The sequence below is a fragment of the Oncorhynchus tshawytscha genome, linkage group LG31 (genome assembly GCF_018296145.1).
Source record: "Oncorhynchus tshawytscha isolate Ot180627B linkage group LG31, Otsh_v2.0, whole genome shotgun sequence".
Taxonomy (NCBI): domain Eukaryota; kingdom Metazoa; phylum Chordata; class Actinopteri; order Salmoniformes; family Salmonidae; genus Oncorhynchus; species Oncorhynchus tshawytscha.
Window position 1 is genome coordinate 7,780,259 of NC_056459.1, and position 72,089 is coordinate 7,852,347.

Here is a 72,089-nt window from a genome sequence, read left to right on the forward strand (position 1 = left end):
AACATTGGCAAGTTCAATCATCATATTCCAATAGTTCTGCCCGGGTGTATGAAGTTTGCACGAAACAAATGGAGTAAGAACATGAGAAAATCACTAGGAAAAACACTAGAAAAAGTAGAAACCTGTAATGTTTTGTAGGAGCTCAAGGCGAGGCGCCATCCGTGATGTATAGTGTGTGCAATCAGCGTACAGTCATTTTATCTTCTTGTAAGACAAGTGGCAAATAATTTGTAAAAATAGAGTAACGGCCCAAGAGAACTGCCCTGAGGGATACCGCACTGTACATATGTTAGAGAAGCTTCCATTGAATACTTGAGTTCTATTGGATAAGTAACTCTCCAACCATGTGATGGTAGGTGATGAAAAAACTTCCCTTGTTATGGCTTTGCAACAACAAATTGATAATAAAATATCAAAGGCTGCACTGAAATCTAACAATACAGCTCCAACTATCATCTTATTATCCATTTCTTTTAGCCAACCATCAGTCATCTGAGTCAGTGCAGTACAGGTTGAGTCCCCTTCCATACTTGCAAGTCAGTAGTTTACTTGTTCTTTGACAATTTTCCCCATCAGTTTAGTAAGAACAGGCAGCAAACTAATTGGGTGGCTGTTAGAGCCAGCAAAGGGTGCTTTACTATTTTTAGGATGTGGAATTACTTTAGCTTCCTTCCACGCCTATGGACACACTCCTTTAGGCTTAGGTTAAAGACATGGCAAATAGGGGTGGCAATACAGTCTGCTACCATTCTCAACAGTTTTCCATCTAAGCTGTCTATACCTGGTGCCTTATCATTATTAGGCTACCCTAATGGTAGTGGTTAGAGCGTTGGACTAGTAACCGGAAGGTTGCAAGTTCAAACCCCTGAGCTGACAAGGTACAAATCTGTCATTCTGCCCCTGAACAGGCAGTTAACCCACTGTTCCTAGGCAGTCATTGAAAATAAGTTCTTAACTGACTTTCCTAGTTAAATAAAAGGTAAAATAAAAAAAATTGACAATTGTTTCCCCACCTCTTCCATACAAACTTGACCAAATTCCAAATGGCAATCCTTTCATTATTAGATCTTTAATATGCAAATATGATGGTTCACTGTGTAATGTTGTCATTTCACTTCTGTTTGTCCTCGAGTACCCCCAACAGTACACAGTTTCGTTGACAAACAACTCATTCAACTCATTGAGGGCGTGATTAGTTGAATCAGGTGTGTTTGTCCAGGATTACAATAAATATGTTTACTGTTGGGGGTTCTCAAGAACCAGGGTTGGGAAACACTGATGTAGCCAATAATTTCAAATGACTATTCACAAACTGGACAAACAGAAGTGAAATGACATTACACAGTTAAGTTTAGTCACAAAAGTTCTCAATTGATAGTTTGTCAACCAACCAGCTGAGCAGCCTGACTGGTTTGCCGCCAATTTCTGAACAATACAATTTTCCATTCCTCATCGATCCAGGCGGCTCTAACAGTTCAGTTAGTTTAACAGGTGCATGTTTGTCAACAATTGGCAAGAATACTTTTACAGACTCAGAGTACTGCATCTGGTTTCCCCTCCTTATACACGTCAGACCAACATAAATGTTTTACATCTTCAATAAAAGAGACCTGAGAAAACGTGAATGATAGCTTATTAAATACCTTTAGGCCCCGCCTTTGGCATTCCTTGTTATTGCCACAATGTTATGGTCAATACAGCCAATGGGAACTGACATTGCTTTGGAGCGAAGCTATGCCGCATTAGTGAAGATATGATCAATACAAGTGGATGGCACAGATCCAACACTATTGGTTTACACTAGTTGGTTGAGAGATAACCTGGGTCATGTTACAGTCTCACACACAGTAAGAAGCTTCATCTTGAGTAGAACCAGTCCATGTTCAGGTCACCGAGAAAATACGTCCGTTAGATAAGGTCTCAGATGCTAACGCCACACACACACATTCTCCAGATACTGACAGTTTGCGCTTGGTGGCCTATAACAGCACCCTAAAAGAAGAGGCTTCAGATGAAGCAGGTGAACCTGCAATCACAGCACTTCTACTTCATTTGTCATGAGATCCTCGGAGCTTTACAAAAATATGTCTCCCCATAGACATTCCTGTATTTTCTAGAATGTTATATCCTTATATTTCTACTGCTGTATCATCAAAATGGCTGTTTTCAGTCTCAATATGTTCTGTTGATTAACAGATAAGACTGAGTCATCTAATTATTCCTCAGAAAGCAATGTCCAACTGATCGCCACATTCCCTCTAAAACAAAGTCCCCTGACATTACAATGACACTCCATTTCACCACAGGCTTTCCCCATCATTTAAATCAATTTTGAATAATTAAAAAGTATATTAAAATGCAGAAAAATACCACGCACAAACCAGAAAGTCAGATTCGATTTTTCAGACCTATTTTACACTTTATTAAATGAGATCATTTCATACAGACAGTTTGGTTCTCTCCCTCCTTCACTCTCCTCCCTCATCCCAAAAACACACACCAGTTCTCCTGGCCAGGATGACGCAATTGAAACAGGATTGGAATGAAAAATGACTGATCCACGTCACAGAACAGTAAAAGTGACCTCACTTGGGTTGCTATACATACACATGTTGATGCACACGCAACGTGGTACTTATAGGATAAACACTAGTAGCCTGATACTGCTAAGATTTAGTTATGAAACCAGCAGCTAGGCAGGTACATAAAAACACACACTTCCACACACGCTCACGGAAGCACACACAGAAGGGGAGGGGGGTTGGTACATGGCTCGTCGTACTGCAGTCACTGAATTTTGTCTATGGCTGCCATTTTAAAAGCAGCAGAGGTCAGAATTGTCCGTGATGGGCTCAGGCATTGTCAAGGGCGGGAGGCTGGCTGCATCAACCGACCTTGTCGCCATCATGGCCCTCAGGTTTACCCTTCACATTACACTGGGTAAAAAAAAGGTATTATGGCTCCTCTGCACCCAACATGACACTTTCACACACTTGAAATCTTTTTTTAGGTACCCATTGTAATGAATGGGGGCAAGTCATTGGCCGAATGGTTGTCTGGTAAACTCAAAACAGCCCACACTCAAATTTCCCTGTCATAGGTCAGTACATATGTGAAACTGGAAATTATTTAGTTGGAATCGTACCAGAGAGTGATTAAATCTTGATATGTCCAACCAAACACCTTTTCCCCATTCAAAAAAGTAACTTGCTTTAAAATACCAATGTGTGGGTGCCAAGTACAGTACATTTGACATAATGCCCACAAAACAGTTAGGTGCCTCAACCTCTCCCTACATGAGAGAACACCAAGTGAGCAATAAATAAAGCAGCGAGATACAGTACAATCGTATGTTGATGGGGTGCACAACCAGAGAGATGGAGAGAGAGAGACGACAAATAGGGATTTTTTTTTTTTTTTTTTTTTTTTTGGGGGGGGTATTTACATCTTAAATCAGGACATCGAAAACTAATTGTATTTACAGACTTTTGAATGGAAATGAGACCAGTCAGTTACAGACGGGTTCAACAGGTAATGGAAAATAAACGCTAATACAAATAACGAGGAAAATGGGAAAAAAAAAAAAAAGTGGGTGATATTTACAGATGTGCAATAAGATGGGGGGGGCATGGGTTAGGGAGAGAAGCAAATGGAATCCAAAACAATATGCTACATTTCAAGCAAATCAGTTGGGATTCTGGGCTAGGGAGCAGATGGCTTCAAAGAGATAATGGGAGGTAAAATGAGTTATTTCAATCAATGTCAGCACATGAGGGTTGTTCATACAAGGGGGTGGCTGAGGTTGTACAATAGCATAACACACCTGCACTAGAAAGCATTCAAGTGGTCATTACTGAGAACTGAGCTAAACCTACAACACTGGCTTTTTAAAAACGGTGCAGTTTGAATTGGCGGGTACAATTCTTCACATGAACACACAAATACTCCGCTATTCCCCCCACCCTTCAATTTCTCACTTATTCTCATGAACTCCCACAAGCACATAGCAAAGTACAAGCCTATAGGACTACTATGAACTAGCTATCTGCCCTTCTACACCAGTAACAGAGTATGTCTTCACACAGACCCACCTTGACTCCCATTTCAGAGAATTTATTATAAGGAACTGGGATCATGGGTCTGTGTCAAAGTCCAAACTGGAGTTAACTACTCTATATAGTATATATTTATGTCCATATGGCTGAACCCCCATAGTTGATAATCCATTCGTCCTCTACAATCTAGATGGGTGCCACACTGACAAAGATTTTTACAAGTGTGCTGTGAAAAGTCCACTTTCTTCACTGCAAATTTGAAATGAACATCTCAAAACATAACACAGTTTGTATATACTTCCAGAAAGCTCCCTCTTTCAAATCAGGAGTTCTGAAGAGTTCATGCTATGAATGGATAACAAGCACCAAATATAATTGATGGTATGCCATTTATTGAAGCCAATAGGAAGGTGACAATTGACTACCACAGCAGTCTTAATCATCGATAGCACCTTGATCGTCTTCCCACGGACAGTAAAAGTAGGCTCAGTTTGGGATTGTCAGTGGGAGAGATGCTGCTACATAGATGTGAATCCTGGATCTCTCAAACTCCACCACCCTCTGTCAAAACTTTTCCTTTAGGTCCTCAACACACATGGGAAATTGCTAGCAAGTACGGCTACCAATTATAACTTGCACTCCCGTTTCAATGTAAAAACGGCCTTTTCCGAAGCAAATTAAAAAATAAATACATTTACAAGTAAAAGAAAAAAAGCAGCTGTCATTTAATCTCTTTTTAAATATCATTTAAAAGTATAAAACAAACACAGCCTCTTCATCTCTCCATCTTGCAACCAACACCATTTTATCCCATTAGAATCATTTGGTCGCATCGTAGACTAACTGGGGAAACACCTCAATTGGCTTCTAGAGACAAACTCCTGTTCACTTTGTGTGGTGGTGGCAGGAACTCTTCATGAAGTTCTCAGTCAAATAAATAAAACAGAATAAAAAGAAAAAAATACATTTGATTTAAAAATAAAAAATTTAAAAAAAGATTTAAAAAAGTATTAGAGAGGACCTGTCCCACCTACTGGAGCTTTAAATGTCACCCCCAACAGCAGGGACATGAGTGTTATAAACAGCCGGAGAGAAAGAGGGCCAAAGGAGATGCAGCGAGGGAGTGGGATAACACTTATGGTGGCAGTACATGAGAAAGTGTGTTTGTGTCTCCAACTCTTAGCCTGTAGTGCTGATCGAGTTTCAATTTCATGTAACAAAACTACCTTGTCAGCTAATGATCTCCTCTTCCGGCTATGAATGGTTTGTTCAATGTATGTACAGTACAAAAAAGGTATGTTTGTAACCAATGGGGAAAAATAACAAGCAGCGAGGAAGAAAGAAGCAATACAGAGTGTGTGTGTGTGTGTGTTTAGGCTGGCAGACAGAGGTGTGTGTGTGTGTGGGTGTGTGTGCGTGTGTGTGTGCGTCGGGCTGGCAGACCGAGGGTTTGCAGGGACATTTCAGGTGCTGTTGTTTAGTGATCCGGGTACAGAGCTGTGCTGAGAAGAGCCGTCTAACCCAGAGCCATCTACAAAGGGACAGGGGAAAGAGGAAGGGAAGTGGCAGAGAGATAGTGTTAGGTATATTGAGAGGATATAATACATTGCTTTTGCTTGTCAGGAATATACTGGAAACATAAGCAATTACACAGCTAATTGTAGTAAGACCTCTAAAACTGATTAGAAAACCTGTCCCAGGTTTCCAGTTAGAGGACCTCCTTTGGACTACAAACGTTCTCAATGCAGAAAGGTGCGGTTCTCAATGCAGAAAGGGACCAACATGCGTCTCAGACTGGTGCCCCTTTGGCTGCAGTCTTCTACAGAAAGGTTACTTTGACCAGAAACATGACATTTGTTTTGCCATTTGTAAAAGCAGCATTCATCTTACTATCCATTTGGATGCAGCTTAGAGCTCCACCTAACCTAGAATGTCTGCAAGCCAATCACTGCTTCATAACACCAGGTGCAGATATGGGAATGTATGATTGACAGCTACTCTATCTACTGAAGTGAAATGCGTAGCCAATGCCTATGCTTGGAGACGGGGCGGGGCTCATACCAGAGGACGCAGTCTGTGCGCGGGCATGAGGAGGAATGAGGGTGGAGTTCAGCTGGGGCTGGATTGACAGTTCTGGAAGGAGGAGAGATGGGAAATAGCATTAGTTTTATAAGACTGTGGTAAGACCAAGGTAATCGCATTTCAAAATTAGGTCAAAGTCTTACAACACATATTGAAACAAATATATTCTAAACTTCATATTGTAGATATTCTGCACCTACTTTTAGGATTTATGCATAGGTTATAAAACGAAGTTGGGGTCAGGTCCATTTACATTCTTGAATTGATTCCCTGAATTTAAATCGAGTCAACCCCTTTCAGGTCACAGAAAGTCAGGGTTCAACAAGGTGTACTGACCGGTGGTGCTGAAGTTGAAGAGAAGGGGCAGCTCTCGGCCGCTAGGCAGCCGGGCGTTGGGCTGGCGCAACTCGTCGAAGAAGGAGTGAGCGCAGGCCTCCAGGGGCGAAAAGCGCGTGACCGGGGTGTATTCCAGCAGGCGCGAGCACAGGGCGACGGCCTCCGGAGGGGAGCGAGGCTTAAACACCTGTAAGAGGTGGTACAAGGACACAGACAACATGAAACAGTTGCATTCAAAATAAGACATTAGTTGAAAGCCAAAAATAGAATAATGTTTACACACACACAATAACCATTTACCTTAGTCCAGGGATGCGCTTTGATCTGGGGGAATTTGAACTCTGTGTAATTGGGGTTCATTTCACGGATCTGTTCACGTGTTGGAGTTCCCAAAACCTGAGTAGCAGAAATACAAGTATACAGTTAGTAGTGTACAATGGGTATCATTTGGTTTCTCTCCACAGCACCGATTATAATCCAACTTTCCTCCCCCACACACACACATCCTCATAAGCCAAATGCTAATATGTAATCAGAATGTCAGGTATTTTGTCCCTGTAGTGTAAACCATAAACAAAAACACACCCTTTCCCTATTTACTCACCTTGATGATCTCTACTAGCTGGTCCACTCCGCTGTCCCCGGGGAAGATGGGCTGTCCCAGCAGCAGTTCGGCCAGCACGCAGCCCGCCGACCAGATGTCGATGTTGGCCGTGTAGTCGGTGGCGCCGAAGATGAGCTCTGGGGCGCGGTAGTACCGCGAACAGATGTACGACACGTTGGGCTCCCCACGAATCAGCTGCTTAGCACTGCAGGCAGGGGTCAACCGCAGAGGTTAAAGGTTAGACCAGGGGTTCAAACTTTTTGGGCCCACGACCCCATTCTGATATCTGAAAACTTGTGACCCCAACAATTAAATTAGGGCTATGGTAGTTATTCTGCCCTTGAGTTGCGTTCCCATGCAAAACTTGACAGATAGCTAACAACTAAGTCTTCAATAAAACTCCCAAGGCGTGACTTTTCTTGAATGAATATATTGAAAACGTTTATGTTGTGAAACTGCAAAATACAGAAAAGAATATACTTTAGTATTCAATTCACACCGACATACTGTAGCTGTACATTAAACATTTGAAGTTGCATAAATACAAAGCACGTGCTAAGGTACCATGCATCTGGCATGATGCCAAACCATATAGCTAATTGTTACTCATATGGTAATTGGCTCCTTTCATTACTCTAATAATGTACAACCATTTATGTAGAATAACAAAGCATATTACACTAGGAACAGTAACAAAACTACAGTATTGTATATTTTACAATTCGTTTGCATGACGCACGAGCAAAGTAATACAGCTAACGACATACATTAAGGCATTGCAATTTGTGAGTAAATGCAACCAATATTGATATGTAAGCAACTCTATCAATAACAAGATTATCATCATTAGCTAAATGCTTGAATCGAACTTACAAACAAATATGTTTCCAAGGCTGAAGCGTGACAAGAAATAACTACATTGAAAGACCTGCACCGTAGCGTTGTTTGTAGCGGCTTCTATGCGTGCAAAACAAATTCTGTACTTCCTGTTTGCGTCGTCTTTCTAAGTACCAGAAAGCGCCACTAGGGGGCAAATAACACCATTGAACACAATGAAAATCCAATTTAACCATTGTAATAAAATAATCTGTTACCTTCTAACAGGATGGCAGCACAGTAGTCAATTGCAAAACATGCAAACAGTATTTCTGATTGTATTCTCAACTCACCATCATATATATTTGTAATGTGGGGTTATGACAAATTGCAAATGAGTCTGACAATTTCTCTTATCTCACCGATGAGATGGGTGTGCTTGACACATGTTGCGTCGGAGCGTCTCAAAGTCAGTGAATTTGTGGTCTGCAGCATTCGGTCACATGACAGATCAATCAGCTGTTCGATTTCACTTACTGGCATGTCAACTGAGCCAGGATCACAGTCAAATGGATTTCGCTGATTCGGACACTAGTCTGTAGATTTTGGGGGGGTATTTCCCTGCATGCCTGCGTTCAGTTCGTTCTTTTTCAAAAAAAATGTCTGTTACATAGGTAAGGAGACACCTTTACTTACACAGAAAGTCAACAAAGTCTGTATTTACATCCATTGTGAATGACAACAGTTCCCCTCGCAACTCAAAAATAAAAATAAAAATCCAACACTCCCCCTCGATAACCACCAAGCCTCAAAGTGAAATAGAACAGTCATGCTCTGATCCCGTATCTCCATGTAGTTTACAATTGAAGTTACCTGCTGAATATCTCCAGGTTCTGCGCTCAGCTTTTTTGCCGCCAGTTGCTCTCGTGTATCCATTATTGCTCAGTGGATGTGATGGGGGTGGGGTCACCTTGGGGTCGTGATAGGGGCTGCACCAAATGTTTGATGTATTATAATAATTGATTATGTTTAATTAATAGAAGGGGTATAAGACCCCTCCCCCCACTACAGAGTCCTGGACCACAGATTAGCAATACATATTCATTATAATGTTTAATATTGTTCCACAGTTCATTTCTTGTCTCTGCTTCTTATAAGAAACGGTCTGAGAGATGTGTGAGTTATTCCAGTCAAAACAGGGTGTCTGTGAGAAAGCGCCTCAAGGCTAAAAGAGATTCATAGACACAGAACCCTGCAAGGGAGTGAAAGAGATGAGACTAGTGAGACATACCACTATAAAGCAACTTGGAGAGTGGAAGATTACTGCGGAGCCCTTAGAAAACACTGGAACTATTGTCTCTCCTGCAAGTTTGTATAACTGTATGTGCATGGGCTTGGTCTCATGAGTAGAAGGTGTTGACGTAGGCAGTTACATCACTAGGGGTTGACTGCAAGCATATTAAAGCAACTTGGACCCTTTCCTATTTTGCAGAACTTACTCGGAAACATGCGTGCTATGTTGCCATGGTCAACTGTCTGTCTGCAATAGCATTAAAAGGTTTTTGATTGATTTACTTAAAGATAGTCTGATTTCACCAAAAAGTAAATACAATGCATCCATATGGCAGAGGGAGACATTCATAACTAGAGTGCAGAGGCCTGCCCGCCGTCCTGTGATAGATGGAGCCCCATCTGTGGAAAAGCCCACCTTCGATCCCATGGAATTGATTTTGTGTCAGTATAGCCACGCAGCACACTGAACAGCCCCTGTGCCGTTTCATGCTCAAAACAACATGTCCTCGTGAAAAGCATCCCCCTACATGTAGCGAACGAAGGTCAATGCATCTCGGCCCTCACAGCTAACGTCCATTTGGAGAGCACAAGGTAGGAAGTTTCCTCAGTTTCCTCTTGATTGCTAGCTATAGCATCAGTTCTTAGTTTCACAGAGTTATCTGACAAAGGTATTGATGGAAGTTTGTGCCTCCCCACACATCGTTTTCACCATATTAATTGCGGCCGGTAATATCTCCATTCACCATGGGAGTGGTTCAAGTGTAACGATCAAGTGCGGCCTTTTCCCCACAATTTAAGGGAGCTCTGGTAGAATTTTTACTTATAGATTTGAATAATTTTCATTTAGATAGATTTTTAAGGTTGAGAGATATATATATATATATATATAGATATATAGATATATAGATATATACACATACACACACACACACACACATACCTCATCTTATCTTTGTGGTTAACCAGAGTATTCTAAAATAAATCTAGTTGAAGCTAATACAGTCTCCTAAGCTGAGTCTAGGTTATGCCAAGACCGTGTTCTTACAATACTTCCATCTCTAACCACTGCAACAGTTGTTACTGGTAAGAAAAGCATTAGATGCTTAGCAGTAGAGCCATGCAGGCCTAACCATGTGGTATGGGAATAGACACGGCTCTTTGGTGCCTCCTTGAGACCACCTGACCACACTACCCTTTGGTGTTTAGCGTAAACTAAGGTATACAGCACGCGATAAACCAATGAACGAGGGGTGGGTCTCCCACATCTCAGTGTAGTTCTATTTTTTTTATACCGAAGTTAATATCTCAGTGGAGATTTCTACTTATTGATTTACAATTAAGAAGCGCAGTGTGTACTTTTTTAAATAGAAAGCAGCCCTGCATCTGTCTGCATAGTAACAGAACTGGATGTACTATGGGGAAAATACACATGAAAAGGGTGTGAGTTGATAACTGTAACTAAGGACAACTGGATCAGTGTTGCATAGCCCCATTCAAGGGAGGGCATAGATCCATTTCACATTCTGTCTGGTTGAGCCGATTTATTCAACCAGAACACATAAGACCCAAGTGTACATCAATACTAGGTACCAGTCAGTCATATTGGATCAATAGCATGTTAACACACTGTGTGGAGGGAAATATCTGACCAGCTTACCTCCCAAAGTCACAGAGCTTTAGGATGGCCGTTTCAGGGTCCACCAACAGGTTCTGGGGTTTTATGTCTCGGTGGCAGACACCCTGGGAATGGATATAGGCCAGGCTGCGAAACAGCTGGTACATGTACACCTGAGAAAAGACAAAATGTCCGAACAGAGACCAATTAGAACTATAAACAAATCAATAAGAGGGAGTCATTCTGTGTCAATGCCAAGCCTGTCTGGGAGAGTAAACAAAAAAGAAGATAGTTCATAATTGAATGACTTATACTGGACAATCAAAGTCCAATGAACAGATGCCGAGGCAAGCAAAAGTGGGACAATGAAAGAGAGCAAGTGAAAAAGAAGGCGAGAGAGTTTTACCTTGACGTAAATGATCGGAATGATGCTTTTGGCCTTGTTGAAATGCCGGGCCACCCTGTACACGGTCTCCGGGACAAAGTCCAGCACCAGGTTGAGATACACCTCATCCTTCTGTATAGGGGGAAGAGAACTGAAAATCACTATGACTACACTAAATCATAACTCCATACGTCCTCAGATTATTCTTGTACAATGAAAAAGCACTTTACAAAATGTAACAAACTTTGTAGTGGGATAAATGACTCATTTGAAGAGGAAACAGACAGTTCAGGTGCTCAGTGTGCCAAAAACAATGGATGGCAACCTACCTTTTCACCACTAGAGTAGAAGAAGTAGCGTAGCCTCACGATATTGCAGTGGTCCAACTTTCGCATGATCTGTAGCTCTCGGTTCTACATAGGAACGTTAAACAAAGAATAGTGGGAAACGTCAAGGGTTTCTGATTGACCTGTAAGCACATTGATCTTTAGTACGCGCGTGATACGCGTTTGTTCAAGTACATTTCTGTTACCTAAAAAATAAAACGTAGGCTACAATACCAATTACAAAGCGGTGTCCCTGTATTCAGACAAACAAGTAGCTACTCATAACATTAGTGGAATTTACAAGACCAATCCAAAAATGGATATTCATATCACTAGTATGTTAAACAAATTAGTGATAACAAAATGTAAGTGATAACAATTTTAGACAAAAAAAAAAAAAAAAAAAAAAAAAAAAACTCAGCATTTACAGTCCATTAAAAAACAGCTTTCTATAAATTATGTGCTATCGCTTGGAAATAAACAAATATGACTCTGGGTGACACGAAGCCTGTATGTCTTCAAGAGAATGGCCTCCATACCTTGAACCTCTTGTCCTGCAGCACCTTCTTAATGGCCACCATCTCCTGGCTGTCGATGAGGCGCGCCTGGTACACCACACCGAAGGAGCCATTCCCGATCACCTTGATGTCCGTGTAGGACACCTCCTGTGGACGGTCGGGACCCTGCCCAGATGTGGCCACCACTGTAGTCACCTTCCCACTGTCCCCTGGGAAACAACGATATGTTAACGACATAGTTGTCTTTTCAGATTTGAAATGGAGGTGATCAGTGTTGTGTTCATTAGGTATGAAACTGAAAACAGGAAGGTATGCCCATTATCTGAACAATAAGAAAATAGGTTTTACTATGGTGTGTCAATGAACAGGACATTGATGTTAATATAGCGCATTCTGAAAGTATTCAGACCCCTTGACTTTTTCCACATTGTTACATTATAGCCTTGTTCTGAAATTGATTTAAATAAATGTATCCTCACACAAAAGAAAAAACAGGTTTAGAAATGTGGGCAAATTTTTTTTTAAACCCAAAAAACTTTACACAAGCATTCAGATCCTTTGCAATGAGACTTGAAATAGAGTTCAGATTCATCTTGTTTCCATTGATCATCCATGAGATGTTTCTACAACTTGATTGAAGTCCACCTGTGGTAAATTCAATTGATTGGACATGATTTGGAAAGGCACACACACCTGTCTATAGAGGGTCCCACAGTTGACAGTGCATATCAGAGCAAAAACCAAGCCATGAGGTCGACGGAATTGTCCATAGAGCTCCGAGACAAGATTGTGTCGAGGCACAGATCTGGAGAAGGATACCAAAAAATGTATGCAGCATTGAAGGTCCCCAAGAACACAGTGGCCTCCATCATTCTTAAATGGAAGAAGTTTGGAACCACCAAGACTCTTCCTAGAGCTGGCCACCCGACCAAACTGAGCAATCGGGGGAGAAGGGCCTTGGTCAGGGAGGTGACCAAAAACCCAATGGTCACTCTGACAGAGCTCCAGAGTTACTCTGTGGAGATGGGAGAACCTTCCAGAAGGACAACCATCTCTGCAGCACTCCACCAAATCAGGCCTTTATGGAAGCGTGTCCAGACAGAAGCCACTCCCCAGTAAAAGGCACATGACAGCCTGCTTGGAGTTGCCAAAAGACAACTAAAGGACTAAGACCATGAGAAACAAGATTCTCTGGTATGATGAAACCAAGATTGAACTCTTTGGCCTGAATGCCAAGAGTAATGTCTGGAGGAAACCTGGCACCATCCATACGGTGAAGCATGCTGGTGGCAGCATCAAGCTGTGGGGGATGTTTTTCAGCAGCAGGGACTGGGAAACTTGTCAGGATCGAGGGAAAGATGAACAGAGCAAAGTACATTACAGCTCCTTGATGAAAACCTGCTCCAGAGTGCTCGGGACCTCAGACTTGAGCAAAGGTTCACCTTCCAACAGAACAACAACGCTACACACACAGCCAAGACAAGACAGGAGTGGCTTCAGGGCAAGTCTCTGAATGTCCTTGAGTGGCCCAACCAGAGCCCAAACTTGAACCCGAACAAACATCTCTGGAGAGACCTGATAATAACTGCGCAGTGACACACCCCATCCAACCTGACATTCCTTGAGAGGATCTGCAGAGAAGGCCACCAAATACAGGTGTGCCAATTTTGTATCGTCATACCCAAAAAGACAAGGCTGTAATCGCTGCCAAAAGGTGCGTCAAAGTACAGAGTAAAGGGTCTGAATACTTATTTAAATAAAAAAACGGAAATATCACATTTACATATGCAAAAACTTCTGCTAGCCTGTTTTTGCTTTGTCATTATCGGGGTATTGTGTGTAGATTGATGGGGGATGACGACTATTTAATCCATTTTAGAATAAGGCCATAACAAAATGTGGGAAAAGTTAAGGGGTCCAAATACTTTTTAAAATAAAATGTGCAAACATTTATAAAAACAGTTTTGCTTTGTCACTATGGAGTATTGTGTGTTTGATGAGAATTATATACTTTGAATGCACCGTATATGGTTCATTCCTACAGTTACTGTGATGCTCTTTTGAATGAATGTATGGCTATTGTGGGTAACATTAGTGACCTAGTTTAACATTGTGACGTAAACAAGGGCTCAAGTTATAATAGGCCTTTACATTTCCAAAACAGGCAGCAGGCAGAGAAAAGAATTGCTCAGCATAGGAAATAGCCCTACAGGGTCATGTTAAGGAGAAAATACTATCTAGACTTGTCCAATAAGATTGTTTGGCGTTGCAAAAATTGTTGCGCCAATGTCCTACTGAACAGAATCCAGGGCTCGAGTTATTAACTACCTCGTGGTTGTTTAACCACTATAGTAACCGCCTGCCTTGTCGGAAGACAAGACAAATACATGCTTTACTGTAAAATCCAATATCACTATTCCAGGGCTATTTGTGCTCCTTTGACCATCTTTTGACCTAAGGAACACAAGACTTGCGATTACTCCTAAATAGGCCCATCTTCGAGCTCATCCATTACACTTGAACGCAAACAAGTTTTTGGTGGCCTGGATCAGAGAGTTCTCTGAGGCAGCCATACCTTCATGTGAAGGTTCATTCCCTGTATGGAGGACAGAACAGGGCCAGATGGCTGGAATTGAACTGGAGACCTTTGCACTGAGAATGACCCTGCTCTAACATGCTGACTACACCGCTTGCGTTGCAAAACAAATGTACACGTATCATTGAAAATCCTTGAGTCTGTAGCCAGGCGCTAAAATAGAACTTGATTCTATTTTTTATGCTTGATGAGCTGCAGGTCCCGCCTCTCCCATCTCCTAATTGTTTTTTAAGAGCATATACCCTTGTGGGTGATTGAAAGATGAACACTAGTCCATTTGGTGGTGGTAATGCACCTTAAAGTTGGTTGCCAACCGACATACAAAATTCCTCAGAAGGATGACTAGAAACGATTAGTTTCCCTTTTTAAAATCGGTGGATTAAATGTCGGAGAAATGGGTAAAAGGATTCAGAAAAGGACTTTATGCATTTCAGGTAAAATAACAATTCAATGTTCATATCCCAGGTGAAATGAGCAAGCAATTGCAAGCTGCTGTCCACATTTTTGCTCAATGTTTCACCAAGATTGACTTACACCATGAGGTTTGAGGTCAAATTTATCTCATCAAACATAATATGGAAATGGCTGCAGATCCTTTCCCCCTTGTACTAATGATCTCGAAGCTTCTGCGCATGCGTTTCTTCTCTACTTTACGAACAGTCTCTGCTCTATTCGTAGCGAACAGGCTACTCTGGGGAATGGTCGTTTAACAAAGATAAATCCAAACTGAATCAATGTCCGCAAGATCACAATGATAGTATTCTACATAACAGAACTTCATATAATAGTATCGTATGACCATTGCTTTACTTGGGCCGGCGTTGTTTGGAGCGCCGTACTGGCACCTCTAATTTTTGCGGAATTTTGGGAAAACAAAGTAGCCTATCTATTCTGGCCCAAGTTAAAACACACAGTCAAAAATGGTTGATCAAAGCGGAAATGCGGCGGGATCTGCATTGAATAGCAATCGAGTGAGGGTATACATTTCCTGATTCCGCTTTGTTCATGTTTATTTGCCACCAGTCTGAATCTGTGCGTAACAGTAGGCAGTTCAAGATTGCGCAGATTGAATATGTGCCAGCCTGAATGCGCGTGATGCGCTGTTCCAAATGGTCAAATTAGGTGTTTTATTAGAGTTTAAGGTCATGAAAAGTCATGGAAGTTTGTTTCAGTTTTATGTAATGAATGAAGGCACACATACATATTATCAATCACTCAATCTACATAATCAGCAATCATCGGAATGACCCGTAATTGTGTGTGCGCGCCAGTGGGCTGTTGCCAGAGGAGAGAGAGCGTGACATTTCAGTAGCATTTATAAAATAACGAAAAATTAACTAGACAGCCAATTCTAAACTTGTAGCATTTCTCGCTAGTTAACTATAGCTAAACTAAGCATTCATGTCGTTGTCGCCTTCCCACTGGCAATAGCCTAAATAGATTTGTTGGAATGCAACGTTGGAATGCTGAGATTCTCCTCTATTAAACAGCAGCCATGTAATTGCAACAACTTTCAAAATATTCTAATAGCCTAAATGACAAATAACTTGCTGTGCATAGATCTCGCGTGATACATTCATATTTTAGCCTTATATAAAACATGTCTAGTTAGATACCTTGCTATGAAGTAGCCTACCTTATCCATTTGACCCCTGATTCATTGAATGAGGGAATACTTTCATAAAGACAAAAAGTATTTGGTTTTAATGTTGCAATATTTTATATCAAGGGTGGCAAACATCCTCCTTTTTGTTCACTTTGTAGCCTAAACAACAGCTCAACAGGACCTTGATAAGCAGACCTGGGTGTTTCAGGGCCAGAACAAAAGCCAAGCCTACACACCCAAGAGCTCTCCAAATGGAGGTGTGGCTGACAGTGCAGTTCTACTTTGTGGGGGTTAAGTGCCTTGATCAAGGGCACAACGGCAGGAGATGGTAGGCCTACATGGGATCAGGCACCTTTGTGTCAAAGCTTACTTTTTCCATGTAGGCTATAATAATAGTCATGACAATTTGGTTAAGTCATGGAGAAGAAATGGTCAAAGTTTTTGAACCCTTAACAGTAAATCAGGAAGTCTATAGCATAATGTTATTTGTGAACATAGTCTAATGGACAGACTAGGAAAATGACCGCTCCTGCACTTCATTCATCAAGTCAAGCACTGAGTAAGAAGTTACTATAAGACAAAGACACAGCATTTCTCTCATGTGGCAAAAACTCAACAGCGGGTGCTCGCCACTAGGCAAAATACACAGGTTGGCTATGCTACACTCTTAAAAGTAGCTGAAATGATTTTTGAAGGGTCCTTTTAATAACCTAATACGATTACCAAACATGTTCCAACACCTTAAATTGCAAAAACTTCAAAAGGTAAATATTTTAAAACATCTATTTTTCCATATAGAGATAAGGTGTCCGTTTGAATAAAATCAACTTTGTAGGCTTCGGAGCTTGTCTGACACTAAGTACCGTCATTAAAAATTAAGACAAATTACTCAAGAGGGAGCCAGACATCAATTTAGCCTAACAAGATGGGGGGGGGGGACTAGATTTACTGACACTCTCGCTCCCACTAGTAGATTCTGCCAATCTGCCGTTACACTCCTGAAGTTGCCGGTAATAAGCTACGCCAGCAGCGGTCGGCAACCTTTTCCATTTGGAGTGCCAAGTTATCATTCCATTTCTACTGATCTCCGTACCCGTTCATATGCACATTGTCATGGAACAGTTGCATTTCATTTATAATAAAGTCTTCATATCTCAAAACCAATGTCATGTGGTTAAAGCAAAATGATCTAAAAAGTAACTTCTATTCCTATTGCCAATGTAAAAAAAAAAAAGCCTAAATAAAGCCAACAAATAAAAACATTGCAGCCTGCAGGTTGAATTGGCTACAGATGGCCTGTCTGTAAGGAACTTGAAACATTGTATAACTTGGCCCAAAGCTCATGCTAGCAAACTTGCAACATTGTATAAAATATTCTGGGCCCTCAATTTCCCAGGTGCCAGTGAGCTCATGACAGACACAGCTGTAAGCTATTTGCCCAAGGGATAAGAAGTAATCAGGTAGGCCTATTATCTTTTTTTTCCCCGAAAGGGAGAGAGCTGGAACGATGTTTCAAACAGGCTACGTTGAGGAGCTATTGTCATTCTGAAATGGAAGTAAAAACAGATTGATTGTTTGAGGCAAAGAAAAAATTACTTTGAGAAGCTCCACAGTGATGGTGAGTTAAGACAATCAGAAATAGTATCAGATCCCCAAAAGGGTACATTTACAGGCCTCCATTTGTGCACAGGTCAGGTAGCCTAGGACTACTTCTATGCGTAATCAGGTGCCTGTTCTTACTCAAGACTGACAGGAGCGCTTCAAACAAAAGACAAGGAATAAATTGACAACTCGTAAATGGAATAAAATAACTTCTCACAAGTGTAGCCTAGGTTGTGCGCTCTGCAAACAACGTGTCCACTTCTATGACAAAGGTAACTAACAATATATTGAATGCATTAATAGAAATTCCAGTAACCAAACAAACATAGTAGATTAGAAATTATGGGAATTAAATGGTAGGCTAAATGTACTACTGGTGTGCCTCTGCAATGGATTAGTCCACTGAGACAGGAGTGAATCAGACAGGTGTCTCGTGTGCCATACATTTTTTGTATACATTTTCCACTGCTCGACAAAGTACAGTTGGTAGCGTTAATGCACTAACGGATGCCAGCCACCGATAAACCCCACAGAAGAAGGGGGGCAAGAACGGTAGCTAGACGTGCACCGGTAAACAGTGTCCTACGTCCGCGCCTGTCTTCCCGCAGTTCTGTTAACGACGGCGAGGGCGGGGGGAATCAATGGGATAGAATGGTGCCGGAGGGGATGACCAGGCCCAAATTTCAGACATTTGTATGAAGAGGAGACGCCTTTACAGAAGTCGAAGCGCCAGATGCCTGGCGAGACAGCGTCGGTGAGTGGATAATCCGCCTTTACCCTCCGTTCTACTGGCGAAAGTGAAATCACTGGATAATAAACTGGATGAGCTCCGTTCGAGACCATCCTATCAACGGGATATTAAAAACGAATATTCTGTTTCACAGAGTCGTGGCTGAACAAGGACATGCCATGCACCGGCAAGACAGAACAGCATCCTACGGTAAAGATCGGGGTGTGGTGGGTCTGTCAACAGCTGGTGCGATCTCTAATATTAGGGAAGTCTCTAGGTTTTGCTCACTTAAGTTAGAGTGCCTCATGATATGCTGTAGACCACATTATTTATGAAGAGAGTTTATCAATATTCTTTGTAGTTGTCTACTTACCACCACAAACCGATGCTGGCACTAAGACCGCACTCAAACGAGCTGTATAAGGCCATAAGCAAACAAGAAAATGGTCAACCAGAGGCGGCACTGCTGAATGAGGTAAAATGTAAATCCATTTGATCAAATTCCTACCAGCATGTCACGTGCGCAAAAAAAATACAGTCCTGTCTCATCGCTGCAAATCCCGTACAGACTCGGGAGAGGCGAAGGTCGAGAGCCAGCGTCCTCCGAAACACGACCCAACCAAGACGCACTGCTTCTTGACACAATGCCCACTTAACCGGGAATCCAGCCACACCAATGTGTCAGAGGAAACAGTACACCTGGCAACCGTGTCAGCGTGCAAGCGCCCGGCTCGCCACAGGGGTCACAGGAGCGCAATGGACAAGGACATCAATGCCGGCCAAACACTCCCCTAACCCGGCGACGCTGGGCCAATTGTGCGCCGCCCTATGGGTCTCACGGTCGTGGCTGGCTGCGACAGAGCCTGGACTCGACCCAGGATCTCTAGTGGCATAGCAGGCAACTGCAATGCAATGCCTTAGTCCACTGCTCCACTTGGGAGGCGAGCTTAATTTGTAAGTGTATCGACGAGGTTGTCTCCAGTGACCGGACGCACATATCCCAACCAGAAGCCATGGATTACAGGCAACATCTGCGCTGAGCTAAAGGTGAAAGCTGATGCTTTCAAGTAGCGGGACACTAATATCCAATCCTACTACACTGGCTCCGCCGCTTGTCGGATGTGGCAGGTCTTGCAAACTATCACGAATTACACAAGGGGAAACCCAGCCACGAGCTGCCCAGTGGCACGAGTCTACCAGATGAGCTAAATGCCTTCTATTCTCATTTCGATGCACGCAACACTGAACCATGAATGAGAGCACCAGCTGTTCCTGGATGACTGTGTGATCATTCTCCATAGCAGATGTAAAACCTTTAAAACAGGTTAACATTCACAAGGCCGAGGGCCAGACGGATTACCAGGATGCATACTCAGAGCATGTACTGACCAGCTGGCAAGTGTCTTGACTGACACTTTTAACCTAGCCCCGACCCAGTCTGTAATACCCACATATTTCAAGCAGACCACCATAGTCTCTGTGCCCAAGAACGACAAGGTAACCTGCCTAAATGCCTACCGCCCCATAGCATTCACATCTGTAGCCATGAAATCCTTTCACCTTCATCCCAGAAACCATGGACCAATGGTCCATGACAATCTTTATTGCACTCCACCCTGCCCTTTCCCACCTGGACAAAAGGAACAACTGTGTGAGAAAGCTGTTTATTGACTACAGCTCAGCATTCAACACCATAGTGCCCTCCAAGCTAATTACTAAGTTAACCCTATCACTGAACACCTCCCTCTGTAACTGGATCCTGGACTTCCTGACGGGCCACCCCCAGGTAGTGAGGGTAGGCAACAACACATCCGACATGCTGACCCCCTCATTTTATTAGAAAATGTTTGCGCTGACTCTCTTGCACAGGGTTGATGTAAACTCACTGGACTCTAACCATACGCACACTACAATGACCCACCATAAGACACATATTCCTTCACATACTCTGCTGCTTGGGGGGGGGTAGGAGATGCCCACATGGACTAACACCCCGAACTGCTGGCTGCAGTTGCACACCAGAGGTCAATACAGCAACTCTGTTCGATGTGGGAAGAGAGCGTGAAGACGTGCTAGCCAGTTAGTGGAAAGAGAGGTAAGGTCCACAGCCCACCTGTAGCTAGATTACAGAAAGATTATAGCTAAATAACTGATGCTGTTTTCATGCTCACATTCATTTCATATCTAGTTATCAAACAGAAAGAGAAAGATTTGCTCTCTCATAGCAGCTAGCTCGCGGCAGTATTATTAGCTGGGTCGATGCTCGTCACTGCAATTCTATAGCCCAGCTGTCCATATAGCGCACACTATTCAACAACAACAGACTGCCACGGTGGAGGATGAATTGCACTAACAAGGTGTCTTGTTTACACTGAAAACTCCTGCTGCAATATAGTAGGATTTCAAAGTCTAGATCAATCAGCCCAGAATTGATTTCACCACTGAACCTTCCAAATATGCCATTTCATTTCACCAAAATGCTTTGACCTCAAGATTCATAATTCTCACCATGTAATTGTTTTGTACATTAGAAGCTACTAAGCCCCAGCGAGGCTATAGCCTACACTATTGCAGCTAACCCCACATTTCTTATCTTCCCTCTCAACTGCCTGAGGGGGCCCTCTACCTGACTGTATGAGGCCACCCCCTCCCACCTTGCTTGGAGCCTGTCCTTTGTCCTGCCCTTCTGCCACCTTATTTCAAATGTGTTCAGAAGTTATTCTGTACAATGACCATCTTTGATTGTTTTTCTCCATTGATGTGATTATAACCCATAAGCTACCCCCCAAGTGGTGACCTGGGATAACCTCACCCAAGAGTTGAATTATTTTCCATAACTTACACACCGATCAAGGCTCTACACTGAAACATGTGTTTTCTGTGGTCTACACAGAATAAAGACCTTTATACTTAAAAAAAACAAAAACAAGACTGGACCTTGGATTCCTCAAACCATCCAACACTCGTGTTGGCCTGTGCCATGTCATGTGATTGTTTGACAAGACAATACTATCACGTGATAAGATTTCAGTGTTCCACAAATAAACAATGTTTACTTAGTTGCATTTTCTATCAGTTATCACAATACTCTAATCAACTAGAGTAACAGGTAAATATACTCCAGTTTAAGGTAGGTTTCAACATGGCTATTTACCTCATTAAACACACGTTGCTGCTGACAGACGGTATTAGAGACATCTAAACTCTAAGGGGAAATATGGTGTGCTCCCTAAGAAATGTACAGGCAAAAATACAATAAACAGTGACATGGAACGCAACTTACTGTTCAATAACGCACACGAAAGGAACCATTCATTTATCAGTCAGGAGTGCCAATAATTTATGCCACATTCAAAACAACTGGGAACTCTGAAATCGCCGACTTCCAAGCATTCAAAAAAACTGGGAACTCTGAAATCGCCAACTTCCAAGCATTCAAAACAAGGGGGGAAAAAAAGAAAAAGAAGCTCCGACTTGGAAAAATAGTTTTGACCGGTCATCCAACTCAGAATTCTAAGTCGGAAACTCCGGCAGCTTTCTGACCTGAAGAACACTGATGTCATGCCTTCACCTTATTCCCTCCCCTGAGTTCCCAGTCGTCTTCAAAGCACCATTAGTTCTTTACAATAACTATGAACTGGTTCTGGCACCAGGAGCCTGAGTAGAAGGTACTCACGTGTGCACTGTGTGGGAGAGAGGTCATACATACAATGAGAACAGCTTGAGAGAGGCAGCCTTTCATACACACTCTATAGGGAACAAAATGGTGGTGGTGGAATAAATTAAACCACAAAATATTTATCATCGATAAATTCAAAAAGCAATTGTTATTCATTACAGTTTACTACAGTAAAGAAAGTGTAATGTAGGCTGCATGAGCACATCAAATGTTTCTTTCCATTTGGGCTCCCGAGTGGTGCAGCAATCTTGGAATGGATGCAAGGTAGCCTACTAATAATAGGCATTGAAAGTGGGTTGCATCGAAATCTGTAAAATGTCAAACGCACCTGTCAATACAGTAACCAGCAGTTACCTCCCTGACCAAGGCTCTTCTCCCCCGATCGCTCAGTTTTTCCGGGTGGCCAGCGCTAAGTCTTTGTGGATCCAAACGTCTTGCATTTAAGAATGATGGAGGCCACTGTGTTCTTGGGGATCTTCAATGCTGCAGAAATATTTTGGTACCCTTCTCCAGTTACGTGCCTCGACACAATCCTGTCTCAGAGCTCTACAGACAATTCCTTCGACCTCATGGCTTGATTTTTGCTCTGACATGCAATGTCAAAGGTGGAACCTTATATTGACAGGTGTGCACCTTTCCAAATCCTGTCCAAACAATCAAGTTATAGAAACATGTCAAGGACGATCGATGGAAACAGGATGCACCTGAGCTCAATTTAGAGTCTCATAGCAAAGGGTTTGAATTCTATTGTAAATAAGGTATTTCTGTTTAATTTTTAATTAATTTGCAAATTTCTAAAAACCTGTTTTTGCTTTGTTATTATGTGGTATTGTGTGTTGATTGATGAGGATGTGGAAAAAGTGAAAGGGTCTGAATACTTTCTGAATGCACTGTATGAGAACAAGATAAAGATGAGCTGAAACGCTAAAACAATAACACTATCTGGCTTAAAATTCACTGCAAATCATTAAAAACAACACTGTTGGCTACTTCAAAGCAACATTATAACTCAAGAAGATCTAAATGTATATCACCAGTAAAACCTGAAAATCACCATTCACGATTGACAGTGAGAAATGTGAAGGGGACCACAAAACTGTTTTGTGAAGTAGGGATAAAAGTAACACGAGCAGAACGTGATCTGCACATACGCAGAAGCTTCGGGACTTTTAGTTATATGGGAAAAAGGTCCGGGAAAAGTCGGCCAACATAATATACTCTACATGACTAACATGGACCATCATGGTGGATAAAGCCATCCAATTCGCACTACAAGGGAGAAATTGTAACCATGTTCTATGTAACAAAAACATTTGCAAACTATGCATGGAAGTTGTTGATGTGCTATGTGAGCAAGTATTTCAGCTTGTCATCTACTAGTCTACTTTGAGAATTATTAGCTAGCTAACATTAAAACAGCTGGCTCGGTTACATGTTTCGTCACTTTATATTAAGTTCTAATTAACCTGTTAATTAACGGCCAATGTATAGAGAGAGGGCTCTTTCAAGACTGGTTACTTGTCTGGGCTACTGGATAGATAAGTATCCACTATTGACTTAATTTGAACAATAGATAAGGGTGCTCTTAACATAAATATGTGTTGGAAACGCAAAGCTAGTTATCTGGCTACAAGTAGCTTAGTCAACCGTTATGAACAAATAATTAGGCTACCTAGCGTATAGTACCAACTGACAGCTAACGCTCGCCTGTAGTTTGTTGTGCCAGTTAACGCGTTAGCTAGTTCAAGAAACTATTTCTCTTTACCTATCGCTAACTCGTTTGCTTGTTAACATGTACAAACGGTGTGTAACTAACGTTAGCATAGCTACAGTAGCTAGATAGCTTACTAGCGAAACTAGATCGAATCCCCTTTTTAAACTAGCTAGTAACTAGTCACCTAAAACCTATATTAGACGCTACCTAGCTGCTCTAGTTACAAGTTAGCTAGCATGTCTTAGCACACGTAGTTAAGGTTGTTTGCGTTGCTTATGCTTTCTTTATATATTTAGCTAACTAGCTAGTTACGGTACCTCGATGTCATTAACTAGCTAACATAACTAACACAGACAGCTGCCGAGTTAAGCAAGCTAAATAAGGTTAGCTAACTAACGCGAATGTCTTGATTTTTGCCGTTGGTTAACAAGTTAACTAGTTTGCTAACTGACACGTTAGCCGTTTAGCCAACGATAGCTACTGAAGGCTGGCTAGCTAGCTAACTTGCTTTTTCAAACTAACGTGCAGAACTGCCCACACTAGCTACAACAATTTGACACTGGACTGCAATGCGTGTCTTTTAATCATCTAAAACAATATTTTTCATAAAATACATAATAAACTTACTGGACAGCTTTAAATTCGAGCATCCAGACGAACTGCTCCCCGAGGCCTGCGGGACCCCGGTCTTTCCCGTGCTGCTCCCCACGGCAGCGGCTGATCCAGTGGATGCTGCAGTGGCTCCGGGAACACCTTGTGGCTCAGCAAACGAGCTAGTTCTGGGCCGCCCGCTGCCGCTCATATCTCTGTGCAAGGGTAGCGGGCGGGGGGCTAGGGATTCACTATTTATAGCCAAGTGAGTTTAAATGTTGCCTGTTTTGACTGCAAATGCAATAATCATTGAAAGACAGACAGAATTGACACCGTTCAGATGAGTCGTCCCTTGCACTGCCTGTCTGAGCTCGTAGATCGTATAAAACTGACAGATTACATTTCCTCCTGGGAAATGAAGTTCGACGTGGCTGCTGCTTCCCGTGTCTTTGAAAATACCTATAGAACTACACTACTAAAATAACGTTGCGTTTCACCAGAGGTGGCGCTCCGTCTGGGATTTCTACCGTGACTGTAATAATGATGTGTAAACAAAAGGGAGAACAGACATGGAAACTACAAATCCAATCATGTTTTAGATTAGAGGAGAGAAAGAGTAAGAATTAACATAAAGATAATGGCGAGTGCATCTGGAATCCTTGGGACGTCCGCACCCTAAACCAAACCCATAACCTAAACTGAACCATTTTACATTTTAATGGGGTTAAGGTTAGGGTTTCAATGGGGTAGGGACATCCAAAGGGTTCGGTCCTTCACATGCCTCTGGTGGCCTCACAGCAGTTGTCTCCCACTTCTGACACCATCGTAGCAAATCCAGGGCGGTTCCTGACCGGGCCTCGAACCTGGGTGTCTGGTTCCCAAGGAATGCACACAATTCACAACAATGTTGTCAGAGGTGGCAAGTAACTCAAATGTAGTGCCTGGTGTCAATTAATGGATGATGCAAAAAGTGTCACCCAGGTATCTGAATGGTCTGGTACACCAACTGTAGTTTTGGATTAACGATCGTGAGATTATGAGTTCATATCGCCACCTGCCTTGGCAGGAAGGATCTTAACATTGTAATTGCAGTTAATTCCAGGTAATCCCACTTTAAGATGACTGACGGCACAGGTGTGAGATGTCTACTTGTGTATGGAAAATCAATTAACAAAGGGAATCTCAAAATACTGGTGATTTCACTTTGTGGAAGCAACCATAGTCGACTGTGTTGGGGAGTCACTGGTTGACGTTCACTGAATTCAGATTCTCTTCTAGTCATCCTTTCAATTATCAGTATGGGCTCACACCTTTAGGCAAAACATGGGGGTGTCTACGTCCACATAGCATAAAGTAGTTCTTTGTTATTACAGACCTTACAGGGGTAATTCCGTTGGAATCTTGGGTCATTTGTACAGAGATGGATTCCATTATACCAGCACACTCACATTCACTAATCTGACTCAGAACAAAGACAAAGGATATTGTGTTAGGTCTTTAATATTTTCAATATTTAGTTTTTTGTGTGTTTTGTTTAGAAATATTGCACATGGTCAACATGCCTGTTTATGAGCTCACACTCATCTCTCTCATTCTAAAATTCCTTCTCCAAAGTATGGACAGTTTATTTTAAGCACAATCATACAGTGTACACGCATACATGTGTGTGTATGTATGTCTGTGTGTTTGCGTGCGCACATGCATGTTCATGGAATCATTTCAGGCCTCACCTTTGCAAGATTCAACAAATCTTTGATAAATTCTATGTCTTTGATCTTGGACTATCTCATTAATATAACAAATCAAGATGTCATATAATAGTCCTTGTGACTGTAAAAATACTGCCTCTAGAATACGTGAAGAACATATGATTGATAATGTCTTATTGTATGGTATGTGAAGGAATCCGGGTGTGGCTGATTCCATACATGCATGTGCACAAACACACACATCATCTATATGCACATATGGAAATATATATATTTTTTTTTTTCACACATCCAACTGTATACAGAGAAATGAAGGTATATCCATAACTACCCCAACTCTTCCCAAAACAAGTGAAGAGGCAAAAAGTGCTATTTGAATTTCTTTGACTTTAGTTAGTTAGCTACGCTCTATCTCTTCAAATATAGTAATCTCAGATCATTCTTCTTATGCCATTGTTATTAGAATGGGTCTTCTGACTGTACTGTAAATATCTATGGCACCGACCCATATAACCCACCCATTCCAAATATCGTATTGCACCATTTAATAAGGAAAAAATAAAGTGGCAGAGAGGGAAGAGAGAGGGCTCCAGAGAATGCCCTACAGGGCTGGTCTAGGATCTGCTTTCCCTGAACTAAACCCTAACCAGAGCCATCCTGAGCTACATAACAGAACTGACCCTGGACCAGTGCTTAAGGGCACTTTCTAACAACACTTGGATAGAGGGGCAGGGAGAGGAAGCAAGGGGGGAAGGAAAGGGACTAGAAATGGAAGAGGGGGATTGATAACAACAAGGTTATTTCTATGAAACAATCTCTAAAAACAATACTTTCCTGATTTAAGTTGCAGTCACAAGACCACACATTGTGCAAACACCTGATTTCAACGTTTAAAAACAAACTGCCTGCCCCCTCCTCTATGTGTCTACTGAGAAGTCATGGGAGAGGGGAAATGGCCCAAAGTAAAATTTAAAAGAGGGCTCGCGTGGGCTGTATCAAAACCCCTTTTATATAAGTTTATGCTGGAGAAACACCAATAAGAGCCACGAGAGAAAACAGGCCACATAAAACGTGTTATTTCCACTGCAACAATAAAAGATAAAACAACATATCCACTGTGTGACTACTAGAAGTTGATTCAATATCTACTTTTGCTTGTGAACTGTCACTTGGGAGCCAAGTGAACCATGTCACATCATCTGCTTCCGGTGTCCTTGGTGGAATCCGCAGCCTCCACTCGAGTTAACCAATGAATGGACCATCGTCTCGTTCAGCCTTTCTCTTTGCTCTGTTACAGCCAACCATTGTTGAGTTTGTTGCTTTGTCACGCATCACCCTTCAATCTTTACATATTTCATATCTCATAATGGCGTCCACAAGGGGGGAAACCCCAATATACAACTTCCTCTCCAGCCAACAGGAACTCAACCTGTCTGTGACAGTGATAACTGATTGGGCCAGGGATTGGGTCAATTGTCACACTGAGTCCCGCCTCCCTTTATCGGGAGCCAATGGTATCCATGCTTGACTCACTTTCTTCAATCGCTAAAAACTGTGCAGGCCAATGGCTTGGTCAGGCGAATGTTGAGTAGACTGATAGACTGTGTGTGTGTGAGTCCATTTCAGTGCTGTCTGTTGTTGCAGCATAGAGGGGAATTTCAGTGGAGGTTACATTTGGATACATCCCAACCACTGTGCTGAGGAGTGGAGGGAGGGAAGTCAAGTCAATGGCAAACTGCATCCGCACAAATTGTTACAACGTGCCGTTGTGTATGGTCATCTTTCGTATGACAGTGCTTGTGACTGCCACCCAAGAGTAACAGTCTGCGTTGGTGGGGTGCGCGTGTATGTGCGAGAGAAACAGAAAGAATTGTGTGTACCACAGAATGTTTTGTATCAAACTACAAATGTGCTGAGATTACGGCCAGTACAGAACTGTGCCGACGAGATACTGAAGCCCTGTTACTACATGTACAAGGACATGCAGTGCGTCACAACAACACTCTCTCTCTCTTTTGTCACTTTCTCTCCATCTACTCCATTCTCTTGTTTTTCTCCTTCTTTCCATCCCTCTTTCTTTCCATTCCTACAATTTACCCAAACTCCTGGGCTCCTCGGGACTCCTCCCTCTTTCTCCGGGCTCCGTCCCTGTACCATCTCGAGTGTTAGTATTTGAGGAGCCGTTGGAGGCGGAGGTGGAGTCTGTTGACCCCGGGACCCCTGTTGTTGAACCGCCGGGCTCAGAGATTCCAGGGGTTCCAGGTGTGGCTGTCTGCATGATCTTCTGCCTCACTTCCCTGATCTTCAGCTGCAGACACCCCTTGGAGGGAAAGGTGTCTGAGTAGCGCACCTGGAAGGCTGCAGTGGCCTGGGCTAGAGGAGGAGAGGAGGGAAAGCAGATGAGCCCTCTGAAGGAAAGAATTGCAGTGCAGCATTCGCGTGGTTGTATCAGAGACTAGTTGGTTGTAATCTGGTCTTGCTCAACCGCAAAGCCAGTATACAAAGTGACCAATGAGCGTAAACAATTCTGCTACATCAGTCAATGAGAGAAGCAGATGGTGACGGGTGGCTACCTGAAGGGAAGAACCCGTGTTCCTGGAAGAGCTGCATGACAAGAGCCCTGCGCTGGTCCAGAGTCCTCCGGAGAGAGGAGTACGGCACTCTGTCCAACTCCCCCAAGACATCCTCAGACTCAGCAACTAGAGAGGGATACATGAGATGCGAGAGAGATGAGAGGAGAGAAGAGAGGGGAAAAGATGGTGATTGAGAGAAGTGAGGGATGAGAGAGAGATGAGAGGAGTGAGTAACATGAAGAGGGAGTGAGAGGAGAGAAGGGTGATTGAGAGAAGTGACAGAATGGAAGAATGGAGAAAAGAAGAGGTAACGAAAAATTCGAAAGTAATGTTTGAGAAAAGAATGCAAGGAGGAAGGGAGTAACTAAAGAAAAAGCTATTGGGGTCTACCAAAAGTAGTGCACTATGTAGTGAATAGGGTGCCATTTAGGACACAATCCATAACCTATGACAGACTGTCGTACACTCCACACTATTTACCAGCTCTGTCAAAGGTGAAGATATCCCCCTCACACTTGACGTCGCTCTTGGGTGTGTTGGGCTCCGAGCTGCAGCTGGAGAGACGGCTCCGAGCTGCAGTCTTCCTCCTGGGAGAGCTGGGGTCCTCTGCAGACGAGTCCAGGTCTGAAGGGGAGGAGGAAGAGAAGTAGAGGAGGAAGAGAAGAGAGGAAGAAAAGGGGAGAGGAAGAGAAGAGGAAGAGAGGAGGAGGAAGAGAAGAGGAAGGGGAGGAGGAAGAGAAGGGGAGAGGAAGAGACGGAGAGGAAGAGAAGAGGAGGAGGAACAAAAGAGGAGAGGAAGAGGAGAGGAAGAAAAGGGGAGAGGAAGAGAAGAGGATGATACAGAAGAAGGGGAGGAGGAGGAAGACAGAGAAAGAGGAGGGGAGGAAGAAGATACAGAGGAAAATGAGGTGGTGGTGAGTGAGTGAAGAAAGAGGAGGCAGATATAGAATGAAGAGAAGGCGTTTTTAAGAATAATATTATAATGTATTTCTGGTCTTGACGGAGGAAAGAAATCCGTTCAAATTCATTTTAGTGGCTGTGCTAGATTCTTAATACATTTTCTTTTGAATATGTATCTCTCCCTAGTCATGCTTGTTTCAAGATATGGCTTAAACTTAAACCTCCAAGCCCAAATCTTGAGACTGACCAAGACAGCAGGGAAGATTATTGGTATGACACTTCCCTCCTCTCTTCAGGACATTTTCCAGGAAACCATCATTAGACAGGCCAGAAAGGTCATATCGGACCCCACACATGCACTGAACAGAGTTCCAGCTGATGCCATCTATGAGGCGTTATATGGTGCCTATATGCAGGCTGAACAGATATACATATTCACTTGTCCCCGAGGCAGACGTGGGAGATGGCAATGACGGACTGGACCTGGCCTGTAGGCCTTAAAGGGATACTTCGGGAATTTTGGCAAAGAGGCCCTTTATCTACTTCCCCAGAGTCAGATGAACTCGTGGATGCCATTTTTATGCCCCTTGTGTCCAGTATGAAGGAAGTTGGAGGTAGTTTCGCGAGCCAATGCTAACTGGCATTAGCACAATGACTGGAAGTCTATGGGTATCTGTGACTAGGTGGAACTGCCTGACATGAGCTTATTAACTTTTTGTGTGGGTGGGGAGGGTGGTGTATGACGGGGTGTTATTCTCAATTGATTCTATGTATTTCTGTATGCATGTGGAAGAGGCTGCACTCTCTATTGTCCAAGTCAAATTTCCACTTGGGGACAATAAAGTATATCATATCAATAATGTTAGAGATTCAATTTGTATAGAGGACAGGCTAAATTTGTAAACACATTTTTCATTTTTAATGCTATCTCTCTGTCTCTCTCTCACCTGTGGAGTTCCTCCTCTTCTTCCGGTAGCTGCCCAGTATGGCTCGGGGGGAAGTGGCCAGACTCTGGAGGGTGGGAGAGGGCAGCACCTCTTCTGGTCTGAACTCTGGCAGCTCGGCAAAGCGCTCCTCGAAATAGGACCCAGACAGGACCCTGGTAGAGTTGAAATATAGTTAGATTTTATGAGACCCATTTTGGGATCGAACCGTACCCGACTCCACGAGGGAGCTAAAAAGGGCTTAGCCCCCTCACTTCAAAGGTGTGCCTCCTCAGTTTTTCTGAAAAGTATCAGCACAATGGACAGAGCGCGCCGCGGTGTGTGTAGGGGGGCTATGTAAAGCCACCGAGGCAGTCAGGTGTGACTCCTCTGGGTTTCCATAAAAAGCGTGAAAAAAACGCTTCTCATCTCTGGTAGGCTAAGTGAATAAAGTGATAATATTTGTAATCTGTAATATTTGATTTTGATTTATAAAAGACGAGGTCAAGTTTACCGGTCGGGTGCCATATTAAATGCTGAAATGTCTCCTGGCTCCTCTGCTGTTCCTAAGGGGGGGGGTCACATGTCCATTAGTTTGGGTAGTGTGTGCCTTTAATGTGGGTGGATAGAAATACTGAACGGTAATGATATCAGTTGCAGGGAGAATGACCACTGTTACGTCCTGACAATGTTTATGAGGTTACTGCTTATGAATGAGGAAGGTGTCTCCAGCATCATCAAATATGTTGAGACCAGAATAAGGAGAGGGGTGTGTGGCGAAGAGGTGCTACAGCCACGTCCCTCTCCACTACTGCACACTGACTCGCGCCAATTCTGCCGCACTATTTGTTTTATAGTGTCAACTGTTTGTCAATGTTTAGCAATGCCCTGTGAAATATACACAAGAGTGTACAACATTTTAGGAAGACCTTCCTGATATTGAGCTGCACCACTCCTTCTGCCCTCAGGACAGCCTCAATTCGTCAGGGCATGGACTCTACAAGGTGTCGAATGCATTCCACAGGGATGCTGGCCCGTGTTGACTCCAATGCTTCCTACAGTTCTGTCAAGTTGGCTGGATGTCCTCTGGGTGGTGGACCATTGATACACACGGGAGACAGTTGAGAGTGAAAAACCCAGTATGGTTGCGCCAGGCACCTACTACCATACCCTGTTCAAAGGCACTTTAAAACCCCGTTCAAAGGCACTTTAATACCCCGTTCAAAGGCACTTAAATACCCCGCTCAAAGTCACTTAAATACCCCGCTCAAAGGCACCTAAATACCCTGCTCAAAGGCACCTAAATACCCTGCTCAAAGGCACTTAAATACCCCGTTCAAAGGCACTTTTTTGTCTTGCCCGTTCACCCTCTGAATGGCACACATACACAATCCATGTCTCAATTGTCTCAAGGCTTAAAAATCTTTCTTTAACCTGTCTGCTCCCCTTCATCTACACTGATTCACGTGGATTTAAGAAGTGACATCAATAAGGGATCATAGCTTTCACCTGGTCAGTCTATGTCACAGAAAGAGCAGGTGTTCTTAATGTTTTGTACACTCAGTGTATATTTATCAGTGAAGTTATTATTAATGTCTACATATTCCCCCATTAATTTAGAATGTTTGGTTACGGAAATGCTGATAATTCATTCAATATAATATATATTCATACCATTCTCATTCTCCAAAAGGAAACGTTGTTTGGAGAGCTCACAAACTACACAACACTTGTGATAAAGAACTTTTGGTTTATTTAATTGCATTTACCAGTTTACTGTCAATTTCTTCATTGTCTTTGTTTTGGAGAGCATGAGTCCGGTTTCTCCGTCATGTTTATTGTCGTGTGAACGTGCGCGCTTTAGCGTGCATACAGCGCATTCTGAAAGTATTCAGACTCTTGACCTTTTCCACATTTAGTTACGTGACAGCCTTATTCTAAAAATGGATTCAATGACGTTCTGTCCTCATCAATCTACACACAATACCCCCATAATGATGAAGCGAAAACAGGTTTCTAGTAATGTTTTCAAATGTATTTAACATTTTTAAACAGATATACCGTATTTACATAATTATTCAGACCCTTTGCAATGAGACTTGAAATTGAGCTCAGGTGCATCCTGTTTCCATTGATCATCCTTAAGATGTTTCTACAACTTGAACTGTGGTGGACATACCTGGCCTGCGTGCCGAGAATAGGACTGGCCAAATGTATTTAAGTGGCCATTTGGTTGTGGCCATCTAGTGGCCATCTAGTTAGTTCACGTTATGGTAACTCAAGGGGAGGTTGTATTTGAGCCTGGTAGACCGGTTTTGCCTGATGAGATTATTTTTTGTATATATATATATATATATATATATATATATATTTGTAAATACCACCGTCATCTTTCAAAACACCCGCGCTGTGTAAATAAATCCAACACTCATTTGCACCTCTACCTGCCTGCCTCCTGAATATTTGCCCTTACGACTGCTAGAAAGCCCCTATTTTACGCTGATACAGCGCAGCAGAGAGAGGGTCGATTTCCAACCTGTCACTTCTAAAGCACTCAATGATCTCGGAGCCTCTGCATGTGAATGTTATGTTTATTGTGGTGTAGCGTGATATAAGCAGAATTCAATACAATTCCAATGCAAGAACCCCCCAGAAATGTAGCCCTCTCGCCGATTACAACTGCCCCCTTAGTCACTTTATCCTGGCGCCGGGTCTGGATCGAACCCTCAACGTTACTGATGTAAGCAACAAGCTCCAACCAACTGATTCCCTGGCTACATAATCTTCTCCAATTGGTCATAACTGTCAACTGTCAATACACGTTTACTGTCAACTATGGTAACGTTTTCATTTCCTCCCATTGCTCCCTCCCCCAATCCCTGCCACTCACTTGTCAATGGAGTCGGAGGGCTTTCTGAGTGGCGGAGGGCGGAATTTGGTCTTCTTGGCTGAGGGGGGTGCGTCCCTGTCAGTCTGTGGGGCAGGCAGAGGAGTGTCCTGTCCTGTGGGAGGGTGGGGAGGTTCCCTCGGTCCAGCCTGGAGAGAGAGAGAGAGAGAGAAAGAGAGAGAGAGAGAGAAATAATAAGGAAGGATCAGTAAACCTACCAGCAGCCTCGTCCTTGATCAGTGTTTGCGATAATTGTTTGCATCGCAATAATCGTTTGCAGGACGACTAACAAATGAATTGCATTGCTTTTGTAATATCTATAGAGTCGTCTCTTACCCCTTTGCTGTGGCCCTCGTTGCCACTGTCCCCTTTGTTGTGGCCCTCATGGGGCCAATCATCTGTCTCCCTGGACCTCTCTGGTTCAGGTGTCCCACATTCCATCTTTATCCACCTCTCCCTCTCTCCATCCACGTCTGTCTGTTTTTCTTTGGCATAATCTCTGGCATCGTCCGTGTTCTCTTCTTTCACGTGGCTAGCTCGACCACCATTTTCTTCACTCCCTGCAGGAAAAGACACGACAGTGGCTCATGATTCCTAGTAAAAATACACTACATGACCAAAAGCACCAGCTAGTTGAACATCTCATTCCAAAATAATGAGCAGTAATATGGAGTTGGTTCCCGCTTTGCTGCTTTAACAGCCTCCACTCTTCTGGGAAGACTTTCCACTAGATGTTGGAACATTGCTGTGGGGACTTGCTTTCATTCAGCCACAAGAGCATTAGTGTGGTCGGTCGGGCACTGATGTTGGGCGATTAGGCCTGGCTCGCAGTGGGCGTCCCAATTCATTCCAAATGTGTTCAATGGGGTTTTTATGTCAGGGCTCTGTGCAGGCCAGTCAAGTTCTTCCACACTGATCTCGACAAACCATTTCTGTGTGGACCTTGCTTTGTACACAGGGAATTATCATGCTGAAACAGGAAAGGGCCTTTCCCAAACTGTTGCCACAAAATTGGAAGCAGAGAATCGTCTAGAATGTCATTGTATACTGTAGTATTAAGATCTCCCTTCACTGGAACTAAGGAGCCTGAAACATGAAAAACCGTTATTCCAGACCATTATTCCTCTTCCGCCAAACTTTACAGTTTGCACTATGCATTGGGGCAAGTAGCGTTCTCCTGACATCCGCCAAACCAAGATTCGTCTGTCGGACTGCCTGATGGTGAAGGGTGATTCATCACTCCAGAGAATTTCCACTGCTCCAGAGTCCAATGGCAGCAAGCTTTACACCACTCAAGCTGGCGCATAGCATTGCACATGGTGATCTTATGCTTGTGTGCGGCTGCTCAACCATGGAAACCCACTTCACGAAGGTCCCGACAAACAGTTCTTGTGCTTACGTTGCTTCAAGAGGCAGTTTGGAACTCAGTAGTGAGTGTTGCAACCGAGGACAGACAATTTTTATGTGCAACGCATTCTGTGGGCTTGTGTGGCCTATCACTTCGCGGTTGAACCGTTGTTGCTCCTAGACATTTCCACTTCACAATAACAGCACTTACAGATGACAGGGACAGCTCTAGCAGGGCAGACATTTGAAATGTCCACATACTTATATATAGTCTATATAGTAGCATAGCTAGTTATAAAAGAGGCAACCATAGCAGAAGAGGCCATAAGCAGAGAAGTGAGGAGAGGAGAGATGGAGGTAAGAGAGGAGGAGGGGAAAGGGTACAGAGTGAGAGTGAGGGCAGGCGGATTACAGTTTTGACCTACCTGTTGGTGTGTTGCTGCTGGACGTACCCATTGAGTTAGCACCGGGTTTGCTATGTGCCTCGACATCCTCTGTCATCTTTTCTTTCTTTATGCTCTCTTTCTTTATCTGTGTCTTGGTCTTCCTTTGGGCCTGGCCCTCCAGCTGTGGCTTGTGCTCCATCTCTGCAGTCAGGTGTGGCATTCCCTCTTCATGTGACAGAGTCACGTCCTTTGAAGCCTGGACGCCGACAGCTGAGCGTGATGATTGGCCGGACACTTCTTGAACCAAATTGGGGGGCACAGAGGTCATGGAAACCCCATCTGGCGCCAGGGTGATGTTCTGGTCCGGGTAAATGGCGGTGAGGAGTTGACGTCCAGTCCCCGGGGCTCCAGGGGAAAGGGCTGGGGCTAGCCAGGGTGGTTGGCCCGCTACGAGAGGGTGCACAAGGGCTTGGCCAACCGGGGCGATGGCGGTGAAGCCCAGGGTAGTCAGGGACGATGGCAGGTAGGCGGGGCCTGAAGAGGGAGGGGCCTGGCCTGTTGCCGTGGAGACCCCTCCGGTGCCTGATTGGACATAAGTGATCCTAGAGTAAAGGAGAGCCAAAAAGCAGGAGGGTCAGCTATGTACACATTGTTCTGATGAAGGTCAATTGGCAAAGGGACAGACACAATAAACTAAAAGTCTGCAGAGGTTCTCTTGTCATTAAAACCACGTGAAAGTAATAGTGGGACATATACACTGAACAAAAATAAAACGCTACATGCAACAATTTCAAAGATTTGACTGAGTTACAGTTAATTTGAAGAAATCAGTCAATTGAAGTAAATTCATTAATCTATGGATTTCACATGACTGGGAATACAGATATGCATCTGTTGGTCACAAATACCTTTAAAAAAAGGTAGGGGCGTGGATCAGAAAACCAGTCAGTATCTGGTGTGACCACCATTTGCCTCATGCTGTGCAACACATCTCCTTTGCATAGAGTTGATCATGCTGTTGACTGTGGCCTGTGGAATGTTGTGCCATTCCTCTTCAATGGCTGTGAGAAGTTGCTGGATACTGGAGGGAACTGGGACAAGCTGTGTTTTACGTGGATCCAGAGCAATGGGTGAGCTGTCTTCTCAGTATGCAGGCCATGGAAGAATTGGGACATTTTCAGCTTCCAGGAATTGTGCCCAGATCCTTGCGAAATGGGACCGTGCATTATCATGCTGAAATATGAGGTGATGACGGCGGATGAATGGCACAACAATGGGCCTCAGGATCTCGTCACTGTATCGCTGTGCATTCAAATTGCCATCTATAAAATGAAATCGTGTTCATTGTCTGTAGCTTATGCCTGTCCATACCATAACCCCACTGCCACCATGGGGAACTCTGTTCACAATGTTGACATCAGCAAACCACTCACACACACGACGCCATACATGTGGTCTGCGGTTGTGAGGCCGGTCGGACATACTGCTAAATTCTCTAAAACGACGTTGGAGTCGGGTTATGGTAGAGAAAGGAACATTAAAATCTATGGAAACAGCTCTGGTGAACATTCCTGAAGTCAGCATGCCGACTGCACGCTCCCTCAAAACTTGAGACATCTGTGGCATTGTGTTGTATGACAAAACTGCACATTTTAGAGTGGCCTTTTATTGTCCCCGGCACAAGGTGCACCTGCGTAATGATCATGCTGTTTAATCAGCTTCTTGATTTGCCACACCTGTCAGCTGGATCTATTATCTTGTCAAAGGAGAAATGCTCACTAACAGGGATGTTAACAAATTTGTGCAAAAAATGTGGGAAAAATAAGCTTTTTGTGCATATAGAAAATGTATTGAATCTTTTATTTCAGCTCATGAAACATGGGACCAACACTTTACATGTTGCGCTTATGTATATTTTTGTTCAGTATAATATACTGCATAATCAGACATTTCTCGTAGGTTAAAGTGAGTACCTTGTTGGAGGCGAGGTTAGCAACACGGTCTGAGTGGGTGTGATGCCCGAAGTCATCACAGTGGCTGTTGCCATGGATACAGGGAAGGGACTCCCAGGAAGCACTGCTCCAGCAGAGTGGACATTTGTCTGGACCATCGGCATGGGGGCGATCTGGATAATCTGTGCAGGATAACACACACATCAACAGGTCAGCCAAGAGGCTAGTGGTCCCCATGCATCAGCTGCTTGGAGCATGGGTTGTGTGTCATTATTCCCGCAGTAACAACACATTTATTCGGAGAGTTGCTGTTATATTGTATGTAATGCTTGTGTGTAATAATCGCTACCTTGCTTCCTGGTAGAGCACCATTTTGCACAGGAAGGGGAGGAGCCACCAGGCAGCTGGGCTGAGGAGGAGTAGAGCCAGTTCTCACTGTTGCCATGGGAACCAACATCTTGCTCTGCAAGACTGGAGACTGGGCTTGGACTGGTAAGAGAGAGAGAGAGAGAGATGTTGGTTTAGGTAACACTGTGTTGACATGATAACCAATGACAACCATAAGGTGATGAATCTCTCACTGACAGGTAACATTAAAGTGCTAGACTAAACAGAGGGTTACACTTATTCGGGGCTTGAAGGAGCATTCAACTAACTTCCCCCCCAAAAATAAAACTTAGACTTGTGAATTTTGGATGGTCGTAAACATATCCCCTTGTATATAACAAAGTATCCTCCCCTTTTCCATAGGTCCTCCCCTTTTCCATCCCTGTCGACCAATCTCTCCTCTCTCTCACCTCTTTCTCCAGGGCTGACCCCTCCCACTGTGGCATATCTTATTTCCACTCCTGCCCCCGAATGTATTCCATTGGCCAGGGAGACATGTGTGGGCGGAGTGGAGGGCAGCGTGCGGACGCCGGTTGGCTGCTGGGTTAGCTGGGGGGAGGGGGTCTTGGGGTTGGCGCTGACAGATGACAGGGTGGGCAGGATATACTGCACCTGGGTGAGGCCAGGGTTGGCACCGCCAGGGGGGGTGAGAGAACCGGCAGGAAGGAACTGGGGCTGCAGCAGGGGGAGGGGGAAAGGTAGGGTGCTGTGGGTGGAGCTTAAGAGAGTCTGAGGCGGGGCTATAAGCTGTATAGACTGGTTGGGGAAAGCACCTCCCAGCACTAGACTGGTGACCTGCAACCCCCCCGGCCCCACACTCACGGGATTTGAAGAGGACGAGGACAAGTACCCACCCCCTGCTGTGAAAGGCCCGCCTCCTGTTCCCGGTCCTCCAATCAGAAGCATGGCTTTCTTCTCCCCAGGCAGGGCACTGAGGGCAATGGAGCCTTCCATTGGCTTGCTGGCGATGGGGATGGGCATGCTGGTGATGGGGCATACCATGTTGGTCACCACGGTGGGGGCCATCCGGACTGCACCGAGCACCTGGGTGAGTCCATAACCCAGAGCAGGGGTCGAGGTGATGGGCGCCGATCCAGGGATGGAATTAGAAGGAACGTGCCCCCCTCCACCCCTTCCTCTTTTGGATTCTCCACTTCCCTCTTCTCCTGCCTCCATCCCTCGTTTTCTCTTCCTCTCAGAGCTCTCTCCGGAGCTCCCCCTTGTGTCCCCCTTGGTAGAGTCGGAGTGGGAGTCAGCGTGGGAGGTGTTGGTGGAGGAGGGGAGAGAGGAACGGACCACTGGCTGGAAGGCTTGCTGGAGGGGGAGAGATCAAAGAGAAATGTTAACTAAGGTTCCTCCTGAATTAACTCTCTTAGTGCACCAATGTAGAATTTAAACTGGATCAGACTCACACCACCTTAGCATGGGTGAGAAGAAACAGTAGGAATCGAATCTACTAGATATCTGTTCAGTAGGACAATGCTACTTCATTTGGCAGCTCCATTACCCATGAAATCTAAATTGTACCTAGTTAATAGCACCTACAGTCCAAAAGGCTAAAGAGGCTATACGGCTAAACGTGTAGAGTACCTGTCCATCCGGCTCATCCTCGTCACTGTCAGTCACTCTCTCTTTACACTTGAGGTCTATGGATCCTTCAGGGCACGAGTCCTCTGGACATGAAGAGGAAGCAATAGGTCCAATCAGATGTGACAGTAATGAAAAGACAGTAATGAAACAATAGGGTGCGTGCCATTAAAAATGGACGAATATGAGACAGACAACCAACATCCCAGCTAGGGGGAAATTAGTTATCTGTGAGATTATTCCTGTTGTAAAACATCTACAGACAGGAACAGTATTAAAACCGTAGAAACAGAATAGGGAATCTATTCTATTTCTATGAATGCGACAGTGGATGTCATAGAGATCCTATTAAACTACTAGAGGAACTATGTCATTAACCCTCAAAGTTCCAGAAAGGGATGATAATGGCAGCCATTTTGGTCAGGGAGAAATCCAAACCAGTCAAATTGGAATGAATGGCAGTAGAGGCATACATGTAGGTGATGAATTTCCTACATTTATTTTTTAAATTCTAATTCCTAATTCTATGGTAGCCACACTAAGGGTGCATTTGTAAATTCACTCTAGCTATCTACTCCGATTTTAGAGCACTCTCGTCCTAGTGTGCCAGAGCACAGAATAACTGATGAACTTACGAATGCACAACACCCGTTGAATATGAACAGAGTGAGGTGTTCTCTCATTTGTGTCTGGAAGTAGCTAGCAAGCTAGCCACCTTTAGCCAGTTAGCTTGGGTGCTTGACTGCACTGAAAGTGTGAGCTCTGAAAGCTCCGAGAGCGAAACGCTCTGAATTTACAAACGCCCAGAGCACACTATGGCACTCCAGAGCCAATTTACTAACACCCCCTAAATATGACTGTGACCTCACCCATGACATCATCGTCCCCCTCTTCCTCACAGATAACCATGCGCTCCTCGTCGCTGGTCACGTCCTCGCTGGCCCCACACTGTGCCAAGGAGAGAGTAGGGGGGTGGCTGTGGAACGAGCCGGTCTCTTCTAGGCACAACTAGGTGAGAAATGCAGAGCCAGAAGTTAGCTCCACGGCCCCATTGGCCGCCGTGCATCACCTGGGTGTGGGCGCCATACATTGGTAGTAAAAGTGGGTGAGTTCCCTTCTTACTATGCTAAGTGCTTTGAGATATACTGTAATGCAGTCTGTTAGTGTAGAAATACTACTAAACAGAGAGAGAAGAAAGATGGAAAAAAAGATGAAGAAAAGACTAAACAAAAAGGATAAGCAGTGGAAAATGGCGCACAAAACAGGTCGAACATAAGAAAATGGGATGCCACTAACTATATCAGTCCTGTACCTTCTCCACATCTCTGGCCCGCTCCCTCCTCTCCAGGCTGTGTACTGCACTATAGGAGAAGGCACGGGTGCGAGGGAGCTGGCCACTGTAGTCCCCCACATGATGCTCAGAACCCCCAGGCCAGCCCGGGCCTGCCGTACCCTTCAACTCCATGCCCTGAGACACTGACTCGGGCTCTATGGAGGAGGGGGAGAAAGAGACTTAGTAAAACCACATACACATTAAACAAGGCTGGTTTTCCGGACACACATTAAACGTAGTGCTGGACTAAAAAGCACTTTCAATGGAGATTCTCAATTGAGCCATTTCGTCCAGTGTCCGGGAAACAGGCCAATAGCGTACAATGCACGCAAGACATTTAAAAAGAGTAAACGCACTCATACAAGCACACAATCACACAATTACACACAACCAAGATGATTCAAAATAGCTTGTACAAGCACAGGGAAAAACAAACCCACCCACACGCACCCTCAGAGGAGTGGAGCACAGACACATACCAATAAGTAGGTAACACTTTTCATTACAGTCCTCTCTCACTACTATGTACATGTTCCTGCAAGTAAAGTGTAAGACCTTAAGATGATAAATAAACATACACAAATGAGCACACACCTATGGTGAAAAGACACACACACACACACACACACACACTGACCTGCGCTCTCCGACATGCTCCTCTCGCGTGCCTCTTTGGCCCCCGGGGTCCCTCGGCCCTCAGAGATAGACTTCCTCCTGTCCTTGTTGCACCACTTCCAGTCTGGGTGGGCCCTGAAGTGAGCCTCCTTCACCTGGGAGGGAGGAATGGAGGGAGGGAGAATGGAGTCAGTCAAAAGGAGTCATAACATGAAAAGGATAGAAGGAAGGACATAAAGAAAACCGAATATCCTATTCCCCGGTTCAGTCCTTGGGTGTATTGAAAGGCACAATAAACAGCATAATCTTTTGATATTAACATAATCATTATTCCCAGATCAGTTTGTGCTGTATGGTCTATGTACCAATGATGTGCATAAACCCTGGATTGCTGATGCTATGTATTGGTCATTGAGAGGCTTTGAAGCCACCGGTCGGCCATATTGGCACTCCCCCAGTCCTCCATAGGAATGAATGGAATTATACAGTTTCAAGAACAAAACTACATTTATTTAAGTATTTTTTTTTGCTGTAGTGGGGACAGTAACATTAGAACTCTCTTTTAAAAAATGACAATTAAAAAAATAATAAAAAATAATAAAAATGTTATATTTAGCTAACATAATATAATTTAAAAGTATGCATTAGGGTGTCTGTAATAGAATAAACATGCAAAAAATGAATGTAGACATTAATAAATGCATTTCTATAGCTTCCAAAATCTTGTTTAAACTGGAGGAGAAACCAAGATGACTGCGCAGTGGCTTCAATACAGCGCCCCCTGTCAGTCATAAAGGGTTTATATACAGTGCCTTGGAAAGTATTCAGACCCCTTGACTTTTTCCACATTTTGTTATGTTACAGCCTTATTCTAAAATGGATTAAATAAATAAAAATCCTCAGCAATACTCCATAATGGCAAAGCGAAAACAGGTTTATAGAAATGTTTGCAAAATTATAAAAAAATTAAAAACAGAAATACCTTATAAGAATTCCGACCCTTTGCTACGAGACTCGAAATTTGAGCTCAGGTGCATCCTGTTTCCATTGATCATCCTTGATGTTTCTACAACTTGACTGGAGTCCATCTGTGGTAAATTCAATTGATTGGACATGATTTGGAAAGGCACACACCTGTCTATATAAGGTCCCACTGTTGACAGCGCATGTCAGAGGAAAAAACTAACCATGAGGTCGAAGGAATTGTCCGTAGAGATCCGAGACAGGATTGTGTCGAAGCACAGACTGGGGAAGGGTACCAAAACATTTCAGCAGCATTGAAGGTCCCCAGGAACACAGTGGCTTCCATTAAGCACACAGCCAAGACAATGCAGGAGTGGCTTCAGGACAAGTCTCTGAATGTCCTTGAGTGGCCCAGCCAGAGACTGGACTTGAACCAGATCTAACATCTCTGGAGAGACCTGAAAATAGCTGTGCAGTGACACTCCCCATCCAACCAGACAGAGCTTGAGAGGATCTGCAGAGAGGAATGGGAGAAACTCCCCAAATACAGGTATGCCAAGCTTGTCGCGTCATACCCAAGAAGACTCAAGGCTGTAATTGCTTCCAGAGGTGCTTCAACAAAGTACTTGAGTAAAGGGTCTGAATATGTACATGTGATATATCTGTTTTTATTTTTAATACATTTGTGCTTCGTCATTATGGGGTATTGTGTGTAGATTGATGAGGATTTATTTTCTTCAGAATAAGGCTGTAACGTAACAAAATGTGGAAAAAGTCAAGGGGTCTGAATACTTTCTGCATGCACTGTACATCATTGGTATGTACCTGGAAGGCAAGGTCGTGGTACTTCTGCTTCTCTTGTGGCCCCAGGGCGTACCACCACTCGCCCAGGATCTTGCTGACCGTGCGGTTGTCCTGATTGGGGTGCCTCTGGTGCACCAGCGCCCGGTGACGCTTGCTAAAGATCATGAACGCGTTCATTGGCCGCCGAATGTGGTCCTTTTCCCTCTAAGACAGAGAGAGAGAGAGAGAGAGAGAGAGAGAGAGAGAGAAAGAGAGAGAAATAATAATAAGGAAGGATCAGTAACCATACCAGCAGCCTCGTCCTTGATCAGTGTTTGCGATAATTGTTTGCACCGCAATAATCGTTTGCAGGATGACTAACAAATTAATTGCATTGCTTTTGTAATATCTAGAGAGAGAGGTAAGAGGGTACATGGAAGCAATGAGCCACAAGGAGTAGTTCGAATTTGACCCTAACCACTGATACAGGGTCAGATATTCTTTATCCCCCTAATGGTAAGATTGACATTGGGGGTCATGTAATCTGATCCTTGATCTGTAGATAACTGCAATTTCAAGTTTGAGCTAATGGCACACAGAGAGAGGGACTCATACTGTATGTGAGTGAGAGATATTGGACTGAGAGACAGAGCTAATAAAATAAAAACCAGAGACAGTCAAGCAGAGAGCTCACCTTTCTGTCTCCATCTTTTGGAAGAGCACTGAGGGACTGAGTCCGCCTCTTCATAGTGCCTGTAGACGGGGCAGGATCATTTGCTACACCCGGAAAGAACCTGCCAATCAGAAACTCAATGTGAATATGGTCTGCCAATCAGAAACTCAATGTGAATATGGCCTGCCAATCAGAAACAAATTTCAATATGGCCTGCCAATCAGAAACTTGATGTGAATATGGCCTGCCAATCAGAAAAACATAATAATGTGTTAATGTGTAGGAGAACCAGAAAAAAGGGCAGATTTTCTAATCTTTTTCAATTCTGTGCTAATAGCTATTTCTTCAAGAGAATATGCCCTTAGTAACATGCCACGATTAAGAATTGTTAAATTAAACAGCCACCACTAACATTGAGTGGCTGTTGCCAACATACTGACTCAACTCCAGCCACTTTAATAATGGAAATTGATGTAAAAAAAATTATCACTAGCCACTTTAAACTATGCCACTTTGTTTACATACCCTACATTACTCATCTCATATGTATATACTGTACTCGATACCATCTACTGCATCTTGCCTATGCCGTTCTGTACCATCACTCATTCATACATCTTTATGTACATATTCTTTATCCCTTTACACTTGTGTGTATAAGGTAGTAGTTGTGGAATTGTTAGGTTAGATTACTCGTTGATTATTACTGCATTGTCGGAACTAGAAGCACAAGCATTTCGCTACACTCGCATTAACATCTGCTAACCATGTGTATGTGACAAATACAATTTGATTTGATTTGAATTGTTGAGTGGGGCAAAAAGCTTTATCCTTCTTCATCACTTCATTTCTAAGCCCATTTGGGGGGGTTAAAGTGGTACATTCTACTGTATATAAACCCAGCTATAACATTTGCTCTATGTAGGTCTCTCCATCAAACTAAATTTATTCAACAATCAATGAAGCTAGAGCATTTGAAAGAGAACCGGTCTTTCCTGGTTCCTAAGGCAACGCAAGCCTTTGTGAAAGACTATTCTAGAAAGCCCTAGGGGGGCTTTCAAATATTATAGACAACATTATTTCCTTTTACATCCCACTTGTAGTGTGTCACCTGCAATACAACAGATGACACACTTTCGAACGACCATTAAACAACCTAGAAAAAAACGTACGGGTCATCTGCATCGCTCTCCGTCTCGCTGTCGGCTCCGCCTCTTTCTGCTCTTTCAGCTTGGGGGTTGTTGTCATTGGAGGAGGGCGGTGGGCGGGATGGAGACCCTGGTCCTGCATCTGGTGGGCCCATCCGTCCGTCACTCACTAGGGCCACCCCACAACGAGGCTCTGACCAAGAGAGAGGGGAGTTAGTTGGTGGATCCTGGTTGGTTTTCATCCCTCATCTATGACTGGTTGGTAATTATCACTCTGCTTTGTGTCGTGGCACCTACCTTCCGCACCATGCATTATTCCCAGAGAACACATAGCTCCTTGTTGATTATCCCTTACATTAAGTAGATAAAATGGTTTCAGAGAGAAATTGTGATTCTTGGACTAAATAATAAACTCAATGTAATCCATGTAATTAAATATCAATGTAATTGCAAAAAACAGGCAGGTCACCAACATAAAAGTTTTTTGTATTTGTACTGTGAGTTATTTATTTTAGTTCAGTTATTCAACAGTTATTTATTTATGAAGTGATGCAGCAAATAGTGAAAGATGCAATGCGGTATACTGTACACTTTTCCTCATAAATATCATTACAATATAAGTAAGTACAACACATATGAGTTGTGTATGCAACCTGGTCAGAATAGGCCTATTTATTTCAACACATGTGTTGATAAAATCCTCACCGTTGCTCTGATTGACAAGCTGTTGGCCATCAGTGGGCTGGGCAGCCGCACTCGATTGGCTGGGCTCCAGGAAAGGGACCAATGAATGCCAAGGAAACACTGGCACTGACCGGGGCTCCACATTGGTCCATACTGTGGGAGGAAAAGGCGGATTCGGAAGGAAAATATTATGAATAGTTGGTGATTTAAAAAAAAAAATCTCAAATAGTGAGGGTTAACTGCAGTGGTTCCCAAATTGTCTTTGTGCCGTGACGGCGTGTCCACACTGAATTCCCCGCCATTTGAATTCTCTTGTGACCCTTAAGAAAAACAAAATATTTCCTGTTAGAGCCCAGTCTTTAGTCATGTCCATCTCAGCACCATTGGGAAGTGACCCACCATGTCGGAATCCACACTGGTTAACAGTCATGCAGTCAAATGGAATACTAATATACAGGGTCTTATTTGAAAAGGAACATAGGTCTTGGTTAGTATATAATATGCTTCAATTGATTAAGATATTTCTCCAAGTACATAGAGAACAAATTATATTTTACAATGACAACCTAGTTGGTCAAGAACAACATATACTGTACTTACAGTATATGGGGTTTCACACATTGCAACTTCTTTTACGATTTTTGAGTCACATTGAGATTGTTCCCCTGACATTTTCCAGTGACCCCTGAGTGTCCACACCACTAAGGATCTATCATGGTCCACACACACCAACACAGTCCTAAATAGGGCACGACAACGCCTCTTCCCCCTCAGGAGGCTGAAAAGATTTGGAATGGGCCTTCAGATCCTCAAAAAGATCTACAGCTGCACCATTGAGAGCATCTTGACTGGTTGCATCACCGCTTGGTATGGCAACTGCTTGGCATCCGACCACAAGATGCTACAGAGGGTAGTGCGTACGTCCCAGTACATCACTGGGGCCGAGCTCTCTGCCATCAAGGACCTCTATACCAGGACAGTTTTATCTCCATCTCTTCATTCAATGGCTCAGTCATGGACACTCTCACTGACAGTTGTGGCTGATTCGCGTGATGTATTGTTGTCTCTAACTTCTTTCCCTTTGTGCTGTTGTCTGTGCCCAATAATGTTTGTACCACGTTTTATGCTGCTACGATGTTGTGTTGCTACCATGTTGTTGTTATGTTATGTTGCTACCATGCTATGTTGTCATGTGTAGCTGCTTTGCTATGTTGTCGTCTCAGGTAGGCCGTCATTGTAAATAAGAATTTGTTCTTAACTGAGTTGTCTAGTTAAATAAAGGTTAAATTAAATTAAATAAAACCCTGTGTATAATGCCAAGTTATCGTTTGCTCCTTGAGTATTTATTACTACTCATTACTACGTGTTTTACTTTTCTATTATTTCTCTATTTTCTTTCCCTCTGCATTGTTGGGAAGGTCCCGTAAGTAAACATTTCACTGTTAAGTCCACACCTGTTGTTTATGAAGCACGTGACAAATAACATTCAATTTGACTCGATGTCGGTCAGGTGAGAATACTGTACACGAGGAAGGATGAATGAGTTGTGTTTACAAGAGAGAGGGGTTTCTTCTCAGAAGTGTTTGAAGTGGTTTAACTTGCAAGCCCTCCTCAGATAATCTCATGACACGCGGGAGGGTCACGGGGGGGAGCATGTCATTTCATACACACACGTTGAGACTACTGGTCTAGACGGGCTAGCTCTGAACTCTGGGGTCTGTTCAATGAGAGAGTATTACATTGAAAATACTAACTGGTGTCTATGGGGTTTTAGATTCTAGACGAAAGTTAGGAGCGGAAGCATAGGGGCGAATCCTAACTTCCATTTAATCTACATGTTCACTTAATCTCCCATTGACTTCAATGGGACTAAGTGAACATTTGAAGTGGAAGTTAGGATTCGCTCCCATAGAGAATAACTGATAGAAAAGCAGAGAGAAGCACGATCCAACAAACAGAGAGAGTTCTAAGTTTAACTGCACTAATTCCATAGAGAGACAAAGTATCCATGACAACACTGCAATATGATTACTTCTTTCAGTTCAGTGGGATAAAAAGAAACACTGGACTTGCCCTTGGTGCTTTGCCCGAGGTTGTGTGTTGTCTGCTATATTGAGCGCTGTGTGTGTGTGACTGTGTGTGTGTGTGTGTGTGTGTGCGTGTGAGACTGGGTGACTGTGTGTGTGTGTGTGCATTTGTCAGCAGCCTTGCATGTCTAGACACGTTCCTTTTAAGAGTTTAACTGAAACTGAAGCTCGCAGACCAACACCCTGTATCACCCACTCGTTGACATCCCCTCCTCCCACCCCACCCTATATCAAACCACACACCACACACATTCTGAAAGACATAACAGGCCAACATTATATTTAGCTGCCTACTCCGTAATGCCTGACAGAGCATTCTTGCGGCCATGTTGCAAAAGTACAAATGTACATTTCTTGTCACTGAAGTCACTCATTTTCACACATTGGTAACTGCCAAAATAAAGGAAACACTTGAGTAAATGAGAGTTCTTGGCGGCTCTGTTACGATGTGGGGGTGCATTATCCTGGCATGGTTTAGATCCACACAACCCCGTAGACGGCAAGGTAAACGCCAGTAATTACACAGCCATTCTGAGTGGTCACATTCAACCTGTGGTGAATTGTTTCTACCATCCCTCCAATAATAACTCTCCCCATTTCCCTTATCACTGATGTATGTTACTATGATGTCTATATACCCCTAACCCCTATACACCTCTATATAATAACCCCTATACACCTCTATATACTAACCCCTATACACCTCTATATACTAACCCCTATACACCTCTATATACTAACCCCTATACACCTCTATATACTAACCCCTATATACTAACTAGAGGTGGACCGATTAATAGGCATGGCCGATTAATGGGTGCCGATTTCAAGTTTTCATAACAATCGGTAATCTGCCTTTTTGGACGCCAATTATGGCCGATTACATTGCAATCCACGAGGAGACTGCGTGGCAGGCTGACCACCTGTTATGCGAGTGCAGCATCAAAAGGATCTTGTGGATGCATGGAGCCAAGGTAAGTTGCTAGCTAGCATTAAACTTATCTTATAAAAAACAATCAATCTTAACATAATCACTTGTCAACCCCATAGAAAATCTTTGGAGGGAGTTGAAAGTACATGTTGCCCAGCAACAGCCCCAAAACATCACTGCTCTAGAGGAGATCTGCATGGAGGAATGGGCCAAAATATCAGAAACAGTGTGTGAAAACCTTGTGAAGACTTACAGAAAACGTTTGACCTCTGTCATTGCCAACAAAGGGTATATAACAAAGTATTGAGATAAACTTTTGTTATTGACCAAATACTTATTTTCCACCATTATTTGCAAATAAATTCATTAAAAATCCTACAATGTGATTTTCTGGATTTTTTTTTCTCATTTTGTCTGTCATAGTTGAAGTGTACCTATGATGAAAATTACAGGCCTCTCTCATCTTTTTAAGTGGGAGAACTTGCACAATTGGTGGCTGACTAAATACTTTTTTGCCCCACTGTATATATATATATATATATATATATATATATATATATATATATATATATATATATATATATATATATATAAATTGTCAGACTAATCGGTATAGGCTTTTTTGGTCCTCCAATAAATCGGTATCAGCGTTGAAAAATCATAATCGGTCGACCTCTAATACTAACACCTATATACTAACCCCTATATACTAAATCCTATACTTAAGCAATAAGGCACGAGGGGGAGTGGTATATGGCTAATATACTGCGGATAAGGGCTGTTCTTTCGCGCAACGAAAGTGCCTGGATGGTATATTAGCCGTGGTATATTGGCCATATACCACATATAAACTGGTTACCAACGTAATCAGAGCAGTATAAATAAATATTTTGTCATACCTGTGGTATACGGTCTGATATACCACGGCTGTCAGCCAATCAGCATTCAGGGCACGAACCACCCAGTTTATAAACCCCTTTATATTAACACCTATATACCCCTATAATGATTGTGGTGTTACCTGTCCCGGGCCGTCCCATGATGATGTCCTTGCGGGGTGCAGGTTGAGGGGACTCGGCTGGTAGGATGAGCGGCAGCAGGGCAGTGGGCGAGGGGTGGCAGGCTACCGGCTGGGGCAGTGTCCCTCCAATGGCGTCCTGATGCCCTCCAGACTTCCTCTCCCACTCCCTACCACCTGATCCAGAGCTAGAGAGGGCGGAGCCAGTAGAGGACATTGAGGGGGAGCATCCACTGGGGGCTGGGCTGGAGTGGACAGGGCGTCCCGTGACGGCTGGGGTCAGGGACTGGGAGGAGGTTACAAGGACCAGGCTGGAGGCGGGGTTTCGCATGAGGACCGCTCCATTGGTGACGGCGCCGTTGATGGGCACGGGTGCTTGGAGGCCGGTGGCAAGATGCAGGGGCTGGCTGTGGTCTCTTGAGGAGCAGCCCCCTCCTCCCCTCCTCCCTAAGGGTCCCTCGGTAAACTTGGCCAGGGGGACGTCGGGGTTCCTCACGATGACGGGGGAGTCTCGCAGGGGCACGATGCGGCGGGGGCTGGGGTCCTGGGGCAGTGGGGAGGGAGGGGTGGGGGACACCAGCATGGGCGGAGGGGTGGAGGCAGCGGAGGACGGGGGTCGGCTAGTGGCGCTCCGGGGCCGGGGGAAGGAGAGCGAGGAGGGGGTGGTGGGCTGGCTCTGAGGGGAAAGCACCCTGAAGGCGGCTGGCCGGAGCCCTATAGTCTCCCCTAGTTGCTGGTCGGGGAGGGGCAGTGGCGGAGGAAGGGCATCCAGTTTCCGCTTGCTGGGGCTCATGGGCACGGTGAAGGTGAGGTTGGTCTGGAAGGTGGGTACGATGCCCGACAGGTGATGCTCGCGCTCCGAGCCCGGCGTGCTCATCTTAGTCCCGCTCAGATGGCGGTGGCGGCGAGGGGTGAGAGAAGGCGGGGCCGTGATGGGGCTGAAGGTGGCCGGGCGGAAGCTGAGGAGCGGGGATGGCGAGGGCGACGGCGTGGGCGAGAAGGGCGATTGGTTGGAGATGGGAGAGAAGGAGGGCGTGCCCGATCGGGAGCTGCCCAGAGACACCAGCATGGTGGCCGCCTCGCACTCATCAAAGTCGAAGTGTGATAGGTCCTGGGGCAGGAACGAGGGCAGGACCATGCGGGGGCGTGAATCCCCTCCCCTACTGCTCGCTTCGCTGCTGTCTCGCGACGTGTTGTCCCAGTCGAACTCCGAACTGGTCCGGCCGCCGCCCAGCCTCAGGTCTGACGGGGTTAGGGTGCCCGTACTGCTGGCCCCGCCACGGTCTCTGCCCCCTCCGCTGGCCTCCATCTCTTTAGTTCTCATGGAGAGATGACGCGAGCAGTAGCCTCTTCTCTGGGACTCCTTAGAGCAGCCCTCTCTGGAGCACAGCCTCCTCCACTGCTTGCCGTTGAACTTCTTGCGGATGCCCGTGGGGGTACACACCACGTCGCCCTTCTTGTACTTCTGCTGGGCCACCGTGAGAGGGGTGCGGGAGCGCGACGAGGACACCGAACCCGAGCCTCCACCCCCTCCAGATGCACCGTGGGAGTTGGTGTTTGACGAGGGTGGCTTATCCAGGGAGCCGCGGGAGGACGAGGAGGGCAGAGGGAGCTGAGGGGTGGCGATGACGGCCGCCCCCGCTGACAGGGCTCCCGACTCCAGGCCCATTAGCACTGTGGGGGAGGCAGGGGGGTGGGGGTTGAGGGCCAAGTGGGGTCCCACCAACGGGGTGCCTCCGAGGCCCCGGACCACGGACAGGTGGGGGCTGAGGTAGCCCGGGGGCGGCTTGGAGAGTATGTGCCTGTGTTGGGACACCGCCAGGGCCTTGGCCGCACCTCCCGCCGCCCCCATGGGCACCATGCTGAAGTGGGACACCTCTATGTCCTCCTCTGGGGTCAGGGGCATGAAGTGGTGATGCTGCTTGGCCCTCTCTCGGTTATCTCTCTCTTGTTTCCTCTGGAGCTCCCGCTCTCTCTCCACCAGGTCCTTCTCTCGCTCCCAGTCTCTTCCGGGCACCAGACTCAGCACTGAGGCAGGGGTGACGGGGGAGCTGACAGTGGAGGAAGACGAGGAGGCGGGGGCCGTTCCAGGGTATGAAAGCCTCCCCAACACAGACCCAGCCACAGCTGCGCTGAGCCCCATCCCATGGCTGAGGAAACACAGCTCTGGCTCCACTTCTATTTCGTCCCTGTCCTCTCTTTCTCTCTCCCTCTCTCTCCCCCTCTCGGCGGCAGCATCGCCCTCCTCTCGCCCCCCTCCGGAGGGTCCCAGGTCCAGGTCCCAGGGGGGCACCAGCAGGCGGAGGCTCTGACGGGACACCCACACAGCGGTCGGAGTGCCCACCCTGCCATCCCCCTCCTCATCCCCTGGGGGCACTCTGTCCTCTAACAACACTCTATAGGGGTAGGACACAGCCGGGTGGGAGTCCACCTGGGTGACCAGGCCCTCTCGGTACCACTGGCGCTGGGCCTCTGTGTTGCCGCCGTCCTCGTTGCCTCCGAAGGGCACGCACACAGGGGTGCCGATGGGCACGGCCTGGGAGCCAGGCGGCGGGGCGTCCATGATGATGTCCACGGGCCTCTGGGGGCCCTCGCGAAACGGGTAGCAGTACAGCTCCTTCTCGCCGTTCAGCTGCACCTCCAGGCTGCCGTGCTCGCCGCTCACCCGCCGCACCACACCCGCTCGGAACACCGAGTCCATGCTCTCCCTCCCCACTTCCCTTCCGTTCTCCTCTTCCCACTTTCCAGTTCTCCTCCTAGCCTGCCTGGCTAGGACCCGCTGGTTCTTTAGACCTTTTGCCAGGGCGTCGGCTAGCGCGTCCGACAGGCTCTGTGGGGTCGGAGTGCGTGGGGTGCTACGTTGCACCAGGTCCAGTGTGTGTGCTTCGGTGTTGGGGTTGGTGTGGAGAAAGTTGGGGCGGCGTAGATCGCTCACGTCAGGGTCGTGTTCGCTGGCTGTGTCTGTAGAGGAGCAGCGGACAGGGCTGGGGGAGATTTCTCTGCCTCCCTCTGGGCCTCTCCTGTCTCTGTCCCCTGTGGGAGGGGGTCCAGGTGTGTTATCCCTGTCCTGTGGTGGAGCTATAGTGGTAATGTAGTCCTCCACTGGTCTCCTGGTCTGACTGTTGATGTCAGTAAGCAAACCGCCCTCACTCGCCGTCGACCCGGGCCCCGAAGATAAGCCCGACGACTGACTACCGGTGTTACTACCACAGTGAGCACTACTGCTGTTCAGTGGGGGCGTGCCGGGGTTGCCATGGTATCCGTGGTTGCTGGCGGCAGCAGCTGCAGCAGCACAGTGTTCAGAGGTGTACTTCTTCTTGGGGACGCGGGCCTTGAAGGTGGCTGTCTTGCGGTTGGACGAGGGGTTGGGGCTGTTGGCAGCACTGGCGGCGCTGCTGCTGCTGTCTGTGCTGTGGGCGCTCAGCGACTTGACACTCCCCGGGCGGGAGTCCTCTGACTTCCCAGGGAGGGACCCTGCTGCTGCGGCCGCTGTCTCTGGGAGCTGGGGCCCCTCTCTGTGGACCTCCCTCTCTGGCGTGGCCCTAGCCGTAAGTGTCATCGACTCTTCCTGAGAAGACTCTGAGTGAGATGAGGTCTGGGGTGGGGTCTGACTTTTAGGGGATTGGTCTCTGTTCTCGTCCGAGTCTCTTTTCTCCCCACTGTCCACCGCCCCCCGTCTCTTCCCACCTTTGGCCCGGGTCGACGGGGGCGAGCGCCTTCCTTGCTTTTTAATCGGCTTCATCTCTGCATTGGCGTTTGCTTTACGATTTACAGTGGCTTACTTTTCCAGAGACCAGATTCTCAGTTCCTCTCACCTCCCTCTATTTCCCTGCTCTTCCAGCCCCTCTTGCTCTCCTCCCTCTATTTCCCTGCTCTTCCAGCTCCTCTCTTTCTCATCCCGCCCTTTCCTCTTTCTGTCTCCAGCTCTTTCCACCTTATTCCAGATCCTGAAACACAGCAGAACATAAAGAGGACTGGATTATTCATGTGATAAATGCATTGTGACATTATAAAAAGCCCATTCACCAGAAAATGGCTGAGGTGGGGTGAAGTTGCTGTCAAAGTAAAAAGGACAATTTTTTAAAGATAATTTCAAATATAGGCCTATTCCATAAAACCGTGTATTTTTTGTCCTTGGTAATCCATTTATTATTGAATGATATATCACCCAACACAATAAGTAATGGGTATTACTATTTTATTACAAACATTAGGAAAACCTGCTATTTCCATGACATAGACTGACCAGGTGAATCAAGGTGAAAGCTATGATCCCTTATTGGTCACTTGTTAAATCCACTTCAATCAGATCTCCCGAGTGGCGCAGTGGTCTAAAGCACTGCATCTCAGTGCTAGAGGCATCACTACAGACCCTGGTTAGATCCCGGGCTGTATCACAACCGGTCGTGATTGGGAGTCCCATAGAGCGGGACTGGCGCACAATTGGCCCAGCGCTGTCCGGGTTAGGGGAGGGTTTGACCTCGGTAGGCCATCATTGTAAAATAAGAATTTGTTCTTCACTGACTTGTCTAATTAAATAAAGGTTGAATAAAATAACTAAATAAATAATCTGTGTATATTAAGGGGAGGAGACTAGGTTAAAGAAGGATTGTAAAAGACAATTTAAACAATGATGTGTATGTGTGCCATTCAGAGGGTGAACAGGCAAGACAAAAAAATATAAGTGCCTTTGAACAGGGTATGGTAGTAGATGCCAGGCGCACCGGTTTGAGTGTGTAACGAACTGCAACGCTGCTGGGATTCCCTTGTGTATCAAGAATGGTCCACCGCCCAAAGGACATCCAGCCAACTATGGGAAGCATTGGAGTCAACATGGGCCAGCATCCCGGTGGAACGCTTTTGACACTTTGTCGAGTCCATGCCCAGACGAATTGAGGCGGTTCTGATGGCAAAAGTGGGTTGCAACTCAAAATGAAGAAGGTGTTCCTAATGTTTTGTATACTCAGTGTACAATGCGTACATTACATAATGTAGCCTACATTATATATAATTATACACCTAACACTGTGTGAATACAAATGAAACCATAATGAAGCAATCTTATATAATGTGTAAAGTAATATAACAATATAGCATAGCAGAATAGCGGCAGGCACATTTGGAAGTGCGTCTGGACGAGCACTTCCAAATGAGTCTGCACCCCCACACACACGCGCTGGTTTCTTGGCTAAGGCAGTGGAGGTGGGGGAATTCCTTCTTGTTCACTCGCATTTCTCTCATTCTCTCTCTCTTACTCAAGCGTTCTTTTCCCCTCTCTCTCACTCGTTCTCTGTGGTGACCTTTATCTATTTCATAGCCGAACCAATCCGCCCCTACAATCCACACTTCCTGTCATGGACCATTACCTAACTTCCTGCTACTTTATTACCCTGTCTCTTTAGCCCTCTCTTTCTCCTTAGATTTCATACCAACCACTCATTTAGAGGCATTTTCCACTGCCAGGGAAAACATCCATGTTGTGGAATGCTGACCTATGTGGATGAAAGAAACTATCTGAAAACCAACAGTTTTGGTTTGGGTTTTCCATTGAAACAGGCAGCGTCAAGTGTTGTAGGCCTATCTTTCTTACATCATGGGTTGTTTCTTTCAGTACACAGTTCCCATCGGCCTCAGTTTCAGACAACACCACAAAGTGATTCAACAAAAAGCCTAATCATCTTATAGTGCACGACCAAATACAAACATCAAAGTCTAGACCAAATTATTTAGCAGAGTATCAGTGTTGCTTTAATCACATGGGATTTATGGTATGTGGTATGTTTGTATGTTTGTATGGTATGTGGTATGTTTGAGACATATACAACATGGCTGGGAGAAATTATGACATTTATTCAATATTAGGTTGTTACAATGTCATGTACGTCCAGCCATTTGGAGCTCTACAGAACTCCAGGGCATCTACTTGTAATAAGAAACTACAGACCTGTGTTATTGTGACCACACAACATGTAAACTGCTGTTTGATAATACACACAGTTACAACCCAGTATCTGTGTTATGCAAATTATATTCAGGAGACTTGAGATTGCATTCAAAGAACTGTCATCGTAAAATAATTTGTTGAAAGTGTGCACATTGTTTATTCAAAAGTGCATTATGCACACCAGCAAGTATGTGGGTGTGTCATAATGATAACTTCGAGAGAAGGCACAATGGCATTTCCATTCTAAATGTATGAGCCTTATCCATTTGTCAATATTGCATTCATGTTCAATCTCGTGTTGATTCAATGTTCAATAAATGTTGCCATATCAACGCTGTATAACCCTAGCATTGCCATTTGTCACCATTGGAGAACTTGTTGTAATGTCCTATTAGAGCATTATGAAAATCCATATTAGCATAACATCCCATTGGGCACAGACGTCAATTCAACGGCTATTCCACGTTGGTTCAACATCATTTCATTGAAATGACGAGAAAGCAACGTTAATTTAACCAGTGCGTGCCCAGTGGGATGAATTTACACCTCGACAGCTTCGATGCATAAATATATAACTATAAAACTATGATAACTGGTGGAGAATATGGACCTATAGTGCAACTACCGGCTAATGTACACATGTCACGTACTTAAAGTAGACTTAGGCTGAATGTAGATATCTTTTTCTTTCTTTTTTAACTACAACCCTAAACTGAAGTACTGTAAAATGCAAACGATTGCAAGAATGTGGTCACTGTTAGTTTTGCTGAATAGTACCGTGCTGTGTATGTGTGAAGCACTCTTATTGGTCGTAGTGCTTTGCGATTACTATCAGTTTACTACACAACAGGGCCGGGAAGTCCAGTGACGCAGGCCAAACAACACAAGGCCGCTTAGAAAAAAATATTCTTCTTGCAACATTTACACGTGATATTAAAAACGTAAAGGCCCATTATTCCGATATATGGTGTTGTGGAACAAATTATAACGGGGTGTTACAAACAGACAGTAAGTAGGCGTCCTTAAATCAAACAATATGTAATTACATCGCGCGACAGAAACCAAAGTAATTATGTGGTAAATTCATTCGTGTGACAATTGCTGTGAAATGTTGACGATACTGGATGCAACTTAGTAACACATTTCCCGACGAGTGCAAACTGCAACATTGTAAATTAAGTTACATTAAAAAGTAACATTTGTGGACACAACGTAGAAACGAGGCCCACAAGCCCAGACGAAGGACAGATGGAAATATACATTTTGTATGACGAATAGTAGCCTATGGAGGGATAATAATGCTAAAAACTCTATGTTGGTGATTCAGATGACTTCAAGGTTTTGCCTTCAATCGCAACGGAAGAAAAACACTTCTAGGAAGTCTCACTCTTATAACGACAGTTATGGCGTTGAATATTTTCTGGGAGAAAAGTTTTAGGCTGACAATCCACCCGTACCGCTCCCTTTTCAATGAAGTGTGGCATCCAATCCTCTCTTTGCTTCTCTCCGCAGTGTATTACAAACTAGGAAAATTATATTTCATTAGTAGTTACAAAGGGTGCTTACTATAGACAACGTCTACAACGTAGCATCTCGATAAAGCAAAACAGGCTACTGCAGTGCTGCAGAAGAAAGATTTGTAGGTTTTACTCACCACAATATTATTTTCAATGCAGATATTTATCGAGTCAGTAACAAAATTGATAGTTGGCCAAAAGTCGGAAATCCAGGGTTGACAATTAACGGACTGTCATATTATCTTTCGTCTGTAAAGCAACTTAAAAGGAGGTAAAACTACTGCTCGGTACATTCTACACTACAGTCGCAAAATGGTGAATGAAGCCCAAACCCTTGACAACTAGTCCATGTAGCCAATCAGAGGACACATTTGAGTACAGTAGCCAGTAGATTTCATGGATCCAAGGAGCTACATGGCAGTGTCTAAATTTGATTGACACCGTGTTTAGTCGAATCGTGCTGTTGGAAAACACCAAACAGCTGTTTAGGACAGGGCTGCGGCATCCAATAGCTCTTTATGGGAGGTCTGCTGACAGGGAGTAGGCGGTCGAATGGAAGAAAAATAACGCCTCACCAATCCACAGACGCATGCAGCGGCACTGACAGCGGCGGTAATGGTCCTATAAAAATGGTCATTTAGGATTTGATGTTCTTTAACGCTCGCTTTTGCAGTTGTGGTAATGTAAGGACATCTGTTACAAAATTATATTTAACCTGTAGTTTAACCTGTACATGGCGAGTATAAAAGAAGAGGCAAATTAAGTTCAACCAGCAACTAAATGGGGAGGGTAAAGTTAATGGGATAGAAAAAGTTTAGAGCTGTTTATTTGCGCTGATCGATGCGCTTAAGCAAGTAACATAGAAAACCTAGACATTATGAATGTCCATTTGTGTTATTTATTTCGAATATAAGTATTTGTATCTATTGTTATTTTTCTGTTGTATACTTTTAATATTTCTTTCTTGTCCTGTATATTAGCCAGTCTAGCCAACCACTGCGCTATATAAGACTTATCGTTGACGTCAGCCCGCGCTTTGTCCCGCCTCCCTATCAAACCTGATAGACTTTAAAGCTAACGTCACCAAATCAATCTACGATTGGCCAAATGATAGAGGGTCTCTAGGCCAATGACCAAGTACTGTGATGAGGTCATCATGCTTGTTGCCACCAGCTGAGCCAAACAGGAAGGGTCCAGAGTAAATTTGACTAAACCTAAGGATTACTGTTCCTAAGGGAATTACCCATATATATTCCTCTATAGGCAATCCTCAGTTAAACATTTCACAATGTTGACATGTATCCTGTTTGTATGGATTGGTTTGTAGCAGTGCACCACACTGTGCATCGTCAGCCTGCATGTACAAATGGTGAGCGGACTGGTCTTGGTCAACACTATAGTTCTGCTTTCTGTGGCATTGCAGTGTGTTTGTCACGCATGTACCATGTAGTTATAACATGCTAGGGCGTTACGGAACCTTTGCGTGTGGAAGTAAACACAGACGCACACACATGCATGCATGCCGACACACGGATTTTCAAGCCTGTTCCACACCCTGATGGGTAAAGCACTGCAGTCTCTCAGCAGTCTGCATTCATTACCCCATCGACGCATATCATCAGAAATGTAAGACAACAGAATATGAGAGAAGTAACTAAACCAATGATATAGACATAGAAAGTTTGAGAGATGCAAACACCATACAGAATTTCTCATTTTTGGAAGGGCTTGTTGAGAAATCCGGTAACATTTTATTTAAAGCCTGCAGGTATAATAAAATAAAATAAAATTGTATTAGTCACATACACATATTTAGTAATTGGAATTAAGGAATATATAAATGTTAGGATGAGCAATGTCAGATTGGCATTAACTAAAATACAGTAGAATACAGTATATACATATGAAATTACTAAAGCAGTATGTCAACATTATTAAAGTGACCAGTGATTCCATGTCTATGTACATAGGGCAGCAGCCACTAAGGTGCAGGGTTGAGTAACTGGGTGGTAGCCGGCTAGTAATGGCTAGTTTGATGGCCTTGAGATAGAAGCTGTTTTTCAGTCTCTTGGTCCCAGCTTTGATGCACCTGTACTGATGTCGCCTTCTGGATGATAGAGGGGTGAACAGGTCGTGGCTCGGGTGGTTGATGTCCTTCATGCTCTTTTTGGCCTACCTGTGACCTTATGGTTTTTAACTCGGTATAAACTATTTTTAATGTCTTACAATAAGGAGTATATTATTTCATATCTCTGTCAACATTTCAACTAATTAAAAATGGCTAGTATTTAGTCAAAATCATTATGGGATGATTATAAGACATTACAACAGGGCTATAGGTGCTCATGACAAGTCTTACAATGCATTATAACTGCATCATAACCCATTACACCTAATTCTGCAATCCTGTTCTTATCTCTTAGCCCTTTTAGGAGCATGACAAATAGTTCATGTAGGTTAGCAGAAATCCTATATCCACATTACATAAACGCATGGCTTTGTGGGAAAGTTTAATCCCACTGTGACCCTGCCTCACTGAGGTTATCTGCATGGACACGGAAGAGAGATACCATACAGTAAACATGCACTAACATGCAACACTGTTACTGTGAGCAGAGTTCAAATGGTGAGTCTTACCAGGCTAGAAAAGCAGCTCACCCATTCATGACACATTGGTAATGAATCCCAATTACAGAGATCTGGCTCATATGCTGTCCAGGCCAATCTCTTTCCCTAAACACACACACACACAAGCATGTTCTCGCACAAACACGCACACAAAGTAACTCTTGGGCTTTGAGTTTCTGCTGAGTTCCTGTTTTACAAAAGGGGCCTGATGCAGTCTGTCTTTAATTGGTTGCAGGGACCCTGGATTAAAATGACTTTAACTGGAAACAGTACATTGAACAGGCTTTGTACTCCAAGAGTTGGCTTACCTTGGGTCCATGTAACCAGCCACTTATGTTCAGAAAATGATTATAATGGAGGTAGCTTCGAAACTAGCAGAGAACAATATGTGATGTAAACCAATGTAAACAAAGGCAAGGACAAATGTACACTATTGTCACATCCTGACCATAGAGAGTCGTTATTTTCTATGGTGGAGTAGGTCAGGGCTGACTGGGGGGTTAGTCTAGTTTATTATTTCTATGTGGGGGTTCTAGTTTTGTTTTCTATGTTGGTGATTTTGTATGATTCCCAATTAGAGGCAGCTGGTAATCGTTGTCTCTAATTGGGGATCATATTTAGGTAGCTTTTTTCCACCTGTGTTTTGGTGGGATGTTGTTTATGTGTAGTTGCATGTTAGCACTCCATTGTCGTCACGTTTCGTTTAGTCTTCATTGTTTTGTTGTGTGGTTCACTCATTTCTAATAAAAGATGTGGGACCCAGATCACGCTGCACGTTGGTCCGAGTATGCTTCCAACGATCGTGACAACTATGTAACCCATAATGCAATAGGCTGGAGTTCTATAGATGGATACCATCTGAAGCCTATAAACCTGCATGAAGCAGACAATGCCCAAGGTTCTATTGGTAGAACGTTATTTTACAGCACATGAAGTCGCATATTTACTACAAAATGTTAATTGCACTGTAATAACCTATGAATAACTATTTGTTTCTACTACTTATCAATACATTATGTAGTTTTGTTTTATAAATGTTCTGAAATAAAACTAAATTGAACAAAAATGTAAATGCAACATGTATAAAACAATAGAGATTATACTGAGTTACAGTTCATATAAAGAAATCAGTCAATTGAAATAAATTAATTAGGCCCTAATCTATGGATTTCCCATGACTGCGAACGCAGATATGCATCCGTTGGTCACAGATACCTTAAAAAAAATAGGTAGGGGCGTGGATCAGAAAACCAGTCAGTATCTGGTGTGACCATTGTTTGCTTCATGAAGCGAGACATCTCCTTCGCATAGAGTTGATCAGCCTGGTTCCTTTCTAGGTTTCTTCCTAGCCACCATGCTTCTACACCTGCATTGCTTGCTGTTTGGGGTTTTAGGCTGGGTTTCTGTACAGCACTTTGAGATATCAGCTGATGTAAGAAGGGCTATATAAATACATTTGATTTGTTGATTGTTGTCTGTGGGATGTTGTCCCTCCTCTTCAATGACTGTGCGAAGTTGCTGGATATTGGCGGGAACTGGAACACACTGTATAACACGTCAATCCAGAGCATCCCAAACTTCCTCAATGGGTGACATGTCTGGTGAATATTGCAGGCCATGGAGGAATTGGGACATTTTCAGCTTCCAGGAAATGTGTACAGATCCTTGCGACATGGGGCCTTGCATTATCATGCTGAAACATGAGGTGATGGCAGCGGATGAATGACACGACAATGGGCTTCAGGATCTCGTCATGCTATCTCTGCGCATGCAATTATGTTCATGGTCCGTAGCTTATGCCTGCCCATACCATAACCCCACCACCACCATAGGGAACTCTGTTCACAACATTGACATCAGCAAACTGCTAACCCACACAACGCCATCTGCCCAGTACAGTTGAAACCAGGATTCATCTGTGAAGAGCACACTTCTCCAGTGTGCATCGAAGGTGAGCATTTGCCCACTAAAGTCGATTTCGTTGCCGAACTGCAGTCAGGTCAGGACCCTGGTGAGGATGATGAGTTGAGCTTTCCCTGAGATGGTTTCTGACAGTTTTTGGAAATATTATTTGGTTGTGCAAACCCAGTTTCATCAGCTGTCCGGGTGGCTGGTCTCAGACGATCCCGCAGGTGAAGAAGCCAGATGTGGAGGTCCTGGGCTGTCATGGTTACACGTGGTCTGCGGTTCTGAGGCCAGTAGGACGTACTGCCAAATTATCTAAAACAACATTGGTAGATCATGGTAGAGAAACAAACATTCAATTCTCTGGCAACAGTTCTGGTGGACATTCCTGCAGTCTGCATGCTCCCTCAAAACTTGACATCTGTCGCATTGTGTTGTGTGATAAAACTGCAGATTTTAGAGTGGCCTTTTATCACCCCCAGCACAAGGTGCACCTATGTAATGATAATGCTGTTTAATCAGCTTCTTGATATGCCACATCTGTCAGGTGTATTATCTTGGAAAAGGAGAAATGCTCACTAACAGGGATGTTAACCAATTTGTGCATAATAATTTTGAGAAATAATCTTTTTGTGCGTATGGAAAATTTCTGGGTTCTTGTTTTTTCAGCTCATGAAACATGGGACCAACACTTTATATGTTGCATTTATATTTTTGTTCATTGTAGTTCCCTCAATCACAGAGAAGTTCTGTCAAATAAATCAAATCACAAAAGCAACATTAATGTATTTGCTATCCCCACTAGCTGACACACAACAATCTCTGTCTGTGTTGAGTTAGTGAGAGCATAAAAGAGTCGGTACTACGGCAACACACACAATGAAGGATAATTAGCCTTGTTCTTTGGGGCCCAGCCTCCATCTCTTCTCAAGACTTGGACCTCAGCCCTCGCCCCAGGGCCAGGCAACATCTCTCCCAGCGGTTGGCTTAAAGTGCCCTGTCAATCAACCTTTGTGGGAAGCGCAGCCCCCCCCCTCATCCACATATAAATATATGGATGAGTGATGGCCGATCGGCATAGGCAAGATGCAGATGATATAGAGTACAGTATATACATATGAGATGAGTAATGTAGGGTATGTAAACATTATATAAAGTGGAATTGTTTAAAGTGACTAGTGATACATTTACTACATCCAATTTTTAATTATTAAGTGTCTGGAGATTTGAGTCAGTATGTTGGCAGCAGCCACTCAATGTTAGTGATGGCTGTTTAATAGTCTGATGTCCTTGAGATAGAAGCTGTTTTTCAGTCTCTTGGTCCCAGCTTTGATGCACCTGTACTGACCTCTCCTTCTGGATGATAGCGGGGTGAACAGGCAGTGGCTCGGGTGGTTGTTGTCCTTGATGATCTTTATGGTCTTCCTGTGACATTGGTGTAGGTGTCCTGGAGGGCAGGTAGTTTGCCCCTGGTGATGCGTTGTGCAGACCTCACTACCCTCTGGAGAGCCTTACGGTTGTGGGCGGAGCATTTTCCATATCAGGCGGTGATACAGCCCGACAGGATTCTCTCGATTGTGCATCTGTAAAAGTTTGTGAGTGTTTTTGGTGACAAGCCAAATTTCTTCAGCCTCCTGAGGTTGAAGAGGTGCTGTTGCACCTTCTTCACCATGTGGTCTGTGTGGGTGGACCATTTCAGTTTGTCTGTGATGTGTAAGCCGAGGAACTTAAAACTTTCCACCTTCTCCACTACTGTCCTGTCGATGTGGATAGGGGGGTGCTCCCTCTGCTGTTTCCTGAAGTTCACGATCATCTCCTTTGTTTTGTTGATGTTGAGTGTGAGGTTATTTTCCTGACACCACACTCCGAGGGCCCTCACCTCCTCCTTGTAGGCCTTCTCGTCGTTGTTAGTAATCAAGCCTACCACTGTTGTGTCGTCTGCAAACTTGATGATTGAGTTGGAGGCGTGCATGGCCATGCAGTCATGGGTGAAGAGGAAGTACAGGAGAGGGCTGAGAACGCACCCTTGTGGGGCCCCAGTGTTGAGGATCAGCGGGCGGAGATGTTGTTTCCTACCCTCACCACCTAGGGGCGGCCCGTCAGAAAGTCTAGAACCCAGTTGCACAGGACGGGGTTGAGACCCAGGGTCTCGAGCTTAATAACGAGTTCGGAGGGTACTATGGTGTTAAATGCTGAGCTGTAGTCGATGAACAGCATTCTTACATAGGTTAGGGCAGTGTGCAGTGTGATTGTGTCGTCTGTGGACCTATTGGGGCGGTAAGTAAATTGGAGTGGGTCTAGGGTGTCAGGTAGGGTGGAGGTGATATGATCCTTGACTAGTCTCACAAAGCACTTCATGATGACGGAAGTGAGTGCTACGGGGCGATAGTCGTTTAGCTCAGTTACCTTAGCTTTCTTGGGAACAGGAACAATGGAGGCCCTCTTGAAGCATGTGGGAACAGCACACTGGGATAGGGATTGATTGAATATGTCCGTAAACACACGAGCCAGCTGGTCTGCGCATGCGGCTAGGGATGCCGTCTGGGCCGGCAGCCTTGCAAGGGTTAACACGTTTAAATGTTTTACTCACGTTGGCTGCAGGGAAGGAGAGCCCACAGGTTTTGCTAGCGGGCCGTGTCAGTGGCACTGTATTTTCGTCAAAGTGAGCAAAGAAGTTGTTTAGTTTGTCTGTGAGCAAGACATCGGCGTCCGCGACAGGGATGGTTTTCTTTTTGAAATTCGTATTTGACTGTTGACCCTGCCACATACATCTTGTGTCTGAGCCGTTGAATTGCGACTACTTTGTCTCTATACTGACGCTTAGCTTGTTTGATTGCCTTGCGGAGGGAATAGCTACACTGTTTGTATTCGGTCATGTTTCCAGTCGCCGGAAAAGCAGTGGTTCGTGCTTTCAGTTTTGCGCGAATGCTGCCATCAATCCACGGTTTCTGGTTGGGGAAGGTTTTAATAGTCACTGTGGGTACAACATCACCGATGCACTTGCAAATAAACTCTCTCACCGAATCAGCGTATACATAAATGTTGTTGTCTGAGGCTATCTGGAACATATCCCAGTCCACGTGATCAAAGCAATATTGAATCGTGGAATCACATTGGTCGGACCAGCGTTGAACAGACCTGAGCATGGGTGCTCCCGAGTGAGCCATGTTTCCGTGAAACAGAGAATGTTACAATCTCTGATGTCTCTCTGGAAGGCAACCCTTGCTCGAATTTCGTCTACCTTGTTGTCAAGAGACTGGACATTGGCGAGTAGTACACTCGGGAGCGGTGAGCCGGTCTACGGAGCCTGACCAGAAGAGCGCCCCGTCTGCCCCCTCTACGGTGCCATTGTTTTGGGTCGCCTACTGGGATCCGATCCAATGTCCTGTGTGGTGGTCCAAACAGAGGATCCGCTTCGGGAAAGTCCTATTCCTGGTCGTGATGTTGGTATGTTGAGATTGCTCTAATATCCAATAGTTCTTCCCGGCTGTATGTAATAAGACTTAAGATTTCCTGGGGTAACAGTGTAAGAAATAATACATTAAAAAAACTAAATACTGCATAGTTTCCTAAGAACGTGAAGCGAGGCGACAATCCCTGTCGGCGCCATCACATATGGCAATATAACTTTATTGATCTGTCAGTTTCCCTAGCGAATTCCCCACTTTTCACACAGACACAGTCAGTAATAAACAGCTCTAACTTTACAGGCTTCACTGTCATGGTGCACATTAGATCCTTATATGGAATACTGCATGACAAAAGGAGTCTGTATTGAAAACATGCCCACATCAGGGGAGATCCTTATATGGGCCATCTCTAGCTGCTGGGCTGCTCAGTCCTGGCCCTGGGGGCGTGTCGTACTGTTGTCACTCTGGCCTTGCCCTAACACACCTGAAACCAATCATGAATGTTTCACTAAGATCCTAAAGTGGTGTGGGGTGGGTTGGGGCGCTACAGGGCTGTGGATCCCTAGGTGCAGGATAGGGTGACCCAGCTATATTGTGTGCAAGTAAAGAGCGCTCGACAGCCCTATGATATGAATTATATGACGGATGTACTGTTCCTGTGTGTTAATGTGTAGGTGTATGTGTGCTTTCCCTTAAGACATAAAAGCAAGATGGGAAGGAAGTTGTGGTGGGGAAAGAGTTCAGTTATTGACTAGACTGGTGGGAGTAGGCTGCTCGTAGGCTGCTCGTGTTGGCTGGGCGGTCTGGCTGAAATTTGATATAGAGGATGTCTTAAAGACAATCAATTATCATCGATCTAGTTCAGTCTTAGCAATCACTTAAACATATTTAATCATCTCTTACCTAGCTTGATGACTGGGGATTTTTTCTTATTTCTTACTTTTTGTTGTTCTAAAGAGATTTGCCAGGTCGCAGTTGTAAATGAGAACTTGTTCTAAACTGGCCTACCTGGAGAAATAAAGGAGAAATAAATACATATAAACTGGCTAGAAGGGCCATGGGTCATATTAGATTGTCCTTAAAATGTAAAAACAAATGTCCTCTCACTGTCAACTGTGTTTCTTTTCAGCAAACTTAACATGTGTAAATATTTGTATGAACACAAGATTCAACAACAGAAAAACTGAACAAGTTCCACAGACATGTGACTAACAGAAATTGAATAATGTGTCCCTGAACAAAGGGGGGGGGGGGTCAAAATCAAAAGTATTAGTCAGTATCTGGTGTGGCCACAAGCTGAATTAAGTACTGCAGTGCATCTCCTCCTTATGAACTGCACCAGATTTGCCAGTTCTTGCTGTGAAATGTTACCACACTCTTCCACCAAGGCACCTGCAAGTTCCCGGACATTTCTGGGGGGGAATGGCCCTAGCCCTCACCCCCCGATCCCAGACGTGCTACATGGGATCTGGGCTCTTAGCTGGCCATGGCTAGAACACTGACATTCCTGTCTTGCAGGAAATCACACACAGAACGAGCAGTATGGCTTGTGGCATTGTCATGCTGGAGGGTCATGTCAGGATGAGCCTGCAGGAAGGGTACCACATGAGGGAGGAGGATGTCTGCAATGACAAGCTCAGTCAGATGATGCTGTGACACACCACCCAAACCATGATGGACCCTCCACCTCGATCCCGCTCCAGAGTACAGGCCTCGGTGTAACACTCATTCCTTTGACGATAAACGCGAACCCGACCATCACCCCTGGTGAGAAAAAAAAGTGACTCATCAGTGAAGAGCATTGTTTGCCAGTCCTGTCTGGTCCAGCAATGGTGAATTTGTGCCCATAGGCAACGTTGTTGACTGTGATGTCTGATGAGGACCTGCCTTACAACAGGCCTACAAGCCCTCAGTCCAGCCTCTCTCAGCCTATTGCGGACAGTCTGAGCACCGATGGAGGGATTGTGCGTTCCTGATGTAACTCGGGCAGTTGTTGCCATACTGTACCTGTCGAGCAGGTGTGATGTTCAGATGTTCCGATCCTGTGCAGGCGTTGTTACACGTGGTCTGCCACTGCGAGGATGATCAGCGGTCCGTCCTATCTTAGGCGTCTCACAGTACAGACATTGCGATTTATTGCCCCGGCCACAGCTGCAATCCTCATGCCTCCTTCCTAAGACATGTTCACGCAGATGAGCCCCTAGGGACCCAGGGCATCTTTCTTTTGGTGTTTTTCAGAGTCAGTAGAAAGGCCTCTTTAGTGTCCTAAGTTCTCATAGCTGTGACCTTAATTGCCTACCGTCTGTAAGCTGTGTCTTAACGACCGTTCCACAGGTGCATGTTCAGTAATTGTTTATGGTTCATTGAACAAGCATGGGAAACGGTGTTTAAACCCTTTACAAAGAAGATCTGAGGTTATTTGGATTTTTACGAATTATCTTTGAAAGTCAGGGTCCTGAAAAGGGGACTTTTCTTTTTTTGCTTGACTTTGTCTCCCGTGGACATTACTGGTTAAACATGGACATAACACACTAATTGAACTAATCTCAAAGCATTACCATAAATGACCAGTAGAGGGGGGCAGTCTCCAAGTTAAGGCCATTGGAAATTCCTAGGACAGTTACTACATCTTTCAGTGCAGCTTACTTCTCTGTTATGAAAGTTTGGTTGGTCGTGATGTTCACTGGCCTTCAACAACAAGAGCTAGTTGGTTGTGATATTTACTAGCTTACAAGTGTGAGAGCTATTTTATTTATGGATGGGTTTGAAAATGTCACAATCAAGGGGGAGCAGAATCTTAAAATGGAGTTAGCTGTACAATGACACCCAAGACAGATGGTATGGGGTTATTCTAAGGGATTTAAACAAACCGTTAGGAACACACAATTCCTACTGCATGAGCATTTCTATTACAATAGCTACATTCCATGTTCAAGGACACTTCTCATTGGCGGTCAAGTCATTTGCTAGATGGCATTTTGTGAGCTGTTCAGGAGAAAAGTGTAAATATTGTCATTGTTGAACTTGGAGAATGTGTCTGCTACACTTCAGTTTCCTATGGTTCATAAAAAGTTACATCTGCACAGACCTTAAAAGGGCACTGGGTAATTGTTAACCAAGGTGAAACCTTAGAATACAATTTTGAATCAAAAGGTTGACGTATCTCTGTGACTAACACATTCACAACAGTGCGGCAGTAAAACGTGTCACGGTGAAAGAAAACCTGCTCACAAATATAGTACAGCTAAGCAGGGCGAGGTCGAAAGGCATTACCCTGAAGCGCCTGTAATGAATATAATAAAACTCATGTGTAGCTCATATATTTCTTACAAAAATACAAAGAAAGACACTTGTCCATTTTTACCTGTTTTAATTAACCCCGATTACAATTTAATTACAAATGAGGGGGAAAAATACAAGAGAAACAGAAGGTATACATGTTGCCTCATGGTATGGAGTCCTCTCTGTTTGTGTTAAGTAACCACTGAAAGGAGTGAAAGGAGAGTGAAAGGAGAGAGTGAAAGGAGAGTGAAAGAAGAGTGAAAACGACACCATTCAAATAATACAATGTCAAAGCAATAGAATGTATTTCTTACCGAGCCCCCCCCAAAAATAATCTATATACACAAAGACCCAAAAAGATATTTCAAAACAAAGGTAACGTGATAGGATTATGTGAGCTCCTCTTTTCCATGTGTCCATAATTACAAATACAACTAGCTCAGTTGAAGTTAAAACTGCTATTTTAGTTCAGCTAATAGTAAGATGGAGGAGTTGTCGTTGTCTGGAAAATACATACTGAAAATATAAAATACAAAACACGAGGGATTCAAATAGCCATGGAAAAGAGGTAGCCCAGAGGGGTACAAAATAATCAAATAGTAAATAATGTTAATAATAATAATAATAATAACAGTAAATAATCATTTGGGACAAATAATAAACAGCAACGACGAGAGGGAAAAGTGGGAACATTTTTAGATGATTTTCTTTTGAAGCAACAAGGCAGCTGTCAGTTACAATGCAAGGCAGGACAAAAGACGTACTGGGTGGCTACGGCAACACCAACATCTGCATACAGACACCCACTTACACCATACTAGTGCTATGAACAAACTCTTGAGCGAGTCTTTTTTTTGGGCCCGGCTCTTGTTGAGTTACAAAGGCTGGAGGGACCTAGACGGCACCCGCAGAGCGTCTTCTCAGATTACGGGAAGTCCCTCTCTGAGGTTTTGTGATGTCATATCCTGCATGGGCGAGGGTTGTTTCTTTGGTTAAGTCTTCCAAGCCAGAGAGACTAGTACGGGGGTGGGTGATCATGTCGCTAGTGATGTCACCTTCCTTTTACTCTAGGTTAACCCACATTACAGACCTCTCAGCAGACCAGGTCTACCTCAAACATGTACATATTCAGGTGACGGAGTGTTACTGATGCATTCTAGTTCATGGTCCAAGACAAAGGCCAAGTCCAGACAAACGGTGGGTTCAATAGACAACTAAGGTGCCCTGTCCTTGTGTTTCCAGGAGAGTTTGGGTTGCTGAGAGGGGGTGGGATCCTGGTCTTAAAGTTGGGGTTCGGAGGGGGGGGGGGGACATGTCTGTTCTTTAGTGATGGCCAGAAAAGGTGACCCCAAAATCTTAAAAAGTTTCCACGATGCAACATTTATTATTTCCATTATTTGTTCATTTACTGGTCGCTTTTCACCCACCAATCTTCAAGCCCCCCCAAACAGAACACTTGTTTTTACATTATAAATGTTAAATGTGTTCCGATTCCTCTTGCACATGAACCCTTTCCAATTCAGCTCCACTGTCAAGAGAGGCAAGGTGAGAAGAGGCTCCCTCATATATATATATATATATATCCGACAGAGTTATCATTAAAAATAGCATTTCCTGATTCATATGAAATTATAATTTTTTGAATTATAACATTTGTATTTAATATATTCAAATAAAATATGTGTAGTATTGGTTTTAGTCATTCAGATTCTGTTTCTTGGTATAAAAAAAGGCAAAGTGGCAGTACGGTATGCTTGAGGCTTCTATAGTGTGTGTGTACATTATTTGGCCAGGGTAATTCACGTATAGTCGCCTGTCAGCTTAAAAAAAAAGCACAATCTCAATTTGTGTTGTTTGTTCAAAAAAAAATGGGCTGCGTGTTTGTAAAATACAGAAAATAAAAAAATAATTTTAAAAAGTTAAAAATGTCACTAAAAGGCTTTGCATGAGCTCACCTAGGTACTCACATTCATTTCACTCTATACTTTTTTGGGGAGTGAGATTTCTGTTTTTTTGTTTCAGTTCAAGAACATTGTATATACAGAGGTACTTCTAACCCTCCGTGCACCGCGTCTTCCCAAATACTGTCCTTTTCTCTTTTTGGAGGCGCTCTCTATGGGAGAAAGAAGCAGCTCAAACCAGGGGAACGGAGGAGACCTCTAAGATACTCTTTCAACACCATTCCAAGCGGACAAATTACCAATCTCCTTGTTTCACTCTCCTTATAAGATTGTGCAAAAGTCATGTAGGGTCCCCACATTAATGGCCCCAACTTGAAGGGTTTTTGCTGCTCCCCTTTTTGGACCCTGCCCAGTACACAAGCTGTCCATTAAGGCTTGGATGCACGCCATTTTGTTTTTTGTCCCTACGCTCAAGTCGGTGGGGGACGATGGTCAAAGAGAGAGCGCTGACTCAGACACAAATTCAGTCCTAAAGTCTCTAAGTCAGTCCCTGTGATTAGACAGATATGGACAGGGAAGTCTCTTCGTTATGACTCCTGAGCTCCCTTCCCAGTCAAAGGTGATGGAATAGTTGACAAGAGTTGGTACGAGGCCCCTCGCTTTCCTTTGCTTTGTAAACCATTGTATGTGAAGACAGGCACTTCTGTAATCTCTTTTCAAGTCTGTTGAAGGGGGGGGGGGGTTCTTTCCCATCTGTGTTGATGCATCTCTGAAAGGCAAAGGAGCTATGGGTGTTACTGGGAGATTTTGAGGTGAGCTGGGAGGCACCTAAAGGCAGTGTACAGGTCTAAGGGATAGGCCCAGGGGGTCTTTCGTTTAGAGGGGGTGTCAGTATTAATTTGTGTCTATGACCATCCCTTAGTGTCTCAGTCACAGCATGCTGAGCTGTTTGTTAATGTTCTGGGTTTAATATGTTGTAAATGGGAGTAAAAAGGCTTTTTGCCCAGGCACTTGTTTCTATGTGCATGCTTGGTTATATGAGTGAATGTGTATGTAGGTACGGGCATGTGATTGTGTGTATGCGTGTCCACGGTTTGTGCGTATCCCTGCCTCAGCAAGCTCCATGGCTCTCCAGAGACAGCTGGGCTGTGGCTCTCTGCAACTCAGAGCTGGCCCTGCGCTGGGCCGGAGGGAGAGGAGCGCGCAGACTCAGGGACAGGCTTCTCCTTGGCCCCTCCCCATTCTCTGACTCCCTCCTTGCTGGCTCCACCTGTTTCTCTGCCCGCACTTTCTTGTCCTCGGCCTCATCGCGCTCGCCATCGGCCTCCATCTTCTGGTCCTCGCTCCAGCGGCGTTTGAAGCGCAGCTTCAGGGGGATGCAGAGGGTGCCGCCAGGGCTGATGGGAGGGCCTTGGCCCGGCTCGCGCTTCAGGGCCAACAGGGAGGGGGTTAGAGGGCCCATGGGAGGGGCGGCGGGGGTCTTAAACACGTCTTCGTCCAGGTCGTCCTCGACGATGGCGCCCAGGTTGCCGTTGGTGATGGCAGTAGGGGCGGTTCCGTTGGTGGGATGAGGGGGGGTGAAGACGTCTCCCTCGTCGTCATCATCAAGCAGCTCGTCCTCCTCGCTGATGTCGGTCACCTCCACCTCCTCATCGGACTCAACGTCGGAGACGGGCTCCACCTAGACAAGAGACAACAGATGAGTCATTGTTGAGAACATCTCTTTTTACATTAACAAACTAGTGGTTAGTCAGGCTAATCTTGATTCTGGTTAGGGATTGGCTCACCTTGATTTTTGGGCCCACTGAGGAGGAGGAGTTAGAGAGTAGTCCTGAGGCAGCGTAGGAGGAGCCTAGGCTAGAGGAGGAGCCCCCGGTAGAGGAGGTGGAGCCGTCCTTCTGTTTACGCCCCAGCGGAGGCGGCTGCAGCTTGAACTTGAAGGGCGAGGGGTGCTGCTCCTCCCCTTGGTGGTGGTGCAACGAATGGGAGTGGGGCATGGGCGGGGCATGGTGGTGGGCTGTCATGGGCTTGTCAGGGGCGGCAGAGGCCCTGTGGGGCTGGGGGACCA

The 72,089-nt window shown here is 44.6% G+C and overlaps 3 protein-coding genes across 3 annotated transcripts in view; all 3 read right to left on the reverse strand.

The window, feature by feature from the left end:
* Positions 1–2,393: 2,393 nt before the first annotated feature.
* LOC112229828 (glycogen synthase kinase-3 beta) lies at positions 2,394–24,986 on the reverse strand. Its single transcript, XM_024395905.2, has 10 exons — positions 24,585–24,986; positions 12,052–12,239; positions 11,516–11,599; positions 11,208–11,318; positions 10,844–10,974; positions 7,078–7,282; positions 6,774–6,869; positions 6,474–6,660; positions 6,117–6,188; positions 2,394–5,586 (listed from the first exon to the last, which is right to left on the reverse strand). Exons 1-10 carry the CDS (start codon positions 24,757–24,759, stop codon positions 5,519–5,521), a joined length of 1,317 nt encoding a protein of 438 aa, XP_024251673.1. The 5' UTR covers positions 24,760–24,986; the 3' UTR covers positions 2,394–5,518.
* Positions 24,987–26,030: 1,044 nt separating this feature from the next.
* On the reverse strand, positions 26,031–57,225 carry LOC112233285 (protein capicua homolog). Its single transcript, XM_042310128.1, has 20 exons — positions 57,033–57,225; positions 49,438–53,381; positions 45,420–45,551; positions 44,739–44,907; positions 43,588–43,687; positions 42,936–43,118; positions 41,170–41,302; positions 40,512–40,687; positions 40,069–40,207; positions 39,203–39,285; positions 38,467–38,926; positions 37,575–37,714; positions 37,247–37,407; positions 35,313–35,875; positions 33,877–34,100; positions 33,544–33,689; positions 30,678–30,829; positions 29,311–29,454; positions 28,831–28,956; positions 26,031–28,630 (listed from the first exon to the last, which is right to left on the reverse strand). The coding sequence occupies exons 2-20, from the start codon at positions 53,174–53,176 to the stop codon at positions 28,344–28,346; spliced, it is 7,257 nt and encodes a 2,418-aa protein (XP_042166062.1). The 5' UTR covers positions 53,177–53,381; positions 57,033–57,225; the 3' UTR covers positions 26,031–28,343.
* Positions 57,226–68,191: 10,966 nt separating this feature from the next.
* Positions 68,192–72,089, reverse strand: part of LOC112229826 (ETS domain-containing transcription factor ERF) — a 33,634-nt gene continuing 29,736 nt past the window's right edge. Inside the window, exons 4-5 of the mRNA XM_042309978.1 lie at positions 71,809–72,089; positions 68,192–71,702 (exon numbers count right to left, since the gene is read on the reverse strand). The exon at positions 71,809–72,089 is cut by the window's right edge and continues 606 nt beyond it. Of these exons, the coding sequence (XP_042165912.1) occupies positions 71,133–71,702; positions 71,809–72,089 (851 nt within the window). The 3' untranslated portion in view covers positions 68,192–71,132. The remainder of the gene's footprint in view (positions 71,703–71,808) is intronic.

Coding starts and splice junctions, on each gene's coding strand:
- LOC112229828 (XM_024395905.2), bottom strand. CDS start 24,759: ATGAGCGGCAGCGGGCGGCCCAGAACTAGCTCGTTTGCTGAGCCACAA. Junction 10,975..11,207: donor TTCCGATCATTTACGTCAAG/GTAAAACTCTCT, acceptor GTCTTTTCTCAG/GTGTACATGTACCAGCTGTT. Junction 7,283..10,843: donor AAGCTCTGTGACTTTGGGAG/GTAAGCTGGTCA, acceptor CCCTGCCTGCAG/TGCTAAGCAGCTGATTCGTG.
- LOC112233285 (XM_042310128.1), bottom strand. CDS start 53,176: ATGAAGCCGATTAAAAAGCAAGGAAGGCGCTCGCCCCCGTCGACCCGG. Junction 40,688..41,169: donor GAGCATGTCGGAGAGCGCAG/GTCAGTGTGTGT, acceptor CCTCCTCCATAG/AGCCCGAGTCAGTGTCTCAG. Junction 29,455..30,677: donor GAAGAGGAGGAACTCCACAG/GTGAGAGAGAGA, acceptor CCTCCCCTTCAG/ACCTGGACTCGTCTGCAGAG.